Source organism: Coffea arabica, chromosome 6c (assembly GCF_036785885.1).
Source record: "Coffea arabica cultivar ET-39 chromosome 6c, Coffea Arabica ET-39 HiFi, whole genome shotgun sequence".
NCBI classification, from domain to species: Eukaryota; Viridiplantae; Streptophyta; class Magnoliopsida; order Gentianales; family Rubiaceae; genus Coffea; species Coffea arabica.
In genome coordinates this window covers 27635535-27693907 of record NC_092320.1, presented here as the reverse complement: position 1 = coordinate 27693907, position 58373 = coordinate 27635535, and the positions used below count along the sequence as shown (strand labels likewise).

General features: G+C 34.3%; 4 protein-coding genes across 8 annotated transcripts; 2 read left to right on the top strand and 2 right to left on the bottom strand.

The window, feature by feature from the left end:
• The first annotated feature begins 16415 nt into the window (after positions 1 to 16415).
• On the top strand, positions 16416 to 26494 carry LOC113691437 (disease resistance protein RGA2). 3 transcript variants are annotated; one of them, XM_027209570.2, is made up of 9 exons: positions 16416 to 19656; positions 21821 to 21897; positions 21989 to 22117; positions 22977 to 23161; positions 23483 to 23629; positions 24702 to 24781; positions 25358 to 25431; positions 25561 to 25784; positions 26043 to 26494. In XM_027209570.2, the coding sequence occupies exon 1, from the start codon at positions 16536 to 16538 to the stop codon at positions 19407 to 19409; it is 2874 nt and encodes a 957-aa protein (XP_027065371.1). In that variant the 5' UTR covers positions 16416 to 16535; the 3' UTR covers positions 19410 to 19656; positions 21821 to 21897; positions 21989 to 22117; positions 22977 to 23161; positions 23483 to 23629; positions 24702 to 24781; positions 25358 to 25431; positions 25561 to 25784; positions 26043 to 26494. The 3 variants fall into 3 exon arrangements, with proteins under 3 accessions (XP_027065371.1, XP_027065367.1, XP_027065369.1); XM_027209566.2 differs by having other exon boundaries at positions 23483 to 24781; XM_027209568.2 differs by having other exon boundaries at positions 21818 to 21897; positions 23483 to 24781.
• A 1015-nt stretch (positions 26495 to 27509) lies between these two features.
• LOC113692487 (putative disease resistance protein RGA4) lies at positions 27510 to 35011 on the bottom strand. The gene is made up of 2 exons (XM_027210901.2): positions 34165 to 35011; positions 27510 to 29725 (listed from the first exon to the last, which is right to left on the bottom strand). Exons 1-2 carry the CDS (start codon positions 34933 to 34935, stop codon positions 27563 to 27565), a joined length of 2934 nt encoding a protein of 977 aa, XP_027066702.1. The 5' UTR covers positions 34936 to 35011; the 3' UTR covers positions 27510 to 27562.
• Positions 35012 to 36628: 1617 nt separating this feature from the next.
• LOC113691555 (putative disease resistance protein RGA3) lies at positions 36629 to 40937 on the top strand. Of its 2 annotated transcripts, XR_003448735.2 has the most exons (3): positions 36629 to 39723; positions 39873 to 40002; positions 40414 to 40937. XR_003448735.2 is itself a non-coding variant. In XM_027209732.2 (2 exons), exon 1 carries the CDS (start codon positions 36840 to 36842, stop codon positions 39717 to 39719), a length of 2880 nt encoding a protein of 959 aa, XP_027065533.1. In that variant the 5' UTR covers positions 36629 to 36839; the 3' UTR covers positions 39720 to 39723; positions 40414 to 40937. The 2 variants fall into 2 exon arrangements, 1 of the variants encoding a protein (XP_027065533.1); XM_027209732.2 differs by lacking the exon at positions 39873 to 40002.
• Positions 40462 to 45525, bottom strand: LOC113693545 (probable serine/threonine-protein kinase PBL21). Of its 2 annotated transcripts, XM_072053376.1 has the most exons (10): positions 45119 to 45524; positions 44356 to 44495; positions 43959 to 44053; positions 42985 to 43130; positions 42513 to 42887; positions 42292 to 42434; positions 41975 to 42193; positions 41672 to 41821; positions 40687 to 40775; positions 40462 to 40598 (listed from the first exon to the last, which is right to left on the bottom strand). In XM_072053376.1, the coding sequence occupies exons 1-10, from the start codon at positions 45303 to 45305 to the stop codon at positions 40571 to 40573; spliced, it is 1572 nt and encodes a 523-aa protein (XP_071909477.1). In that variant the 5' UTR covers positions 45306 to 45524; the 3' UTR covers positions 40462 to 40570. The 2 variants fall into 2 exon arrangements, with proteins under 2 accessions (XP_071909477.1, XP_071909478.1); XM_072053377.1 differs by lacking the exon at positions 41975 to 42193 and having other exon boundaries at positions 45119 to 45525.
• Between the last annotated feature and the right edge of the window lie 12848 nt (positions 45526 to 58373).

Here is a 58373-nt window from a genome sequence, read left to right as displayed (position 1 = left end):
GACATTGAAAATGATGGAACAGTTTTTACGCATTAGAATATGAGCCTTTAATAATCACTTTTTGGCTATTTTATCAGAATTGGTAAAAATCCCTTGCGTAAAGGACATTAGTTGAAGAAATTGACAAATTCGTCATTGTTGAGATGATAAGTATGTCAAGGCCAAATCTTGATTTTAGAAAACTCATAAACTAATGCATCACAATGAATTTTTTGAAACTACCAATGGGTTGACAATCTAGTCAACTTTCAAATAAACCTTCAATTCCATTCACCTCATTTTTACATCTAAGATGATTAAGTCAATTTTTTGGATAGACCATCCACTCCATACAATTTTGCTCATTTTTTATTTCATTTTTTGATAAGTCATCAATTTTATTCAATTCATTTGACATGTTTATTCATTTTTAGGGTGATTTAACCAATTTTGAATAAATCATGAAATTCACCCAATTTATTTTATCAATTCATTCATTTTTAAGACAATCTAGTCATTTTTGAATAAATCATTCATTTGACCAATTTACCTTTTTTTTAGGGTGATCCAATCAAATTTTTAGATAAATCATCAATTTCATCCTATTCGTTTGATCCGCTTATTCTTTTTTAGGGTTTCGATCTATGGTTGACTAAAGAAACTAGTTGTGGCATTTCAAAAATAAGTTTTTCACACTAAATTGATTTATTAACATCACTTTATCTGTCAATCAAAACAATCAATCCATTCGGATTTTGTCCTCATTTTGTTAGTTATCTATCATTGTCGAAAAAAATCCAATTAGACCAATTTTTTTCAAATGCACTTCAATTGAATCTCAATAAGTCGATCGGATCCATCAAGTATGGTATGGTGTCTACCCCAGAGGATTGCATTTTTCATACTAGACCAACCCTTGGCATAAAAGGGCTCCCCCATAGGACATGCATACCGATTTTACAGTTTTGCTTACTAACTCTGGGTATTTTTCTTTTATTTTTTCCCCTTCCCCTACATTTATAAAAGTTGTTTCAACAAGGTAAAAATATTTTTCCTATATCTGATAATATTTTTGGTCTGATAAATTTTGAAAATTACAAGTGTTACTTGATTCTTGGGCAGATCCTACAATGTAAAAAAAATTGATGATGAAAAAAATGAATGAAAAATCCATTTGAAAACGCTAGTGTAAAGTATCTCAAAAATCTTTTGATTCATTATTTCTAATATATTTTGTCTCAAAAGATAGAAAGAGAAAGTGTGTATATATTTGAAAGTGTATTCTTTAGAGATTTTTATTTGCTCACATGTATTATATTTGAGAAAAAAAATTTCAAACATTTGAATAATAAAGTTTTTATTTAGACAATTATTGTTTTGTATATATTCATTCTTTATTTGCTCATTGGGAGATTTCATGATAGATTTTAAGAAATAAGGCTAAATTGAAATTTTTTGACCTTTTGTTCGAAATTCATGAGTGTATGTCCAATTCCCAAAATTCTTTGCATACACTAGATTTGTGGCCTAAACTATTCAATGAGGATAGTCGGAAATAAAATGGGTCATTCAAATTTGATAGCTTGTCATAAAAGATCAACCCCAACACTTTTCATTTTCATTTTTTGTCCACTTCTATTGAACCTCCATTCGCATTGGTTGACTAGCTTTAAAGTGAGACAATTTTTTCTGTGAAAATGTCCGGTGTGTCTAACCAGATTCAATCCATATCTGAGTGAAAGCAAAAATGTACATTATTTCTTATTTGTTTTAAAATTTTGGAATGATACTTCAGGCTTTCATTTCTCTATCTATACAGATTTTATCAGTTGTTCTCCCATTTGAACCTTTTAAAAGTACAATTTCATTTCAAATAAGAGCCTTAGTGATCATAATTTTACATGTCAAAAGGAAATGGATTTTCCGAACGGGCTATTATTTACTTTGGTTGTCATGAGAAGTAAGAATGATGCTTTGGCCATTGCTTCTACTATCTAAACACTATCTATCCTTTGCATTTTCGTTTGAGCCTAAATTGGTGATTCGTTTCAAAAGCACTTATGATCGCACCCCCACACTAGGGAAGGAGATTTGAGAATTGAAAAAAAAAATGGCAAAGATGCTCAAAACTTTTGCAAGAGAAAAATTACAAGTTGGGGGAATTTGACTCTACCATTGATATTTTGGCCTTCAATATCGAAAAGAAAGAGGGGCCATATATACTTCAAATTAGGGAGTTTTCAATTCTATCATTGGCATTTGAGATCTCAGTATTGGTAATAAAAAAAAGAAACAAAAATATGTGAAAAATGATGATGAAATGAAAAGAAAAGAAAAATGCAAAGACATCCAATGCTGAATTTCCTCTAGTGATTGATTAAAAAAAAGAGAAAGAAAAGAGAGAGAGTCAAAATGGGGTCCCGGATTTTAAATCCAAAGCTGGGGCAATTTTTGGGAAAGAAGGCGATCTTAAGTGCGTTGTTCTTGAAAATTCTATTTCTTTTAACTATCATTGTCAAGCCACATTACAAGCTCATAAAGTCCATTGCTGACTTATCTTTCATAACAAATTGATGTGAAGATTTTGCTTTTAAGAAACCTATCAATCACGTGTGATCATCAGGCCATAACTTATTTCCATATGTTTAACTATGGTTTCTACTCATACATTACAAGCCTATAGAGCTTATATGTTGACTAAGTTTTCTTAAGAAATAAGAGTGATAAACTATTTGCTTTCACCAAAATGTGATATTGAATGTGTTAGATACAATTTGAAAAAAAAAAAAAAAAAAGACAGATCCTGGCATACCATCTCCCTGAGACGCCTCAAAATCATGAGTAATACCCATTTGATTGGTCCTAAAAGATGAGCTAACAAGAAAGGGACCTTTTTTCCGTCAACACCGATCCCAAAATGAGGAAGAGATCTTTTGCAATTTGGTCTTGTTTTGAGAGATTTATCATGGAAATTTCTATATGACATTTAAAGTTTTTTTGTGAAAAGATTCATTTTTCATTTGTACATCAATTCACATTGCATGTTAGTTTTCTAAATTTTGAAAAGAAAAAAAAAATAGAAAACAGTTTTCTGGCTTTGTCCAAATAAATGGAGAATCACTTGAATAAAATTTTAGAATAAGCCCAAATTGGGACAATTTTTTTGTAATATATTTGGAAATTTTGTCAAATAGGTTCAAATTGAGGCAAAATTTTACAATGCATTTGTAGGATATATCCAAAGTCAAGTATATTTTTCAAATTTTGATAAGTCAACACTTTGCATGAATCTTAATTGTTACATCATTGCTCAAAAAAAAAGGGAAAAGAAAAAAAATGAATTCTGAAAAATTCAAGCGTTTTGAAAAACCCCCCCTGTGCAGGTATTTATGGTTAAGATCGAAAAAAAGACGCAAGTCAAGATCTTGCAAATTTGGAGGGTAATCATGAATAAAAAAGGGGGCAATAATACTCCATTGCAAAGTGGAGGATCGGCTATTTATTCAGAAGGAGTGCATACTTCAGCAATCAACTTGAAAAAAAAAAAAAAGAGAAAAGAAAAAAGGGAGTGAAAAAAAAAAGAGAATTTTTCCTTCAATTTTGCAAATTTTTGCTGTTGAACTTTGGGAGCATTTCACTTGGAGATTACATTGCTAAGTTGGGACAACACCTTATCCTCTTATGCTTCGAATGGAAGTGGTAATACCTGCCAAAATTGGGATCTCGTCTTTGCGCATTTTGACGAAGGCTCAGGTAGGAAAAAATCAAATAGATTAAGGAGCACAATGAGTTGTTATCTCCAATGAATGAAAAAGAGGTTGAATGTTACCTGCTATGGACAATATTATCAACAAATGATGGTTCGTTGGTTAGAAAGGCAAATCTCGCTTATTTGAAGTAAGGGATAAAGTTTTGAAGCGAACTTTTCCGATTCAAGAGGAGGTTAAAGGAAGTTTGCTCAAACTTGGCAAGGACCATTTATTGTTTAAAGAGTGCTATCCGGAGGAATGCTCATTCTCACAGAACTGGATGGACAGATTTTTCCTCTGCCGATCAACGCAGATATGTGTAAGAAATTCTTTATCTGATTATGTGATTTTTCTTTTGAGGTACCATCTAGGGTGGATTAAAGGCGGGCCTTCTTCTTTTCTCTTTAAACATCTTACCCTTAGTTTTTCCTTTTGAACCTCCAGAATAATTTAATCTTTCATTTGATAGCCCCCTAAAGATCGCAAACCTCACACTGGAGCAAATTTTATCTCCTATTTGTTATAAAAAAAAGAAAGAAAAAAAGAGAAGAAAAGGGAAAGAAAAAAAAAGGAAGAAAAGTCAAAAGCCAAAGTGAAGCAATTTTTTCAGTTTTAATACCCTCATACTGGGGCAAGTATTGATAGAACGCGGTCTTAGAGTTTTTGAAACCTCTTTGAAGATTTACTTTTAAACCTTAACATTTCTTTTACACCCCACCTGACCCCGTCACAAAAATCATAAAGTCCCGACCTCTGCCTTAATAATATTTCTAATAAAAATCATTTAATCAAATGGCAAATGATGTCAATACACCTTCACCAATTTTGTATGGGAAGGATTGTCGCACTGATGTCATTATTTCTTAAAACATATTTTTGAGTTGATAAAGGTTATTGACAAAATTTGTTCATTGAGTGAAAACCTGAATGGGTGTCTTTTCAAAAAGAAAAAACAGAGAGAGAGAGAGAAAAGAAAAAATGAAAAAAAAAAGAGAAAAAAGAAGAAAAAAAAATAAAACAAAAAACAAAAAGGGTGGGGGCAACCTTGGTGAAAACCCAAAAGCGGGCCAAGGTAGGGTTCTGCAGTAAGCGAGCACGAGGAGAAACAGCTGGTGACTTTGGTTCATTTAAATTTCTCTTCGTTTTATTATACTTCTGCCAATGTTGAATTCCGGAACAAAGATGTCCAGAGATTTGAATATGACATCCGTTGGTCAAAAGCTGTGTCACGTTGTAAAAATGATCTTTTGCAAATACATTCTTATGAAACTCATCTTTTCTCAATTGCTTGTATTCATGGCATTTTGTAGGCTTTAAAGCCCAATTAGTTGCATTTGCATTCTTTTGCATATCCATTTCTGCATGACATGTGAAATTACCTTGCATACTTCATTTTTTTATTATTATTATTATTTTTTATTTTTTTTATGTTATCATTAAATTTTGGTGAATGACAATTCCTATGATTTATTCAAAGCATACTTGGATTCAGTCATCTTTTGGAAATGGTTGAGATTCAGCAAAGCTGGCTACGCAGGTTTCACAATATGGCAAAATGCATACCTGGTCAGTCTGGAAAAATACCGCAGCAAAAGTGGACGAAAGCATCAAAAGACTCATGTTTACACGATTCTCAAAGGGAAACGGATCAAATAATGGTGGCAATTTCTTTGTTCTTTCTCTTTTGAAGAAAAATTTCATGCATAGATGAAAACAATCACAACTTGCACTGGAGTCGGTATCGGAAAGAGTTCTCCAATGAACAAAGGCGGATCGAAAAATGTTGCAAGCAAGTTTGACCAAAAGGTGCTACAACATGGTAATGCAGAATCAACTATTGGCTTAGATGCATAAACTTAACCTCTACTGGGGCAAAATTTTGGGTTATTTTCGGGTAAGTATACTGGAATTTTCCATTTTAAATTCTCGTTCGGGTCAGTCCCATGTTTAAATTCTCGTTCGGGTCAGTCCCATGTTTAAAATTTCTCGTTCGGGCCAGTCCCATGTTTAAATTCTAGTTCGGGTCAGTCCCATGTTTAAAATTTTCGTTCGGGTCAGTCCCATGTTTAAATTTCTTGTTCGCGTCAATCCCATGTTTAAATTCTCGTTCAGGTCAGTCCCGTTTAAAATTTTTCGTTCGGGTCAGTCCCATGTTTAAATTCTCGTTCGGGTCAGTCCCATGTTTAATTTCCTGCTCGGGTCAGTCCCATGTTTAAATTCTCGTTCGGGGTCAGTCCCATGTTTAATTTCCTGTTCGGATCAGTTCCATGTTTAAATTCTCGTTCGGGTCAGTCCCATGTTTAAATTTCTTATTCGGGTCAGTCCCATATTTAATTTCTCGTTCGCGTCAGTCCCATGTTTAAATTCTTGTCGGATCAGTCTCATGATAAATTCTCGTTCGGGTCAGTCCCGTGTTTAAATTTCTTGTTCAGATCAGTCCCATGTTTAAATTCTTGTTCGGGTCAGTCTCATGATAAATTCTCGTTCGGGTCAGTCCCGTGTTTAAATTTCTTGTTCGGATCAGTCCCATGCTTAAATTCTCGTTCGGGTCAGTCCCGTGTTTAAATTTCTTGTTCGGATCAGTCCCATGCTTAAATTCTCGTTCGGGTCAGTCCCGTGTTTAAATTTCTCGTTTGGGCCAGTCCCATGCTTAAATTCCTGTTCGGATCAGTCCTATGTTTAAATTCTTGTTCGGGTTAGTCCCATGATAAATTCTCGTTCGGGTTAGTCCCGTGTTTAAATTTCTTGTTCGAGTCAGTCTCATGTTTAAATTCTCATTCGGGTCAGTCCCATATTTAAAATTTCTTGTTCGAGCTAGTCCCATGTTTAAATTTTTGTTCGGGTCAGTCACATTTTAAATTTCTTGTTTGGGTCAGTCTCATTTTAAATTTGTGGTTCGGGTCAGTCCCGTTTTAAATTTTTTGTTTGGGTCAGTCCATTTTAAAATTTTTTGTTTGGGTCAGTCCATTTTAAAATTTTGGAGTCAGTCCTCATTTCAAAAGCGTCAGTCGTTCGAATAGCTTGCACTCGAACTACGTTTGACCTGATTCCTTTGGCAGGATACGTAGGCAACTCTACATGAGTTCGGTCACGTGTTTTATAATTTCAGTACATCTTTTGTTCAATAATTATAGCCAAGTGTTGGCTTGTTGTTTTAACTTAGGTGCAGCTAGAAGAGACAGGTAAGCAATTTGGTGTCTACGTCTTTGTCTTGAGTTTCTTTGAAACTCAAGACAAAGAGAGGCAAGCTGTAGACACCAAATTTTTGTCAATTTTTAATATTTTCTTGAATTTTTTCTATTTAATGAATTATTTATTTTCTTACATTTTAATGTGCATTTTTCTTATTTTTTGCAAGTTTGTTTAGAAAAAAAAACAACAGCACAAAACAAAAAAAAAACATAAACAAAACAAAACAAAAATAAAATTAAAAAAAATCATCATAATCATTTTCCTTACCAAATGCACTTAACCCGTTTCTACACTCCATCCTCATGAACATTTCTTCCCATTTTGGTAAAAAATTCATCATTGGTAGCCCATGCATATTTCTTGTCATTTGGAAGAAAAACCATCATTTTGACCAACCCAACACTCTTTCTCCCAGATACATCTCTCGGCTCTCTCTTTTTGGCTCTGGAAAAAAAAAACAGACAAGAAAAAGAGGGGAAGCTATCGGCTCTCTCTCTTGGCTCTCAACCGAAAAAAAGAAAGAAAGGCACTCTTCCTCCTCCCAGCTCCCTCTCGGCTTTTTCTTTGCTCACTTCACACAACACACTCACACACAACTTCAAACATCAAAAGAGAGGCAGCAACCGGTTGGATAATTGGAGCTTTGCATCAGAAACTTCAACCAAGGGATTGCCACCTACATTGAGGTAATTTTTTTAGTTTTGTTTAGCACATTAAATCCATGCTTCATTGTTTAATTTTCTTTTGCTTTTGCTGGTTTCCTTGGTTGTTGGGTTGCTGAATTTTTGGGACAAATCATGCACAGAATTAAGGAAAAAAAAACGGGTCCATGAATGCATGTCAAGTGTTTGTGAAAATGCCAAAATGGAAAAAACGAATTTTAGGGGGCTGTTTTGCTTTATTCTAGCCTTTTTATGTTGTTTACTGGTCAAACTAAGATTATGGTTATAATGTAGAAGTCATAAGGAGGGTTTTGGCATAATTTTTATGATTTTTTGTGAAGGTTTAAGGGTTTTAAAGGAATAAAAACTGGACTGATTTCTTGGCAATTTGGCCACTTTCGGGTTTTTTTTTTTTTTTTTGTAAAAATTAAGTCCAAAAATGGAACCTACGCGAAAAATCGAGTAAGGGGGTGTATTTTGGTGAAAATTTGTGATCGGAAAAAATGGCTGGCGATCGGCGCCGGCGGCCGCCATGTCAGCCATGGCTGGCGGTAGCGAGGAGTTCAGCTGCTCGGGTGGAAGAAGAAAGAAAAAGGAGAGGAGAAGAAAAAAAAAGAAAGGAAAGAAAGGGAAGAAAAGAAGAAAAAAAAATAGTTGGGCTAATGTTTTTTTTATTCTGTTGGGCTAGTGGTTGTTTTGGTTGGGTTTTGGGAATGGATCTTTGTTTATTTCTTTTGGGTTTCGGTTGGGTTAGAAGGTCAGAACCCATACATTTTTTTGTTGGGCTTGAGTGATAAAAAGGGGGCTGGCCTGCGTGTTTTGGCCTGGACTTTCGGCTGGGGCTTAGGTAGTGCTCGGCCCAAAGAAATAAAATGATAGCCTGGTTGCCCATTTCTAAAGAATATCAGAAACCGAAATTTGCACTTTATTCCCTGATCTTTGGAGTAGTTTCACTGCGGCCCAAAATATTTTAAATTTCTTTCATATAGGACCTTAAATTAATTGCACTTTGGTCCTTGAATTTTATCTTTCATTTAGTTCTGACCCCTAAACTTTGAAAAATATAATTTTTGTCCCCAAATGTTTTTCAATCTTTGCAATTTAATTCTTGTCAAATTTTGGCTCTCTTTATTATGATTGTTTCTTTTCTTTAATAACTAATTATGTTACTTTTGAACATATTCAACTTGTAATTTTTAGATGTTTTAAATTTCTTTATGTTTGACATATTAGTGTGAATTTAGTACTTTTATTATTATTGTTTTTCAATTAAATTGGTGCCATGATTCTTTTGTTCATTGTGAGTATAAATAGGGCAATTTGACTCTATTTAGTCACCACTTCAAACGGGAGGTACCCCTATTTTTATTATTTCAATGTCAATTACGTGCTCTTGTGTGCTCCTATGTGTTCCTATGTGTTTATATATTTTTATATGCTTTATTTATTTGATTTAAATGTTCATTTAAATTTTCTTATATTATATTTGTTTAGTTAATTTTTATAATTATTCGAGAGGCATTTAAATACCTCAAAAATGTAATAAATAGGATAACTAATTTTAGTTTATCATATCTTTCCCATTTTAGATTGTAGTTAGATTCCCCAATGTAATAGATAGGTTTGCGTGTTTATGTGGCTTATGTGTTATATGTTTTATCCGCTTTTCTTAGGATTTTGGCATTTAGATATTATATTTACGTGTTATGTGCTACGTGCTCTTATGTGTTTATTTGTTTTAATTTATGCTTTATTTGTTTTACTATGAATTGTTAATGCATGACGTCACCACACTAGTCCAACGCTAGTTGTGGCTTCTCCTTCCGCTTATTTGCTAGTCCAACGCTAGTAAGAAGTTTTAAAAATGGGCTAGTCCAACGCTAGACCCTTTAGGTCGTCTTGCGCTAGATTCATCTTTGTGTGCTATTCACTACATTTTCATGCATATTTTCATTTTTAGGATCTTTTCTCATTTGCATGATATTCCCTATTATATTATTCCCTACCCTCTATAGGTGCTATTCATGTCATTTAGAATTGCATCTCATTTAAGTTAGTTTATTTGCTTGTTCATGTTAGGATAATCATTTTTCAAACATGGGAAATGGGTGATTATAACTTTTTAGTTTAAATGCCCTATTAATCCATGTATAAGAAATTTTTGTCACGAGTTTTTGCCTCCCGTATCCTTTATGTTGCATTCCCTTTTTCTTTGATCACTTATATATATGTATATAATTTAATTTAATTTCTTTTATTTTAATTTCATCATTCGCATACTCGTGGCACTTTTAAGGAATCATTTTGGCCTTCGTAACTAATGCGATTGGTTCAATTAAACCCTTGAATGAACATTTTGTCCCTTTCGATATTTTATAAATTTAGATTTGCATTCATGTAGGAAACATCCAAACATGATAAAATTAAGGGTTAGATTAGGAAAATTTTGACTAAATCCCGCAACTAGCTTAGACTAGGTTAAAAGGGTGCCTTAGGTTTGAGTTAATCGAACCTTTGCCTTCCCTTTCTTCAACCGTGACTCCCGAATCCATTTTCTCTTGTTTTCAAAAACTTGGAGTTGTCGAAAAGGATTTTATTTTATTTTATTTAAAAACACTTTTTAGATGACTTGGTACACCCAAACTCGATACCAAGTGGCGACTCCTAATTTTTCTTCAAAACCCTTTTAGACTATATTTTGAACCCAAATTGTCGCATTTTTTTAAAGTCCCATTCTAAGTCCTTTTTCATTTATTATTAATAAATCACATCTTTTTATAAACACTTTCTTTTCCATCGCGAAAAATGGACATGAATCTTAACATCCCTACAGTGCCAAATCTCATGGTCTTACCTGGACCAGATGCTAGCAATTATAGGTTCCATGCTCCTCGGACAGATCCAAAGTCATGAAATCAATACTATCAAAATTATAATAAACTTGAATACATTAGATAGTAATCACGAAATTAACCAGTCTCATTTGACAGATCTAAACTTGTAGATCTACACTAGTAACATCATAATAAGTAAAGAAAGATAGTCATCACCCCACTTCCCCCTCTGGCTAAACAAAATATTAATATTTATATATAAATATATATATTTATTTCAATTGATATAATATATATAATATACATATTAATATACATAATTGAAATATACATATACATATTAATATAATTTATATATATAATATAAAATACATAATTGAAATATACATATTATAAAACAAAATTGAAATAAAAATATTATATATATAAATAAATAAATATTAATATATATATAATATAAAACGAAATTGAAATCGAAAAATCTGATTTCTATTTCCAATTTCAAAAACTCCATTATCGAATTCGAACCAAATTCGCATAATTTGAAATTGAAAATTCCGAATTTTTTTGTATATTTGGAGCTATTTTTGATATATTGTTTGGATATGGTGTTTTTGGAGTTATTTTTGTTTGTATATTACTGTAGCATTGTAGATGAAAAAATTATTTTTCAAAAAATGCTGAATCCAAACAGAGCCAATTATACTACAAATGACAAGCATACTCTACTTTTGATATTTTATTTTTCCATCTTGATATAATGGTTAGTTGCTTAGATTATCGTTGAAAAAATAAAAAATCTATCGATTGTTGGTCCGACAGAGAGGTTCCAGAACCATGCACGACAGGGAGAAGTATTTTTTTTAAGTTAAACATTGCATAAAAAAAAATCTAACAATCTTTTTTTTTTTTTCAAATGTTGTCCCCAACCAGGCTACATTAGTCTAGCAGGGGTGATTCTTTTATAAAGTAAAATGAAGCTTTTTCTTTTTTAAGAAATTTGTCTCCTGCGGGGCTTACTCTACTCGATGGGGGCTATTCTTGAAAAAAAAAAAAAAAAAAGTGTGCCTATGGCACCAAAAAATTTTTTTTTGTGCAAAATGTTATCCTTTTCTATTCAACAACTTGAGTTTGTCCCTTTTTACCTCCTCTTAATATCCAAAGATAGCGTTTCGAAGTTATATATATATATATAATAAAGTCGAATCCTCATACTTATCCGTTCGCATTTTCTCTTTTCTATGTGGCTTAATGAGACGGCAAGTAGTTTCCTACGTGGCTTGCTACTTTTTTGTTTGGATGTATATCAATTCTTATTTCCTATAAGAATTCTTAATATTATATGATTCATATTTCCTACCCAAAAAAGGAACTAAAAAGTAATTCAATATAAATAAAAGAGACATAAATCTCCTCTATTAGATATATAGGAATAAATCATAATATATATTTTTTATAGTGTCCTTTTTTTATTTTTTTTTACAGCTTCATCATATATTCTTTTTATTTTAAGATAATCTATCCGTATATAGAACAACGTACAAACAATCTAGACATGAAAGTTAAAGAAAATTAGCCCAAGGAAGATTTTATAAGACTCACAGTCCCCATGCATAATTGATGTACAAAGAAAAATGGCACTTCATCTGATTGAAAATTTCTGAAAAAGTTCATAAAGAAAATGTTAACTTTTTTATCATTTTAATTGTTACAATATCTAGATAAACATAACTTTTAAAATATGTGTATTTATATAGGTATATGTTAAAAGTCTTGGCAAGTGATGCAACCGGTAGTGCTTGGTTTGTTATATTTGATCAAGAGGCTGAAAGAGTAATAAAACACAAACTTTCTTTTGTTCTTGACGAATTTAACAAGGTAAACTTATATCTAATTTTTAAAAATATTTTTAATAAGGATTAATTTTTCCTACACTGACAGTGTATACACTATCAGCATTGGATGAATGACAACTATGCAAAATTTGAATTTGAAATTCAATTTTTGCACACATGTCATGAATCCAACGTTGATAGTGTATATACTGTCAGTGTAGGAAAGATTTACTCTTTTAATAATAGTAGACAATCCGACACTTATCTTAACCGTTGAATATTCTAACAAAAAAAAAATCTATTATGCATTTCATTTTCAGGAAAGATTTAGCAGTAAAATCGTATCATCAATTATAAATAAGATTACGTGGAAATCTTTTGTATTCCAAATCAAGTTGAACAATTACAATCTAGAACAAGGTAGTAATAGATTTACAGTAACTAGATGGTTCCACTGTGATTTCGGGAGGGAAACGCATTTCATGCTTTCACAAGTAATGTGCAATAAATTTCTCTTATATTTCACATATTATATCTCACATAATATTTTTGTCTTTAATTTTGATAAATCATTATCAGATTGGTGGAACCGACAACCAATACCAACCTGAAGTATTTTCTTCCCATATCCCAATTAGTATAACAGATGATTCTAATCAACAACATTTCAATACACTTCATATGAATCATTCATCAGAGGGTTCAATAAAAACCATAGAGGAAGGGAATCCTCATAAAAAGATTTGCATGAGAAAGTAGATTTAATATACTATTTTACTTTCTTAAATTATAATCTTTACGTATTGTTATACATAACTTTGAATGCAATAAATCATTTTTTTCCAGTACTTAGTTATCTTGCTTTGCTATCATGCAGTGATAATAGAAAATCAATAAATGCTGATTTGCACGGACGGATCGAGGAGAGTGTTCAAACAGAAGAAAAACAAAAACAAGTTTATGAAGAATAGAATATTATTTGACACTATTTACTGCACTTTTTATTTATTTTCAAGTTTTTTAATATTATGGTATTGTTAAATGATATTTTTTTCTATTTTTGAATTATTATTCACTGAATTAGATGTTCAAATTTATATTATAAGAATACTTTATATTACAATGCGTACATAATAATATACTTAAGATAAGTTATAATAGATTATACATTAAATTTTTATTTTATATCGACATTTTTATAAAATTAATTAAATAATTTATTATTTTTCGATGATTCCCGTTCAACGAACGGATACAAAATTAGTTCTCGATATATTGTTAAGAAATTGTGATCTCCAAAACGTAGACACATAGGATTATTTTCCTTTATCATATTCAGAACTTTTATCTAAATTTCCGTGGAATCCATCCAATTTGGCAGCCATAAAGAATCTCAATCCATCTACATTTCTAGAAAACAAAAAAGAAAAAGCTGTAAGACTTTTTTATTTTGCAGCATCTAACTTTACAAATGTGTATGTATATATACACTTCAGCATGACAGGCATAATTTTGGAAACTCCCTATCAGATCAACAATTGATCAATTTTTTTTTTGATCGATAATATAAGGAATTAGCCCTTTCAATAAGCATTTCATTTCCCACATTTTTATATACTCTTAATGTACCAGTATTTCATTTTATAGTTTTTTATATACTCTTAACGCACTAGTATTTCACTCCATAGTTTGCGGCTAATAAGCATTTCATGTCTCACATTTTTATATACTCTTAATGTAACAATATTTCACTTTATAGTTTTTTTATATACTCTTAACACACTAGTATTTCACTCTATAGTTTGTGGCTAATTTCTTAGATTATCGATGAAAAAAAAATCAATCAATTATTGATATGATAGGGAGGTTTCCAAAACTATACCTGTCATGTTGGCCAGAAGAACTACACACACATATATATATGTTAAAGTTACGCACTGCAAAGAAAAAAGTTTCATATTATAAAAAAAAAAAAAGAAAAAAGTTTCATAGTTAAAAAAAAAAAAAAAAAACTGTTGTTCTCTGTTGGGCTGACGTAGTCCGATAGAGTGATTCTTTTAAAATGCAACTTGAAGTTTTTTTTTTTTATTTCAGAAATCTGTGTCCTAGTGGGATGATTCTTTGATTTTTTTTATTTTTTTTTTTAATGTTTGGCACGCCTTTCATGTAGTCACTTCAGAGGTATGGCACGCCGTGTAGGAAATGGTTGTTCATGACCTTTACATATTTTATTTTGAGTCTCGACCTTTACCTTTAATAATGCAATTCCAAGGTTGATTTATTGTTGGCCTTCAATTCGCATTCTACGAATGTTGGATGGTTGTCATGAAAATATGGAAATCGATGCTTAAAGTTAAACATACTTTTTTCTTTTCGAGCTTTTCAAGAAATACAAGAATATGTGTAATGTCAATTGTCATGATTATGAATTTAATTTTTAGCATATTCACTTGATGCCATTCATTTGTGAGAAAGTTTTGTTGCACATCATTTCTTTTTGTTTTGTTTTCTAGAAATATAGATGGATTGAGATTCTTTATGGCTGCCAAACTGGGTGGTTTGCACGGAAATTTAATTGTAAGTTCTGAAAACGATTAAGGGAGAAAAATCCTACGCGCTTACGTTTTGGAGATCACAATTTCTTAACAATGTATTGAGAATACCTTATAAACGTTGTTTTTTTTTTTTTTTGATAATTATAAACGTTGTTTTTGGATGTTAAGAGGAGGTAGGAAAGGACAAACTCAAGATTTTGGGTAGAAAAGGACAACATTCTGCACACAAAAAAAATGTTGCTGCTGGCGCACTTTTTTTTTTTTTTTTTTTTTAAAGAATCGCCCCTGCTAGGTAAAGTACGCTTGGCAGGAGACAAATTTCTAAAAAAAGAAAAAGCTTCAGATTATTTTATAAAGAATCATCCTTATTGAACTGACGTAGCCTAGCAGGGAACTCTATTTGAAAAAAAAAGAATTGTCAGACCTTTTTTTTCGTAGCGTTAACTTAAAAACAAATCTTTCTCATGTTCAGTTAGCACGACAGGTATAATTCTGAAAACCCTCTCTCTTTCGGACCAACAATCGGTCGATTGTTTATTTTTTCAACGATAATCTAAGGAATTAGCCTTATTTAATCCTTACGTGACTTAACATAAAACTGTTCAGATAATTAATCCTCTAGATGTCAGTAAAGAGCTTTGACATTTTTTTTTAAAATTTTTTTATTTCTTTTTATTCAAGGAGATTTCTGGGATTTCACGTGGTGACAGCAGGGAAAATGCTAGGCCAGGAATTTAGAGTCTGAACTAGGAAGCATAGTTATTAAACCCGGCCCGGAAAGGAGACCGGCGAAGGAGGTGGGTCAACAGGTTATTGGTTCAACCGGTGGGTGAGTGGTTGAACCAGTGGGTCACTAAATATATTTATATATTATATCTTATAATTTTTTATATAGGATATATGATATAAATTTTAATAAATAATGTCATAACAAATGCTCATTTGATTTAATTTGCTATAGAATAATTAATTTATATAAGAATCATCAAAACATAAATTTAATTAGTGATCCACCAAATTTTAAGTGTAAAATTTTATCTATGTTTAGTGTAATTATCTAGGTTACTTACAAATTTTAAGTGCAAAAAATTATTAAAAACAATATTTGTCTTTAAAATAAATTATGTAATATGTTATTTTTGAAATCTATTTTATAATTTATAGAATTTGGTGGTCATAAGTTTGTATTAAATGATTCCAAATAAATTTGTTTTGGAGAAATAAAAAAGAATAAACATAAAATTGATAAAACATTCATATAGCATAAGAATGATAACTAATTAACATGCAACGAAGTAGTCTGGTGGGGAGCTTGTCATAAACCTTGCCCAAGGTCATAGGTTCGAATCCAGCTAACAACTTTGTAAAACTTTTTCCTCAAAACCGGTTTCTTCACAAAACCGGCCGGGTTTCCGGTTTAATCCGGTTGAACCACTGGATCGTTGACTAGTCAACGATTCTAGTGCTTAACCGATCTAATTAGGAACCCGGCCCGGTCTACTGGCGGGTACACCGGGTTGATCGGTTCGACCGTCGGGCCGGACCGAATTTTATAACTATGCTAGGAAGCATCATCACAAAGACTTCTGACTTCTGAGTCCTCCTTGACTTGGAACCAGAATGTTGACCTTTTGGCTAAACAGGGATCAGACTTGAAGGAATTATTCCTATACTTGAGACAAGCCATTGTTTTCCCTTTGTTGAGCACATTGTTTGTAATATTTTGTCCATGGAATCTGCATTTCAATCTGGTATTGCATCAGCTTCCTTGCAAGTTGTTCTTGAGAAGATTGCTAATTTTGCTGTGAGGGAAACCAGCTTGATTCTGGGAGTTGATGATGAACTGAGAAGGCTGCAGAGAACACTCCAAAGAATTAGAGCTATTCTGGACAATGTAGAGAACAATCATCTGAGTCTGATCAACGACAGCAGCAACGAAGCCTGGAAGATGTGGCTTGTTGATCTGGAGAAGCTCTCATATTGTGCTGATGACCTACTTGATGAGATCTCGCTGGATATTTCGAGGGTACATGCTGACAATTCAGATGATGCTAATAATAGCAACCTGGTACGCAGCAACCTCTTGTCATCTTTTAAATTGTCAGTGCCCCATGAGATATGTAAGATAAGGAAAGAACTGGAACATATTTCAACTGAAATGGATAGTCTTTTCCTAAGTAAGTTATCTGCAGTGGGATCTTATAAGATGCATACCCCACTTAATAATAACTTTTGTGCTACAAGTTCATTGGTTGATGAAGAATTTGTAGTTGGAAGAGAAAAGGACAAAGAGGATATCATCCAGATGCTATTGATGACTGAATCCAATAGGGGCAATGTATCTGTGATTCCTCTAGTGGGTATGGGAGGGATTGGCAAGACGACCCTTGCTCAAGTTGTTTACAATGATGACCGTATATTGAAGAACTTCGAATACAGAATATGGATTTCTGTGTCTATCAATTTTGACCTGATCCGGATAAGTAAGTCAGTTGTTGAATCCCTCACTGGAAAAAAATGCAAGTTGTCTGACCTAGATCCCATTCAGTCTAAACTTCAAAATCTACTATTTGGGAGAAAGTTTCTTCTAGTTTTAGATGATTACTGGACTGAGAAATATGGGGATTGGGATGCTTTATGTTCACCTTTAAGAGTTGGACGCCAAGGAAGCAAAGTTATTGTAACAACTCGAAGCACTATAGTGTCATCAATTCTTGGTACAATTCCAGCATATAGTGTGCAAAGTTTGAATGATGAGGTCTGTTGGGAATTGGTGAAACAAAGAGCATTCTCAAGTAAGGATGAAAGGGAGAAAATGAATTTGGAAGAAATAGGGAGAAAAATAGCTACGAAATGCAAAGGACTGCCTTTAGCAGCGAAATCTCTTGGAGGCATACTTCGTTTCAGATCTGATGAAGAGGGGTGGAATGCCGTCTTAAACAGTAAGATGTGGGAGCTTCCGCAGGATCAAAGTGAAATTTTTTCTGCTTTAATACTAAGCTATCATTTCCTTCCTACACGTTTGAGAAAATGTTTTGCATATTGCTCCATTTTCCCCCCAAATCATGAGTTTGAAATGGAAGAGTTGGTCCTGCTGTGGGTGGGAGAAGGGTTCATCCAACCTAGAGGAGAAATGAGACTGGAGGACATTGGTAATGATTTTTTCAGTGAATTAATCTGGAGGTCCTTCTTTCAATTTTCACATGTTAACCTACACAACCAGTCAATATACAAAATGCACGAGCTTATTCACTGTATGGCACAATTAATTTCTGCAAATACATGCTTTCGCCTGGAGGAGGATATACAACATTGGCCTCCAGCATTTAACAATGCTCGTCATTTGTCCCTCTCTCATGAAAGTGTCCAATCAGTTGGGCCAAAGGCCTTCACTTGGTTTAGGCAGTTACGAACTTTAATAATGTCTACGAATGATACCAGTGTCTCACAAGTTCCTTACGAACTATTTTTGAAACTTCAATTCTTGAGAGTGTTGAACTTGAGCCATATGGGCATTGATGAACTTCCTAGTTCCATTGATCGCTTGAAACATCTTCGCTACCTTAACCTTTCTGAAAACCACATCCAAAAGCTGCCTGAACCAACTTCAAACCTTTTAGCTTTACAAACCCTCAAGCTCAAAAGTTGCTTTGAGTTTTTTGAACTTCCAACAAACATGAAGAATCTGACTAACCTTCGACATCTTGACTTGGATGTAAAGCATCAGTTAAACTACATGCCATCAGGTTTTGGAAATTTAGTCAACCTCCAAACACTTAGTGCATTTATTGTGGGGAGAGCAAGAGGCTGTGGTATCATAGAGTTGAAGAATATGAGATTCCTAAGAGGATCATTGTGCATTACCAATCTTGAAAATGTGCTGAGGCCAATGGAAGCAAAAGAGGCAAATTTATTCAAGAAACCATACCTTAAAAAACTTCAGTTGGAATGGAACTGCCTCGGGGATAAAATAGATGAGCAAGAAGTACTTGCAGGCCTTCAACCTCACGAGAACCTTAAGGAGTTATCTATATCAGGGTACAATGGTGTCATGTTTCCTAGTTGGATAAGTAATCCAGTGTACAAGCTCACAAATATTCACCTTCATAGCTGTCTGTCTTGCTCAATTCTCCCTTCTCTTGGGCAACTTCCACTCCTCAAATTTCTTTGTATTGAAGATATGGCTGGTTTGGTGCATGTTGACCATCATTTTTGTGGCTTCGGTAGTATTAAAGGGTTTCCATCACTGGAGTCACTAATATTCCAGGACATGCCAAATATGACCACATGGAGAGGATTGAATGGAGATGATTTGCCTTGCCTACGTGAGCTCACTATGAGTAATTGCTCAAGGCTAACCAGTTTGCCATCACTTCACAACCTCAATTTCCTCCATAATTTAAACATTGGCAGCTGCCCAAGACTTCAAGCATTACCAGAAGAAGGATTACCAGAGTCTCTTCAACTCCTGATCATTGTTGACAGTGCCATCATCAAAGAAAGGTGCAGAGCTGATGTGGGTGAAGATTGGCACAAGATAAACAGAATACCTAAGATAGAGATTGATTATGTTGAGATTCCCATAGTGGTGCATGGAGTTTAAGGTTGGCTGATTGGTCTCTGTATTCATAGTGCTTCGGTGATGGTAACATGGAGTGTCTGGGAGCCGGGTCAAGTGAAGGAATCATGTTTTAAATGTCAGAAGCAAAGTGCAAATTTTTGTTAGTTAAATCCAGAATTTTTCTCTATACAACAGTGAAATGCATGTTCCTGATACGAATGGTGCAAGCAAAAGAGAAAGCCAGTTCATGGAGGTTATGGCTACCTTTGAACAATACGAAACATCCCATGTAAGTCCTCAATTTACTTTTTCATTTCAGAATTGCTACTACTTCATAGTTGGCAGAATTAGTTTAGAGGGATAATTGCTTTATACTGCCCTTCCTAGTTAGCTTTTGCACCCAGTATTGTTTCCTAATGATATGCGCAATATAAATGTTATCTGTTCCAGTTTTTTTCCCCGTTATACACTGCAGAAGGTACTCTTTCTATTCCATGTGAAAAATCAACCAATACAACTAGGGCAAAATGTCCCAATGGCTCCCAAACTATTACGAAATGCAACTTTTGACCCTCCAACTATTAACTAAACCTTTTGTCAACTTAAGTCATTATATCTAATAGAAATAGCACATCGTGCCCCCCAATGACCCTCAAACTATTATAAAGTTCAACTTTTGGCCATCCAACCATTAATTGATAAGTTTTAACCCTTCAACTAATTAAAACATATAATCCTAGTCTTTCCATCAACTTGAATTGTTATGTCGATCAGAAACATTACTACATGCGTGTTAGGGGGGTATACTACAATGTCCCCATTTTTGTGTCTAAACCTCAAAAATATGCAGCACATTAGTGTCACAATCAAGACACAAGCAATGGCTATGAAGCAATATATCACCATTTTAATCTCCCCAGACATGCCTGAATTTGATGAATATAACCTGAATCTAATGAACATGTCCTATGAAGATGAAAATGCCCCTCGATTATGCCCCTCGATTATGCCCCCTGCTACACATGTAATATGTTCGACATAATGATTCAAGTTGACAAAAGAATTAGGATTATACGTTTTAATTAGTTGGAAGGCTAAAATTTATCAGTTAATAGTTGGAGGGCCAAAAGTTGAACTTTGTAATAGTTTGAGGGCCACTGGGGAATCGTGAATCCCATAGCTAAAGTTGACGTAACGACTCAAGCTGATGGAAGAACTAGAATTATACGTTTTAATTAGTTGTAGGGCTAAAACTTATCAGTTTTTAATTGAAGGGTCAAATGTTAAATTTTGTAATAGTTTGAAAGCCACATGAGAATTTTGCCCTTACAATTATTCCCTAGCCATTGATCCTTAAACTTTTCCCTACACACATCTGTAGGTTTAGCTTATGATCTGTTCAGCTATTTCTTACCAAGTATTGAATAATGCATGGTGTATTAAAGGTCACCAAATAGGAAACGCATGACTAAATTCATTTTCATATTAATTTTCCTTTAAATTGTTGAGCATTACACACACACATATATGTCCATATAGTACAGTAGTGGATGTCAGAGTTCATAGTTTTAATAGTGTATAATTGGAGGGAGTGACATTCCAATTAGAAAACAGGTAAACTGACTGGTGAGCCTATCCTCAATGTCTGCCAAGTGATCATCAATGACATCAGCACTTCAGTTGTAACTTGTAACTTGTAACAAGTTACCTTTCAATTCTGAATACAGTGGCAACTGCAATGACTATGCAAGGAGTGGCTCACACTCACTGTCATCTTATAGCAGCAGTGAGTGAGAAACTTCTAAGAAACAGTGAGAAAGTGCTATTGCTTTATGCTTTTGCTCCCTATGAATCAAAGGTGAAAATATCTAATGGCTTGTGCCTGTTGTCTACACCTGTATTAAAATTATCAAAGAAATTACAACGGTTCTAGTGGTTGGTAGGCACATCTCCACAGTGATAAAAAAAATTCTTTATAGAAGCTTCAATTTTCATTTCTTAAGCACCCTTTAGAATATGTTATGTCAAATTTGTGGTAGTTAAGAGTTAGTGTGGATAGAATTGTTCTTAATATTTTGTTCACTATGACTGCCTTCGAAATTAATTACAAAATCTCTATTGAAAGTAGAGATTTTGGAAGTCAAATCCAGGTTACATCATAAATTAAGTTATCCATATTAACATAATCTTAAAGAAACATGAGCAATTGATCAGTACTGTTTAGTTTTCAGTTTTGAGGTTCCTTTCAAGAATAACTGCTCAAATTATGAGACGAAGTATTTTGCTTGCGAATATTTCCAGAAATTGGTCGTTTCATGACAATTCATTTCCATGGGTGACAGCTATTGAAGATAAAGATTGTAGTGGAATAAAAAGTCTTGCTTGGTTTGAACTAGAAAGAGCACAAAAGTCAACAGATCTTTGCTTATGCATAACTAAATGAATTTTAGCAGGAAAAAGAGGCAAAACAGGCAGCAGCACAGTTCTACAAGGAGGGGCAGCAAAATTTGACACTCTGCAGACTGTTCTGGTAACTCTACATTCCACAGCAATATCTTTGTTTAACTTACATTATCATATTATTTTAACCTTTTGACATGGAAGTCTATTGCTCTTTGCAGAGTGGAAATGTACACTCCTTTCAGTGGTTTGATTGATGAGTTACAGTGCAAAGAGATTGACTGAGTTCATCTAGAAAATATCAAAGATTATGGCACTTCAGAAGAAGTGGTTCTGCTTTGAAAGGAATTGTGAGCTGAACCTATTCGATGGCATACATTTGAATGTGCACATTGTTGCTAAATAGTAGATGACAAATACATTATATTTATATTTGACAAATATATTGTAAACTCTTTCCTTGTTCTATGTCAATTATAAATTTAATAACTCAAGTTTTGAGTTTGTTTGCTGCATTACAGTGTGTCAAAGAGGCAACACTGTCTGTGGATCTTTCTTAATCTCAACATATTGCAATGTGTGAAATCTGTTTAATAAGCATTTTCAATGCTCCCATGTTTGCAAATTTTAGCCAGCATGCTTTCTTCTTGTCAAGGTAAAACCATCGGTTTTAACAAGTTAAAATTCCATTAATTATGAATATGGAAAGCCACATGTTTAGATTCATTGGCATAATGATTGCAGGCTACTTACTTGATTGACTTTCTTGGTTTCAGTCAGTTCACCAGGTGTAGATCATGCTAAGATAGTTTAGTAGTTAAAGATATTAGAAGTTGAAGCCTAAATTCTTAGGTCTAAAACTGGGTATCTTCCACTAGTTAGATCGGAGTTTGTTGAATTCCTGACAGCAACATAGTTAAGTATTCACAAATTATGCAAATCAACTAGAAATGGTCCTTTCCTAGCACTACACATGGATATTGCCAAACAATTTTAAAAAAATGTTTCGAAAATGATAATCTCAAAGGGTTCTTTTCTAGTATACTACATACTTCATTACAAGTCTAATGCCATTAACTAGACTGCTGGTGTTGTTTGAATATTATGAGTAGGTGTGGTTCCGCTTAACTAATCAGACTTACTGTGGCTTTCTCCAGCATCGCTTTTCTGGTTTTACTTGATGAAATATTGGTTACTAATATCCTTTAGGGGCAGATATAGATGATATATCGAGATAATCTTCAGAATCACAACTTAGTGGTCTGGTAAATAGGCCATCCAAGGGAATTAATGGTGTCACGAGAACCAGTAAACAATTTGTGTTAACCATGTCTGTCTCAAGAGTGGTCTTGCCTGCCGGAAACTAGATGTCAGTGCTACCATTGGCATATGAGGTAACAAGTCTACCAGATTCCTTTAATAGTTTTCTCATAATTTTAAATCGCATAATATGCATGAGATTGTGGAAGATTTGAAAACATTCTCCTTTTGGAAAAACAACATAAAACAGCTGCAACGCATATCAAACTCAAGAAGCATTCTGCAATCTTAAATGGTCGTAGGCTGCACAGAGAACCATTGACAATTTGCTTGTAGAGCAGCATTCTGTTAGATCATCTCATCCTAATAGCACGATCACATTTTCATGTCTGATGTCACTCAGCTTCTAACTCCTGAACAAATAAATAACTAAATGCTTTTATTAATTCGCACAGAGAACAAACCAGAAGTCTTTGCTCATTGCTGTAATGTGTTCCCACTCTGCAACCTTCTGTCCACCTCTAGTAGAAACTTTGTAGATCTTCCTGCTCTGTTAAGGTTTTAACATTTGAAGGAAAAAGGTTCTTCTTGCGAAATTTCAGGTGAGATCAATTGAACATCCTCTTATATCTGATCTGTGGTATTATGTTGTCGCCTAATCAGCAGAAGCAGTTTAATTTTTTTCCTTCAAGTTATTCACCTGCAAAACTCATAGTCAAACTTCGTTATAACATAGTTGAATATACAACAACCCCTTGCTGGAATCAGGAATGGTAGTTTGTTTTTTCTCCCACACTTGGTTGTGTAAGTTCCCCAAATGACATAACATGCATTTCGTGGACTCCATGAGAAGGGATACAGTTTGCTGATCCTAATTGATGCTCATAATTAATCTCATGCTTTGAAGAACTATTGAAATTCATTTTTTTATCTTAGTTGAATGAAGGCACTGTTATATCTGATTTACTGGTTATGCAAACTGAGCCTAATACCTTGGTTGGCATCATAGCTTCATCTTCTTTCCAAGGAAAACTAAAAATGTAAACTCAGGGTTAGTGCCACATAATACATGTATTCCTGCGCTTATATCCTAAATGCTTTCTCTATTTCTTTCTTTTCTAGCATCTTCAACTCTATCCTCTTATCTCAGTTTCTCCCTGCGTCTTCCACACTGTTCTCCCCTCCATATCCAAACTTCTAGTGCATGTTTTTTTCTTCTTTGTGTTTTGTTTTATTATTAATGTGTATTCTTCATTGTTGGAGGGAATAATGATCAAAGAATGGTAAACTGTATGCAGACAAGGCGGTCTACACTAACATGTATACCTATCAGATGTAAGCTCAAACAAAGATACTCGCGCTTCTGTTTAGCTTTTATTGGTGAAAGCTTGAAAAGACTATGTGAATAATGATATTCTGGTTACTCTTCAATCCCTTGCACTGACATACACTGGAAATAATTTGAAAGCAATTAATACTACTTAAGGTATACATCACTTTTCATGATCCACAAATTCAAAAAGCAGTATAGAGGAGCACCACTGGACAGCTAACTAAATATCTCATTGCAATTGCAGAAGATTCATGCAGGTATAATTAATAATGCATAAGCTTTCCTATCTAACCCAATGTATTCTCTCTGTTTCCATACCTCTCTATGCTCTCTTTCCAAAGGCAAATGACAGGTGAGGAAAAGAGCAACTCATCGAAGGAACTGGTGCTGAAAAAACTGATGCAATAAATACAAGCACAAGGTATGTGGCATATCTGGAGCATCCAAGAAGCTCAAGGATCGAGACTGGTAGTCAGTTTTAGTTTTGTCCTTTTTCCCTGTGTTGCTTATATCATGGGACATGAGTTCTCATTTCAGCTTTAGGTGTATCTTACTTTCTTGCTTCAAATAGATTTGTTCACTGTAAAACTTGGAAATTTTACCCTATCATGTTACTAGTTCTGTTTGGGGTTATTAGTAACTGGAGCCATAGATGGATACGTTGTGTGTGAATACGTAATGCACAACTCTCAGTACAATTACTGGATTTAAAATCAGCCATGCTTCCTTCTGTCCAATTTAATATTTTCTACAGCTTCTTATAAAGGCTTTAACTGTTCCATTGCTGATGACTTTTTTCCATTAACAAACCTAGTTGATGCTCCTCTCTTGATTCAGGTCCAGTTAAAATGTCTCCAATTTGTTTTCTCTTTTTTTCTTTTAGGGGGTGGGGGAGGAGGGGGTTGGTGGGATGTTATCAAACATCAAACTGGATTCTTGTCAGCACATGGCTTTCTTTTTAAATTGAGCTGTTTATTAGTTTTTGCTTTCCCTGCAGTTTTGAAGTCGAATAACTCAAATTAATGAGGATAATCAAGAACAGGACGAAAGCACACTGTGTTAATCACTAAGGTGATGTACCTGACAGGTCCTAGATGTCCACATCTTGTATATTGTATTAGTCTAGAAAATTCAGTCATCATCAGTTTACATGTTCATGATACTTTCACTGCGTAAGATCTATTGTTTGTGCACGAACAGGGGGTTCGGAAAGGGTTCCAAAGTTGTATGTGGTTTTATCAAGACAATGACAGACAAAACAATGCTCCAAAAATGGAGCCATCAGATCAGCGCAAGATTGGTCCAAATGGTAGTTTGTGAAAGCCAAGGGACTTAAATTCTGGTGTATCTACTTAGTGTATCTACTTTCACTTTGGGGAGCTGCTGTTCAGCTGTAGCAATTTCAGTAAATTTTAGGCAGCAAGGTATGCAATACTCCAATTGCAGTTTACCTGTTAATGCATGGAGAATCTGAGGTAGCTGAAATTGCTTTTAACTGACTTTCGTGCTCATTGCATGGTGTGTTCCATTAATTATTGGCGCATAATTGAATCAACTTTCAGTAACATTCATCTGAAATGATTTCAAATAAGCATCAGTAGGCATCAAGCGCACACTGATCTATGTTCTGTTCTTCTATCAGTTCTCCATACATACTTATCAGTTCATCCCAATTTTCATAGGCAATTGCAAAAGGCAAGGATAAGTTTGCAGTTGAAGGAATTCATTGGTGATAATTCATGTCATCAAGTTGAAACTGCACATAGTGTTCACCAGGAACAATGTTATATCTTTTTTAAAGGACAACACAGAAGACTTCCTTCAAAAAGAAAGGACTGGGAAGATTGAGATAACGTGATTGAGCTTCAGTGAGTTATTTTCAAGGCTGTTATCTAGAGGTGGCAATATGGATATATGGTTCATTATTGGTTTTGACTTAATGGATGGTGGATGAAATTTATCCAATCCATTTAGATCCATTTATTTAAATGGATCTAAATGGAAATGGATCTAAATGGATGGATCTAAATGGATTAAATAAAAATCAATTATCCATTTATAATCCATTTAAATATTTTTGTTACTTTTTTTTTGTATTACCATTTCTTGTAATATGAAGATACTTTTTTATGTACTTGTAAATTTTAGGTGTATTTGGATGAGAAAGAGGACAAATGAAGGCAAGACCTGATTGATGAAACCAAGACCTAATTATCACTGGTTTAAAAAATGAGAACATTGAGCAGCATAAGACACCAGTAAATGAATAAGTCCAATTTGTTAGATAGCGAATTGATATCGGTGGGAAAAAGTAATGGGTTTGCTTTATATCGTTTCTTAAAGATAATAGAAGGAAGCCACGGAGCAGGTTCTTTCAAAGCTACAAATATATTTGTTCGCTCAGATTCGGTCGCCTCCATTTTAGGATAGCTCCTTTTTTTAGTCATTTTCTTTCATTTCTTTCATTTGGTTTTTAAGTAAATGGATATATGTGGTTTTTGTGGATAATCCATATAAATCCATTTAATTTAATGATTTTACTTTGGTCAACCATTTAAAACCAATACTATAAATGGATAATCCAAATCCATTTAATTATGGATTATATGGATGGATAAATGGATCTCGATCTAAATTGCCACCTCTACTGTTATCTTTATCTGGACATTTATTACTCCTATAATCTACTACTGGAGATATATGTACCGTGTTGGTTCAAATGTTCATTATCAGATGCAAACTTGCCGTTACAACAATCTTCACATGTTCTTATTTGTCTGCAATGAATTTAAATTTCTTAATTTCAGTGATTTCTGATTGATGCTTTACAAAAATGGCAAAGTTGATTGAATCTGTTGGAAATGAACAGCAAGAATCAGATATCTTATCCAGAGTGCACTGACTTATCAAGTGCAAACATTTCTTCAACATAGTATCTGTGTGGAATTGGATTCTGTGGATAGTTGTCGTACTAAAGTTCCCCTCAGAATGGACCAAGATTAGTTTTGAGATGCTGTGAATCTATTTGCAATCCTAAAATCTAGAGGCTCAGGTTTTAAAAGGATGAAAGACTTAAACAGGGAAACTATTGGTAACTTAGTTTGGCAGGTTTATATATAGATCGAATAACTCAAGCTAGTTTAACTAAATGCATGAATATAAAGATTATATTACTTGCAGGTTCAGCTTTATTGAATGGAAATCATTCATTGACAAAATGACTTTCATTTTCGTGTTTTACACTGTGAACAACAGAAACTATATTTCGAGATATTTGTTCATAATCAATCCATGTGCTAGGAATGTGGGCTATCTTGTACCAGTCTTCTCCTCCATTCTTATTGCACCGTTCTTTTATACCAGGGCAACCTGTAATTACCAGTGATTCAATTGAAGCTGGCAAACCTCCTTCAGGCACAGACTGCAGCTTAATGCAGTAGCTTATCTCGAGATATTGGAGGACTTTGAGATGGAAAACGGATGAGATCTCAAAAAGGTTTGGGCAGTATCTTATATAAACCTGAACTAGGCTTGGGAAGTCACCGTTTTCTGCTCCAGTGAACTGTTGAAGGTTAGGCATGTTGTCAAGTGTCAGTTTCTCTAACTTTGGAAATAATATTTGGCTTCCAGTTGTAACATTCCGACAAAACAGGCCATTTGTATCTCGCACACTATCCAATCCAACAATATTCAGATATTTGAGTGAGGGCAATTTCCCGACAGAGGGCAAAACTTGACATTCTATGCACCTGTAGAGGGTAATGCTGACAACATTAGTAAACAATGGGTTGCCAATCCAGCTTGGAAAGAATTTACCCTTGTAAAATTGTATCTGTAACTCTTCGATGCTATTATGTGGCTGCAGACATTCCAAGACTTCCTCTTCTGGTGAAGCCTCATCAAACCTGTGATCTCCCCATCTCAATTCGAGCTTTTTTAAGTACTGCTTCATACTTAAACCAGCTTTGCTAGCTTCATCGATGTTTGCAACATTTTCAAGCCCTGCAATGCAGAATGATCCAGCAATATTGTTCAGATTCCTGAGCTCTCCAATGTTGCATCCATCATCTCTTCCAACCATAAATGCCTTTAAAGTTTGAAGACTTCTCAGATTCCCCATGTTTCTGGGCATGCAGTTTAATTGGCGGATTATATCCAATTCAAAATGCCTCAGATTGATCAACTCACTTATTCCCTCAGGTACTGCATGAAGAGCAAAACAACCTCGAAGATTTAGTGTCTGCAAACTGTAAAGAGAACCAACGGATTCAGGCAAATTTTTGATAGGTGTATACGAGAGGTCAAGATAATGTAGTGACTCCAAACACCCAACAGAACTTGGTAATTCCGATATCTGGGTTCTGCTCAAATCTAAAGTATATAAACTCTTTAGGCAAAGGAAAAGATCACGAGGTATTTCCTTGATTGAGGAGCCATAATCACCAAGTAATAATAGTGTGTGTAGGTCTTTGAAAATTTTGAGAGTCTCAAATGTCAGTGAATCAAACTCCTCCATGTCCAAAGACAAGTGAAGTGGCATTTCAGAGGGGACACTTAGTTGATCCTCAATTCTCAGATAGTGACCCCTGGATAGCACTGCTTTTTGACACCAGTACAAAATTTTAGATTCATTCACTTTATACTTCTGCTTGCGATGAAGATTGTCATAGCTTGAAGGAACTATGAACCCCTTACTTGCTAAAATGTCAAAGCATACCTTTCCAGCATCCTCCATCCTGTCTGTAAGTTCTACATCAATCAACTCTTCTGCAATCCATAATTGGACTAACTGATCTTTCTCCAACTCATAGCTTGTTGGAAACAAGGAGCAATACTGCATACACCTTCTAACATGTTCAGGTAAACTCTCAAAATCAAAATCTGCACCTTGCATTATTCTCCTTGAATCTTCTGCCCCTTCCAAGAAGTGCATTCTGTTCTCCAGTCTGAATTCTAGTTCTTCAGATTCAGTACTCGAATAATCGCCTATTCTCTCTTCTTTCTTGTCTGATGCATTGTTCTTATATGTGACACCTAGTTCCTTGGGCATCGCATACAAATCAGCCTTTGCTTTAAGCCGCTTCCTTTTAGCACACCTTTGGACCAGAAGTGACTGGTCTGATATGCTCCTCTTGAATTCCCCTGGTCTCCTTTTGTTACTTCCAATATTTTTTTGGGCTGACTTCCCCTCATCAACTGCTGCTGTCACTTCTATCTTACCATTTTGGTGATTCTCAGGCTCCAGGGACAACTGCAATGCACTTTCAGACAGCTTGATTCCTTTGGAAGTCATGGAAGAAGAAAATGAGGATGATGAAGACAAAAAGGGCTGTTGGAGTTTTGTCTTTTCTTCCATTAAGTCTCCCTGTTGCAATTTCAGTACTGAATTTTTCAATCACTAGCACAATTTCAGAATTGCACAAAGGCAATGTAATAATGTACCAGAAGAATATTAGTCCATTGTTATCCTTTGAAAAGTCTCTAAACGAACTGCACTATCTTTAACTTGTAATATTCAACCAGGAAGATATGCAGATGTGCTTTAGATTTTGAAGCTTACATGTTCCTATGCATGCATCTGTTCTAAGACTCCACATGAATCAATTGTATCTTTCAGTTCAAACCAACACTAAAGCAAGAAGAACAAATGTTATTAGCAAAGATTCTCATGCATAACATACGAATAATTAGCCAAAAACTCAAAGTTGCTGCAGCCTCCCTGTTCGTTAAAGCACAACAAACCAAAATTTTGTACTTCTACTATCTACAAGAAGTATGATTTGGGTAAAAGTTATACACTAGGCTTCCAGAATTTTATCATAATTAACTAGGGCGAGGCTGAATTTTTCGATGGACAAGGTCCTTTAAAACAATTTACAGATAGGGAGTGACTAATGCAAAATTGGGCATAATTTTGAGACTATTTTGAAGAAAATAATTGAAAATCACAATGATCTCAATAAATATGCAGGAAATTTGTGTAACATCAAACATAAGGATCTTGGCGGCTTAATGCCCCTTTCATTATACCTACTAGTAAATACGGTTCACATGGCTATTTCCTACTATTCTAAATTAATCAACCAAAATTCTTAGGTTCCTCCTCCCCTATCAAATTTTTGCTTCAATCTTATAAACATATGAAATGAAAAAAATTTCAATATTTATTTCCTTTAATTTTCCAAAGTATGGTAAAAGTGTTTTTGTCTATTAGTTATTACAGTTTCTAATGGTGTACAACACACATACTTAGAGAAAAAAATATAGTAGAGTAACTTTTTCTATTATCAATTTAATTATATAAAAATTTGCTTTATGATTGTTGCAACTAGAAGCAGCAAAATGGATTAATATCCTCCAATCCATCCATATAAATCAACCTTAAATGGATTTGGATGATCCATATAAATTCAATGGTTTTAAATGGATAACCATCTAAACCCAATTATGTTGGTGGATTTAAATGAATTATCCATGTCATCCATATATATCCCCTTAATTTAAAAAAGAGAAAACACACATTGTGATTGCAGATATTTATAAAAAAAAAAAAGTGGGATGGAATTTTGTGGGATCACTTATTTTTTCCTTCATAACTTCCTTATATGCCAAGTTGCCAATAGTATTAATTGCATTTTATTTGCTTCTAGTTCCTACACTTTTTCCATCCTTTTCAAAATTATATTTAGTCTCTACTCTTTCTTTTTTAATTAAACTCTCATACACTAATGATCACAAACTTGCACATTCTAAAGTAGAGAAAAACTTAGAGTGCATCGTATAGTGTCAAAGTAATTTTTATTTGTTATTTTTTATTTATAAAAAGGATTTTTCTAGCAAGTGTCCCCGCAACATTGGTTAAGATATATAAATGACACCTTCTTCTTTTTTTATTTTTATTTTTAATAAGTTAAAAGTCTTGAATCCAGAACATCCTTCTAGAATTCCCTCTCCACTTATAATCCAACCCAACCCTCCAAAAAAAAAAACCAAATTTACTAAGTAAATATAAGGTAGCTTGCATATCAATGGTATAATAAGGATTTTCATACATTTCTAGGTAGTATGTGCTCATGTGATGAAAATGTTTTACTTGTTAAATAACATAAGACCGCTTATTGGAACTCTATTTCTATTCAAGGCATCCCTCTTGAATAGGAGTGCAAAAAATTGGAAAAGTAAACTTCTTTCCACTATAAAGCCATATTCAATTCACCTAAAAGTTATAATAATGTAGCCAAGTCCCTAATTGTTCATTACTTTACAAAATGATATTTGAAGTAATGATGAAAGGTTAAATTGACCACAGTAGTTAGATTTTCTTGGAACTAAAATAATTTGAAACTACTTTTATGAAGAATTGAAATAGAGTAATAGCACAGGCATTTGTTATTATCAAAAGGTTTTAGGTGATTTAAGGATAGAACCTTGGGTATCTATATTTTTTTGAAAAAAAAAATTTGGATCTTAAATTTAAGACTTGGGAAAGTAAATGGATAAATGGATGGATCATGGTTTTTCACTATCCATTTAAATGGCATCCATTTCAATCCATTTATTAAATGGTTTTAACTGGATTGGATCAATTTGATCCACTATCCATTTAATTAAAACTATTTATCAACCATATATTTATTTTGCCACTTTTTTTTTTTTTTCCGGAGACGACAACTATTGTATAACCTATCTATCCTAAACTAGAGGAGAGCCATTTTGCCACTTTTTTTTTTTTTCTCCGGAGATAACAACTATTGTATAACCTATCTATCTTAGACTAGAGGGGAGCCATTGGAGCCTAAAGAGGCTGTGTTTGGGGCTAGCAGGTACACAGACCTTACTAGACCAAGGGAGTGTTTTTGACACAACTCTTGGATTTTTTTTGCTGCAGGTGGGATTTGAACCCTTACCTACAGCCCAAGAAGGGATTTAAGACCCTCCCTGGTGGCCACTGAGGCAAGCTTAGTGGTTCCATTTTGGCACTTCTAGTTGTAACTTTTTCCTTGGAAAGGAGATTTTGTTAATTAAACTATATGATTTGAAATTCTTTGTCACAAAGTTTCCCTGTTTGATCTATGGTAAGCTGTTCAGAAAATCATTGATGATTTCTTCTTTTCCAACTATGGAGTCTTAGAAGCTTTTCAATTGACCAATAAATCTTAAATAGTGGAATCTGGTTCTTCAAATTTAAGGGGGAAAAAAAAACTAGTGGAATTTAATGGTCAAAAAGTGAAATGATAGTGAATGTAACTTCTCAGAATCAAAAAACCAATTTTGACGAATTTTGTGTTCAGTCTAACTATGTTATTCAAATGTTTTGATATATTTAATTGGTCTTACAATAACTAACTAAAAAATAATAATTGCAAACTGAAGAAGTAAAATATTTATGCTACTACATCGTCATTGACAAAACTAAGAGTTCAGCAAAACAAGAGTGACAAGAATTATTTATTTGACTTTTTATACTGCTATCTTCTTAGTCGTCATTTCATTAATGGTCTAAAGGGCCACAATTTTGTCTTTTCTTAAAGGGAAGAATTAGAGACAAGTGATTATCAAAACAAGCCAGAAATTAAGAAATGGAAAACAGCCTATAAAGAAAGTGACAACAGCAAAAGTGGCAGTCAGAATAGATGAAAATAGTTTCCTCTTATTTTATTACCCAACCACCACGCTTATTGGTACCCTTTTTCTTCAAGCAAAGTCAATACTGCAACACATATTATTGGTCTCGTGAATGCACATTGATAATGTCTTGTGTGTTTTTTTTCTTTTTTGGATGAGAACTCCAAATTTTTATTATCTAGAACTACTTACACTCACTAGCTAGCATGATTAGGTACTTGTACGGAATTAGAGACTCAAGTTCCATACCGATAATCCGAAATCCTAAGGCCTAATTAAGGTAACTCGAAACTTTTTTGTTTGTGATATTTTCAATTCATTACTTTATTTTTCAATTTCGACACATTTGATCTTTTACGTTGATGAGATTGTGTCAATCAAATACAATTGAGGAATGGTAAAGTATGCAAGTCCTGTGAACTTTCGTGGATACAAAATGTTAAGGATTATCAATATTGGAAGTAACACTTAAGCGTAGAGGAATAGGGAGAGTATTGGGTTGGGTAGTAAGATGCGAGGGATTATAATTAAGAGGTCATTGATTCAAAACCTCCTACTTATAAAATAAGAGTGAAAAATACAAAAAAGAATAAAATTATAATTTTCGTTGAATAAGTATAACGAGTTTCCTAAAAAATGCATAACGGAATAAAATTACAATTCTCTTTGAATAATTATAAAGAGTTTCTTATATCTAGAGTGCAAAATCAATTCATAATATATGCAATAAACCAGCCCAATATAACTTCTTAAATCCCGTTACTCCTCTACTAGAAATTTTTTTTTTTAAATAGATGGAAAAATTTTTTGGAAGGGAGATCTTCTTTTGATAGTTGTGTGTTTCCATTCCCTTTTCTTATATTACTGTCAATAAAATAAGAATTATTTTCCTTAAACAAGTGTGATGGAAATTAATGTTACCTATTATACTTATTTGTTTCGCGTGAAAGATAAAAAGAGAAGCTCAGCAAAATTTTTAAAAAAAAATCTCCAAATTCTCCTGAATTTTATCTTTTAAAATTTGTGCAAGAATTCCCCTTACATTTTCCCTTTTTAAAAATAAAAAAAAAATCCTTAAAAAATTCTTCAGAAAATCAAACAAGAATTAAATTCAGTTTAAAAAACGTAAGCAATATGTTTATGATGGCACAGTTTACAAACTGATTAGTAGAAACAAACCCTGAGATTGCTGCCAGTTGAATTCTGTAAAATGAAAGGATGATGAAGAAGCTGCTCAGCGGTCCATCTTTTTGCCATATCTTTCTGCAAACAACAAGAGATGAAGTCCCTGAACTCAGCTGATGCTGTTGAGAGATCACAAATATGACTTAGCTTTAAAGCAGAAATTTCTGTGTCAAGAGGAAATGAGCCCAAATACAGCTCAAGAATGCATAACCCAAGGCTCCATAAATCCCCTGCAAAGCCATCGAGCGAGTTTGCCCTCTCAGGATGAAGGTGCCTTTCATCTGATGGCCTAAGAAGCTGCAAAATTCGCCCGAAATACACAATTTTGACGCATCCCAGTTTAGTACTGGCGAAGAATATTCTTGAAGGCCTGATGTCTCCATGCACAATCTTTCTCTGATGGAGATGGTACAACGCCTCCAAAACTTGACGTGTGAGATCACTGAGAGAGGATTCATCAGCGATATGTGAGCCTCGGAGGGATTTGCTGGCAATGGATTCGCTTAAAACATGAATACCATCATTTTGAGCAGAAATTTCATAGCACTTGAGTACATTGGGATGATCCAGGCCCTGGATGATCCCAAACTCCTGTCGAATATCTCTCCAGATGGATTCGTTGTGGCTGCCATGTAAAACTGTTAAAGTGTGGAGCTGTCCACTGGCACGGTGGCGAATTTTGTAGAGCGTAACTTCCTCATCTTTCTCAATCAGGCCTGTTTTTTCCAGTTCTGTTGATTTCAGCAACAGAGTTGTGGATAACATCTTCAGGTGGAGCTCCGTTGGATTGATTCTTGAGTATGGGAAGATTAATACTTGAAGAGGGCAATTATAGTTATTTAGTGTTGCTGTTAGTAGAGGAATTCGGATTTCTAGAAAATCTTATTTAAAGTTGAAGACAAAACTCAGGTCGATTTTTTCCTAGTCTTCATTCAACAACTTCTGTTTAAAGCATGATAATCATTTAGTTTGAAAAATGAAAAAGATTGTCCAAGACTAAGAATAGAGGAATTGACCACGACTTTGCCCTTCCTTTGGTTTAGTGCCCCTGACGTAGGGGCAAAGTTTGAGTTTTGCAAATTTTACTTTATTTTTAATGCCTTTGTGGAAACTAAATCATTTCCCATATATTTGGTGCACTAATTCACTCGTAAGATAAACTGAAAATTGCTGGTGAAAATTCTAATCCCTCTTAGTAAAATGAAAAAAAATTATTGCAAAAAAAAAGTATATGTGCCATAACATTTTTGTTGGTCATATATTTTCCTAGGCAAGCATGCCTCTGATGGATGGAAAATAATCTCGACATAAACTCATTATTGAGATGACCTATGGAGGACTTATTCATGATTTAAAGATTCTTGGTATTTCGTCCTATCTGGCTGATCCACAAAGATCTTGATTTCCACAGGGTGTGAATGATATCCGTTGCTTCATGTTTTGTTGTTTAGGGGGTCTCTAAGGGTCCACAGATGGATCTCGCAAATATTTGGGTCCTATAGGGGTTCACATATTTGTCAGATGTTCCACCAAAGATCTGTATCAGAATTTGCACTCTCTGGTAGATCGTGAGACTGACATCCAGCACGGAAATTTCAGGTGAAAGGGGCAATGAGCAAACCAGCATGACTGTGTGAAATCGTTAATCAAACAATATAAGAAAACTGAATAGGTTGGCTTGAATTGAATAATTTGGTAATTCAGGAAGGATTCTAACTGCTAATAGGGGGAATATGACTGTAATTCTTGCATCTAGAACACACAAGAGTATAAGTCTTACCCAGATCTTGAAATTTTGCTTGATCGTGGCCAAGGAGTCCTTTGTTACTTAAATTGACTGTTGAAGAACAATAAATCTACAGCAGCCTAAACAAATGTGAAAGATTTGACATTGTGGATTTCGAATTATCTGGACAAACTGAAAAAGGTAGAGCCTATTGATGGTATTATCATGATCAGATGTACCTTTCCTGACTTCGACACTAACAGTTTTAACATACATCTGTTCTACTAATATTGGTAACATCCGTGACATTCAATCCATACGCATCCCAGTTGAGATGTTTAATATCAGGTACAAGAATTTTTTTTTTCAGTGTGGACTGAGACCGATGTGGAACGGTCCAGGTCGAGACCGCAACTTTGAACTGTGGATAGAAATCTTGATGGTTCATGTACCTAGTTTAGTTACAATGAAGATATTTTATCAGAAGAAATTGGAATCTAACTTATCAGTCAAACAACAATTATTGCATGGCGGCTTTCAATGCCAACATGGCATTTTCTGCCATAATCTGAGGTAATAATACAGTAGCTTGCCGGTAGACTGCTCATTTACTTTCCTTTTAGCTTAGTTTTTAATTTTGCAACTAAAGATTATTATATTAAATGCCAGTGGAATTTCAGTATCTGGTGAACGTGGAGGAAACGTCTGAATAACTGTCTTGACTTCCCTAGAAGCATGGTTCAAAGAATTCCATTCCAAGTCTACATTGACTACGGAAAATGGACAACTTGGAACAGGAAATTTGAATTCCAGGCTAATAGAGCGTGCATAAATATGAAGGAAATGGTGCAATGATCAAGAGAGTTAAGATAAACCCTTTTAAAGTGAAAAGGGAAACCAATAAAAAGTAGTTGGATATTTCAATATACTACCAAATTAACCAATGGAAGCTGCATTTCAAGCTGGAATTGCACAAGCTTCCTTGCAAGTTCTCCTTGAGAGGATTACCGACTTTGCTGTGAAAGAAACAAGCCTGATTCTGGGAGTTGATGATGAGATCAGAAGGCTGCAGAGAACACTCCAGAGGATTAGAGCTATTCTGGATATTGTCGGGAACAATCAGCAAAGCCTGCTGAAGCACAGCAGCACTGAAGCATGGAAGATGTGGGCTGCTGATTTGGAGAAGCATTCATACAGTGCTGAGGACCTACTTGATGAAATTTTGCTGGATCTTTTGCAGGTCGGTGCTGATCATTTGAATGAAGCTAATGAAAGCTATCAGGTGCGTAACATGCTTTTGTCATCTTTTAAATTGTCAATGCCCCATGAGATTGGAAAGATAAGGAAAGAACTGGAAGATATTGCTACTGAAATGGATAGTCTTGTCTTGACTAAAATGTCTGAACTAGGGTCATATAAATTACCAGCTAAATCATGCCTTACGAGCAATTTTTTTGCCAAAAGCACTAGTTCACTGGTGGATGAAGGGTTTGTAGTTGGCAGAGAAAAGGACAAAGATGAGATCGTCAAGATGCTGTTGACAGCAAATGCCAATAGGAGCAATGTCTCTGTGATTCCTTTAGTTGGTATGGGGGGTATTGGCAAGACAACCCTTGCACAAATTGTCTACAATGACAATCGAGTAGTAAAGAACTTTGACTTGAGAGTGTGGATTTCAGTGTCTGTAAATTTTGATGTTATCGGGATCACCAAGTCAATTATTGAATCCCTGACAGGTAAAAAATGTAAGTTGTCAGACCTAGATCCCATTCAGTGTAAGCTTCAGAGTTTACTCTCCGGAAGGAAGTTTCTTCTAGTGCTAGATGACTACTGGACTGAGAAGTATGGGGATTGGGATTCTTTGACTTGCCCTTTTAGAGTTGGACTTAGAGGGAGCAAAGTTGTAGTAACCACTAGGAGTTCAGTAGTGGCATCAATTCTTGGTACATTTCCAGCATATCATCTGAAAGTTTTGAATGATAAGGACTGCTGGGAATTGATGAAACAAAGGGCGTTTTCAAATAAGGATCCTGAGGAGAATATGAATATGGAAGAAATGGGGAGAAAAATAGCAAAGAAATGCAGAGGCTTGCCTTTAGCAGCCCAAAGTCTTGGGGGCATGCTTCATTTTCAATTCGATGAGGAGGAGTGGGAATGCATCTTAAATAGTGAGCTATGGGACTTGCCACAAGAGAAAAATGATATCTTTTCATCATTACTGATTAGCTATCATTTTCTTCCTTCTCATTTGAAAAAATGTTTTGCATATTGCTCCATATTTCCAAGGAATCATGAGTTTGAAAGGGACAAGTTAGTCCTGCTATGGATGGCAGAAGGGTTCATCCAACCTAGAGGAGGAAAGCGACTGGAAGATGTTGGTAGTGATTATTTCAATGAACTGATTTGGAGGTCATTTTTACAATTTTCACATGTCAATCTGTACAACCAATCAATGTACAAAATGCATGACCTTGTTCACGGTATGGCGAGGTTAATTTCTGCTAATACGTGCTTTTGCTTGGCGGAGGACATATCGTATTGGCATCCAGCATTGGCCAATGCTCGTCATATGTCTCTGGGTCATGCAAATCTGCAACAGATAGTGTCGAAGCCCTCCACTTGGTGTAAGAACTTGCGTACATTGTTGCTAATACCCAGAAACAGCAAAAGCACTGTGCAGCTTTCTTATGAGCTATTTTTGAAACTACGCTTCCTAAGAGCGTTGGACTTGTGTTGCATGGACATCTATGAGATTCCTGATTCAATTGAATACTTGAAACATCTTCGCTTTCTTAACCTCTCTGAGAATCACATCCAAAACTTACCTGAATCCATCACAAACATCCTTGGTTTACAAACCCTCGTGCTAAAAAATTGTTTTGAGTTCCTTGAACTTCCAGCAAACTTGAAGAAGCTTACTAACCTACGACATCTTGACCTGGATATAAAGCATCAGTTGAACTACATGCCATCAGATCTTGGAAATTTAGTCAATCTTCAAACCATGAATGCATTCATCGTTGGAAAAGGTAAAGGATGTGGTATAGGACAGTTGGGTAATATGAGATTCCTCAGGGGATCAATTTGCATTACGAATCTGGAAAATGTGCTCAGTGTGATGGAGGCAAACGAGGCAAATTTATGCATGAAGCCATTCCTAGAAAGTCTTCAGTTGGAATGGAATTATTCTGGTGATCGAATAGATCAACAAGAAGTACTTGCTGGCCTTCAACCACATCCAAATCTCAAGGAGCTAGCAATAACAAATTATGGTGGCTTTATGTTTCCTAGTTGGCTAGGTGATCCGCTGCTCAAGCTCAGAACTATTCACATCCGAAGCTGCCAATACTGCTCTGTCCTCCCATCTCTTGGGCAACTTCCACTCCTCAAGCATCTTTGTATTGAAAATTTGTCAAGTTTAGCAAGTATTGACGATCATTTTTGTGGCTTTGGTCCTACTAAAGGTTTTCCTTCTTTAGAGTTGCTAATCTTTCAAAACATGCCAAATTTGATGGAATGGAAAGGATTAGATGGACAAGATATGCCTCTCCTCCGAGAACTCACCTTTATAAACTGCCCAAGACTAACTAGTCTACCATCACTCCACAACCTGAGTTTCCTCCATAACTTGAACATCAGCCACTGCCCAAAACTTCAAGCATTACCAGAGCAAGGATTGCCAGTTTCTCTCCAAATCCTAATCATTTTGGAAAGTGCCATTATCAAAGAAAGATGCAGAGTTGAAGAAGGTGAAGATTGGTACAAGATAAAGAGGATCCCCAAGATAGAGATCGATTATGTACAGATTCCCATGGTAGCATGACAAGGTTAGTGGCTGCATTACCTCTAGATCCACTGTACTTTGAGGTTGTATTCTGATTACTACTGACAACAAAATAAAGTAGACGAAGCACATTTATTTTGTGGCTACAAAATGCATAATAACTTTCTCTGTCCTTTCATTGTGCTTGTCTAGAACTGTTCTTACTATGAGTCTCGATGTGCTTGCCATCACCACCGAGATCCAGCAAGTAAGAGAGTCAGCCAATTCATGAAAGATATGCATAATATTGTGCTCATTTTTGCTCACTAATGAAGCATCCTCAGTAAGTGGATTTTCATTTCATTGATTTCTTTTAGGGTTAAAACAACTTCAGAATTGTACGGATAAAAATTTACGCATATGGTATTTGATCACTTGTTAATTATTTAGTAAACTTCACGAGGAATGGACAATGTATCCAGATCATATGCATTAATAGTTTTTCCTGATTTTACAGCATAGAATTTCCACTACTCATTGTCATTAAAAATCTACTAGTATTATCATTAGAAATCTATCTCATTTACAGATCTCGGATTTTCATGCTTATTTCCTTCCAAGTCACATGATTAGCAAGTGTTCTCCTTGAGGTCATACAATACAAGAGGAACAATTAATACTCAATTTAACAGTTCTCCGCATTGGAGGCCCTTATAAATGCCCTGAATCTAGTAATGAACTTGATTTAATGCAGGTCAGTCGGAACTGAATTGCATAAAGGAAAACATGACAGTAGCTTAACCATCATGACTGAAAACAGGGAAACGTCTGGTACATTAGCTTTCAGAGGCAGCCGCTCTGACATCATGAAATGCTACCTTCAAGCTTTAAAGCCATTGTCAACCTTGAAGCTATGTGTAAGGAGCAGCTCGTGTTTCACTGTTAACAGCAGTATCCAGCTATGTTAGCACAGACAAATCAGAGTTCCAAAGATGCTGCTACTTTTTGTGGGCATAGTGTGAATTACCTCCGGATCTGTTCCACTAACTCAGATTCAGTGGGGGACAAGTCTTCCATTATACATCCCTGAATTATGCATGTCAAAGCCACAACTACCTGTGATCAAATCATCAAATACACCATTAGGTTAGAGCAGTTTCTTGCTGCATGTAGCTTTTGCAATGCAAAGTTTGTAGCAGATATTTTGGTTTTGATGTTTCTGAAACTATCCAGTTTCAAAATGTTGTCTAAGCTTGAAATGAAGGAGTCATTTTTCAAGTTTTCAAGTTCTCAGATATTTCAGTTAAACTTGATCAGAGAAGTACTGTCTCAAATGCAAGTTATTCCACGGATATTACCCATGGCGAACTTGCTTACAGAAGGTAATACTCAATGCACTCTTTCCAATCTAAAACCCCCTAGCTCCCGTAGTGTGCCCCCTCTAATACTTCACAAAGTGTGATCAACTTTAATTTCAAATCTTGAAGAAGTTTGAACAACTCTAGAGGACCTGCTTCTTATATCATTTTCCATATCGTGGTTGAACATTTGCCATTTTACTGTATATCTTCATTCAAGGATAATTATTCAGAATCTATGCCACAACGTCCATAGAATTACTTGATTATTTGAATTCTTCCATGCCTCCTTGCACTTCTCAAAATACAAAATTCTGCTTGAGACCTGATTTATATGGACTCCAATGTCATTCAGAATTTACAACTTATTCGTACGAAGAAGAGCAGCCACATTCATGCACATCCATTACACTTTAAAAAAAAAAAAGCCTAAACAGCTAAGAGGGTACACACGGCTTTCAAAAAAAGGAGCATATATGAAATAGGACTGACTGAAGTTCACCATGAGCAGCAACATTTATGGTATTTAGGCATTAACCTTCTTTATTCAGGTATTTGGACTTAACAGGAATTTTCTAGGCTGCTAATATGTTACTTTCCATGTTGACATGAAACTGGCTAATATCTTATCACCTTCAAGGTTAGAAATTATACCTTATTTATAGAGCATCTCCTATGTGGATCCCAGCACAAACATTTTTCTGTCAACTGTACCATCCAATAGAGCTGGTGAAGGTCATGAGAATCTTGCAATGCAGGGTCTATTAACTCATGAAACCTTTTTTCTCTCAATAGTGGTCTTGCCTGTTAGAAAAGAAAACAAGTTCACTGATAAGGTTGCTGGTCTACAGAGCTATTACAACATTTTTCTAATATAGTGCACCGCTGGCTGTCAGGTAATTCAAGATTTGAACAAAATCTCTGTGACATAGCAAGAGAAATAAAATGGCTGGCTACCCATCTCAAGAAGCTCTGACCATTAGTTTCATCTATGCTCTTTCGACCTGTGACCAACTCTAGAAGAACCACTCCCAAGGAATAAACATCTGCTTTACTTTTGCAAATTCCACTTTCTTCACATTCTGGTGCCATGTATTCGAAAGTCTTCAGTACCCTAGCTTCATATGATTGGTTTGAGGACTCGTACTGATTTTTTGCGAGTCCAAAGTTAACCAGCTGTCCAAAGTAAAAGAACAGTGCATAAAAGATTGCCATGTTCTTGTCAGCCAATCAAGCATAGTTCAAATCATTGGCTTTTAACAAACTAATCTTACCAAGGGCTGGTGGTCATGGGTTAAGAGGATGTTGCTTGGCCTCATGATTCCATAAATCTTTAGACTATGCAAATATTCTAATGCTTTTGCAGCTCCAAGTGCTATCTTTACTCTTCTTTCCCATGTCAATTCACAGCTTTTGTCTGCAGGAACATCTATCTTGATTAGTTGAACTGAAACTAAAAATAGCAAATAACTATTTCAAGTTATTGTAACTTTACTTGATAGATGTCGGTTGAGGGAACCATTACAAATATATTCATAGACCAGTAGCCTGTGTGATCCTACCGAACATGATCCTAATAGCATGGCGACATTTTCATGTCTAGCCTTCCCCAGCTTCTGAACCAGTTCGATAAACTCATTTTCTTCTATGGTTGGTGAAGTGTGTTCCCTTATAACAATCCTCTGTCCATCACTCAGCGTACCTTCATAGAACTTCCAACGGCGATCAGCTAATAAATTTTTTGCAGAAAAGTTGCTCGTAGTAAATTGCAGCTCACAGTAACTGAATTTCCTTGTATGTCCAATTTCTGCTCTTCTAGTCTTGCATAATGAACAGAGATAACACTCAGTTATGTCTTCTTGCTGTCCCCCTGCATTTGCCTCAGGTGAATTGCTTCTTTTTATCATTGTATTTTAGGTTCAATTAAACCTTCTTAGACTAAAAAAATGTGGTTGCTGGAGACTTACTTATACAAGCTTTCTGGTTCCTATTGCTTTGCCCAACTTCAGTTGCCTTGGGTTCTCTCATATACTTAATGCTGTTATCACGTTTGATTCTCAATATTCCACAAGACAAATTGTCCAGAAAGTACTTTTGAAACTTTTTGAGGTGCCTGTTGATTTTGAAGAAACATGGAAATTATGAGATTATTCCAGACATGGATGACACTATAAATTTCTTCTCCAAATTCATGGTTAATGACAATCATGATGGCCTGCAAATCAAACATATCGAGCTCATCTCAACTAATGTTTAGGAGTATAATACTTGAGAAAATCTATTTAAGGTCACACCAATGGCTTTATCTGATTGGGAATATCCAGCTGCAATTGAAAGACCATTAACATGTGCAGAAGATCTGAACTTATTAATCACAAAATGGCTAACCAGCAAGGTTTCTGGTGGATCCTTTACTTTATTTATCATTAGTCTCAGACGTTGTGGACCAATTGATCATTGGGTATTAAAGACAGACCAAAAAAATACTCAGTTCTGTAGTTCAACATCCACATTCATAGTTAAGATTATTGTGTCAGATGCTCAGGATTCATGAAGGGAATTTTACATCACTTTCTTCCAAGAGGATGGAACAGGAAATTCAATGAGGCATAAATGTTTGTGAGATGCAATTTCCTAGCATATGGCATTAAGAGACAGGGCTGAGTGGATATCTGCTATTATGACTTGATACCATAAACTGATTTTGATCTGAAGATCTGAAAGGTACCTATACCTTGTGTATCCAATTCTTATTTCAGTCCTGAAACCAACATTTATTTATCAAAGTTGGCATACTGGCCTCCTTGCAATGAAGGAAAGAGGGAGGAAATTCAGGTTACTAGTTGTCAAGGATTTTTATCCGAATATCATCTTTTATGATCTTGGCCATCTTCATTTTTGCTTCCTTTAGCAGAAGTGATAGAGGGATAGAAGGTACTACCTGTCAAGTATCACCATGGTGGCCTCAAATTTCTTGGCTGTATCCACTGCTATCTCCTTCAGTGAGCCTACATCCACCGCTAGTTCAAGTTCTACCTACACACGTTGAATTGCATCATTTACAGGACAAGTTATACTGCAAACCTTATTCATGGTATGTTATCTATATGGTAACACAACCTATTGCAGCTCAGAGAGATTAAGGTTCTTGTCAATTTTCATTTCTTCTCTTATAGGCAGAAAGACAGGAAAAGACATGGATATTGATTTGACTAAATAGGTGAAGTCAGAGAAAACGGAAAGAAAATTAGTTATATGTTCTGCAGTCAAAATGTTTATGCATGGACACTAAATGTGGTGGTGATGCAACAGATGAAAGTTACACGAGGAAGAGGTACCTGTTTCTGTTCAGCCAGCATACGTACTTCTGTAATTTTTGCACTGTTTAAAGATTCTTTCTGCGATTGAATTTCTTTCATCATGTCATTCTGTTTCTTCCTATGTGTGGCACTTGAGTGCAGTTTGCTTTTGTTCCTTGCTGCATACCACAGAAAACACAAAAGGGAACCATAAGAACTAAGATTTTTAAAGGAACATGAAGAATACATGACACCAAATGCATAATATTCTGAGAATGATTAATTGTATCAGAATACACAACATGAACCTGTAAAATTTTTGCTGTACGAGTCTATGTTGTGACCCTGCTGAAAAAGCTTAAAGCAGTTTCATGATATCAGATTTTCAGGAAACATATCTGAAAGATTTTCTACTTCACTAAAAATTGCAGATAAATTGCAGATACGTGCTTCCTCCAAAGTTGTTTGTTTTCCACTTTTACTTCAGAACAACAAAGATGGCCTTCTCTATTTTAGAAAAGAAATTAAGCTTTGACGTGTCAAAATGGAGGGGAGAACTAAACTGGCTCAAAACTAATGTAAGAAAATCAAATTTTCATCTTAACCAATTATCCTGGGTATTGCATTTGCTAGAAATTTCCGAATTCCCATATTGATTCTTCCATAACCAGTGATTCTACTCAGTATACAATAACAGAACTAAAAGCATTCCCCTTGGAAGAAAAACTAATGCTAGTAGCAAAACTGCATCACATGCTCATTTTCTACAATGAAATTTTCAAACACCTGCAGGAACTCTCACCTAATAACATGCATCCAGTACTAGAGCATGTAGCTTCAGTCCTGAATGGCTGAATAATTCGAAGAAGCCTGATCTTGTCACCAATTTTCAGTGGAAAATTTCTGAGAGCAAATGTGACAGTTTCAATACCACAAGGCTCCACTGATGCATCTTGAATCACCAAAATCTTTTGAGCTGCACTGGACATGTTTCTGTTACAAAAGCCCCGCAAACCAAAACATCAGTTATAAACATGTTTTACTCCTTTGAGTACAACACTTAATTCATGTTTAACACTTCTACTTCAGAACATGAGATTAACATGCTATGTTGAGAGGTAGACTTTCTAGCATTTTAAAGTGACAGGTCATGCCTTACTGATGCGTATACCCAGTAGTAATTCCTAAACCAGTAATGCATTACTATCTCCTCTAAAATGTTATTTCAAGGAAAAATAAAAAAGATACATCACATGTTTATGCATTTAATCTACCCTAGTTTTTGCCATATTCAACCTCGTCACACCATAAAAAATATGATGATCATAGAAAGTGCAGATATACTAAGAATTGTATACGGGTCATACTTACACATAACAGATGTCACGGTTTAATAAAATAACTTACCTAAACAAGAAAGCTGTGGAAATGCAACAACTTATATATACTGGTGCCAGAGTTTGGTTCGGGATAAGGAATGGGAACAATCATTTCTGCATTTTATGTATAGCAAAGCCCACGACTTGCTACAATACAATTCTTTTTCTTGTTAGCTCTATGCTATCCGATTTTTAATCCAAATTCTTTTGGAATTTTATTGCAAGACAAGTCCAAGAACTTGGCCGCGTTAATAACAAGTCAAAAGTCCTTTCAGCATTTTTGTTCATCACAATGTCAACTAATATTCTTCCAGAATATTACTTCGTCCATGTGCTTAGTTTGCTAGTTCCAATGTTCCTTTATCTTTTTGGATTTACTTTGCCCTTTTCTTTGCTTCTATGGCTGTTCATACAATTATTTTATAGACAAAAACGTTTCATTCTTGAATTTTGTATTTCTTTGTTGTTATTTGCTGAAGGGGATTCAGCTTTGTAGTTTTTTGTCCTTTGGGATATTTGCCCAACATGCTTCTTGATTCTCTTTTTAAAAACTCTCCAATCTACATTGCTTTCAGCTAAAAATTACACCATGGATTTTACAAAAGACAGCGACCCAAGAGGATTTATTGGCTGATTAAAATGTAGCATGAGACCAAACAAAATTGTGCTGGACATGAAAATGAGGGGAACAGAAAAATTTAACCAAGAATGCTGAGAGAAAGGGTGTATAAATATTTTAAGAGACTTTAAACATACCCAAACCTAGGTGATTGGCAAGCAAGATTTGACTTTTTAACTTGCCTAAAGAAATTTTCTTCTAGACTTAGAATGCGTTTACAAAGCCTAAAAAAGTCAAGAAAGATTAAAAATCTGTGTACCCCTAGCTATTTTCGTATAGACAGCAAAATTGGATATGAGAAAAGAACTGTCATAACCTAGTTATAAAGTGAGCAATAAAAAATTAGGATAATAATTCAATATTTTGTCTTTTATTCTGGTCAAGTTGTTTCCAACAAAAGCTTTATAACCCCCGTCTTATGTCGTATGCTTGATAGGTCGGCATTCTTCACATGTTGCAATCAAATTCTTTGTTGACATTACCAAAGTGAAATAAAATAAAATAAAATAAAACAAACTAAAATAAAGATAGAATAAAGGAAAAATTGCCATGGTTTAATCAGGAAAGAATAAAGAAAAACACAATGATAATGAGTAAAAACAAATTTTGACGTGAGAAATAATCTGTTGAAGACAGAGGGCAATTTAGTTTTAAACAAGCCAAATAAAATTAGGATGACGATTAAATAAATACCTTTTACTTCAGTCTTTAGTCATGTTGTTAGGCAACAGAAGCTGCAAGTATTCTCTAGCTTTTGTATTGTCTTCTTGGTAGGCTACTCTTATCATTTATTGTTCGAATTCATTACTGTTTAACAGAAAAAATGAAAAAATAAGAATCATGTTTAATCAACAGAGGACATATTGAAAATGGTGAATCACCTTTGAGGTGCCATTAAAAAGTCACTGTTTATTCGCTTGGTGATTCACTAGTATGAATATATTTCTATAAAGTTTTTGCATAAGAATTAATGTTACATATACTGCGTACAAATTTCTTTAGAATAATGTGAATGAGGCAATAAATAGGGTTAGAGGCAATAAACCCACCAACAATTGGTGTCATTTGAACTTTCTCTCTTAATATTATTTTTGTTGCACTTTACCCCTTCTGTTAAACCACGCTTATTTTTACTGTTTTAAAAATACCAAAGTTTCAATATTGCCTTTATCTCTATTTTCCTCCCTTCTTCTTTTTCATACCCAAGCTTCTTATATCAACCATTTTTAGCGACACAATTTTTTTTTTTTTTTGAGAAACCAAGAACTAAGTTCTTAAAATATTTCGCCTCTATTAAAAAAATCTCACCATGTTAAGTAAATTTGGAACTTTGAATTGTTAAAAATATTCCTCTTCAAATTATGTACATCAATAAGTGGGGGCAAGACGCAATTTTGCTAAAATATCTTTCATATACATGTCATGGACGTTTGAAAATTTTGTTGTTGTTAAAATTATAGGGTATACTTTTCTAGTAATTATTTTATGATTTTATTTATTCTACAATAGATTTCAAGGGAATGTGATTTTTTTAAGCGGTTGGATCCCTTTTTTTAAATAATTCTCCCCCCAAAAAATTGAAACTTCTTTTCAAGTACTGCTTCTATTATTTATTATGTCGAGGTCATTAATGTCTTATGCTAAGCCATTAGTCTTGACCGTTACTTAAGGAGGAAAAATGGAATAAATATAACATTAAGGATAAGTACAAATGGCACCAAACATCATGGACACTTTAGTACTTTTAACTCCATTAAATATTAGTTTGTGGATGTAAATGACAGTATATTGAGCACTATTGGCACATTTTACTTAAAACTCATTAAGCTAAAGACTTAGCACCAGCTACTTTGTGTACTATTGGTAGGGCTGTTCAAGAATCGAACTGCTCGTGAGTCGATCGCGAGCAGCTCGACTCGAGCTCCGTCAATATCGAGCTCGAATCGAGTTCAAGCTAATCAAGTCGAACTTAAAAACATTAAGTTCGTGCTCGCGAGCTCGATTATATATGATATATATATATTTTTTTTTTATTTTTTACTTTAATAGTAAAATTACATATATATCTCTAATACTTTATTATTTGTTAAAAAATAATTATTTTATTTATTTTTAAAAATAAAATAATTATTTTTTATTTTTTAAAAATAAAATAATTATTTTTTATTTTTTAAAAATAAAATAATTATTTTTTATTTTTTAACCTCGAGTTCGAAGTTAAGTTTTATAAAATTAACTGAAGGCTCGACTCGATTAGGCCAAAACTTGACTCGGCTCGTTTGTACCCCTAACTATTGGCACATGTTACTTAAAACTCATTAGGCTAAAGACTTAGCACCAACTACTTTGTGTACTATTGGCACATGAATGGGACATTTATGGATTGCATACTAGTTTGTGTTAAGCTCAAAATCATCAAAATGTTTTAACCCATGTTTACCACTTATTTCCATGTTCTTTCACGTGGTAATGTAAACAGCACATACCAATATGCAAAATTAGTAAAAAAAAAAAAAAAGGTCATCTGAAAATCTTGTTTATAAACGAGTTCTAGACACGAAAATGTACATGGATCCCTATTGCATAAAATGATATAGCTGAAGAAGACTACCATATTAATGTCCTTGCTTTTCGTCATTGTGTTTGAGTTTGTTTACATAATTCTGAAAATGTACATAGATCCTACTCTGGTTCAACTCTTGGTATGCAGGTGCAAAACATGGCTGCCGTTGCTTGGCAAAAATTATCAAAGAGCAAGAGAGATCGTTGTAGCACAACATATAAAAACAAGCCAGCACTCATAAAGAAAAGAATCCCAAATTTGGTTGCAAGAGAACAACGCAAAAGAGGAGTAAGAGGATAAGACATGCATTGGCATAAATTTCTCTTTTAGATGTGTATCATGTATTCAATGTACAATGAGATGTTATTTAGCTATACTTACAAGTAGCTTGTAGTTCATTTAAGTTATTGATGAAAGCAATTAGGCCTGATAGGATACACCTGCTCAGTGTTCTCTTTCAAGGGTAGATTAGCTAGTCAAAGGGCTGAGTAAAGCAAAAAAGCAAACTGTATAGAAAATTGGATTTAGTGGGTTGCCGGATGTTGATTGCATTAAATGCCTGGTACCATCGTGAAGTGGACAATGGCCAACTTCAACCCATTACATGCAGTACTTGGATTGCCATGTAGCAGTCAAATCCCTACAGATTGCTACAGAAGAAAGGTTCCTGCAAGCACCAAATTAATTTTTAAACCCAAAGAATTACAAAGCGAACTGCAAAACCTACCACTTGGGGCTGAATTCAAGATTAAGTTTTTGCTTTTTGTCTACAGTTGCTTTTTGTTACCTACATCAAAATTAGGCATCTCCATTGCATTGTGGCAACACTTGTTCAACTTGGATTCCATTAGAAAAATGAATTGGTGCTAATACGTGTTAGATTTTTTATGCATCCAATTGCAAAACTGGAAATTTGACAATGGAACTGGTGATAGAAAATGGATTTGCGGATATGTATTTTTCTTTGCTACAAAAACCTAAGTGTTATTCATTTTATGTGGTTAATTTTGCAATGGCTAAATATTAACTATAAACATTGATTCTTTATATATATAAGAAAAGGACTTATACTTCGATCGGGTTGACATTAAACATCACAGTATAAGTAAGATAAGTCAGCTATGAGGGCCTAGACTAATAAAACATTTAGGAAAAGATGATTAGAAAAGTTGAAGAAACACGAGAAGTTTGGTGGTAAAAAGGTATGTAATAAGTTATTAATTGAAAGTTTGTGTAACCATTGCTATCTATTGTTTTATTAATTATTCAAGTGACCTTTTTAATTGATGGCAATTATAGCCTGGTTAGCCTTATAGCACTAGCAACCATAGCCTCAAGGAATCCAGTTGCAAGACAGAGGAAAATGCAGCAACAACTGACCCCAATCTGGATGCCATGTCAAGAATGGAGGATTCAGGAGTAGGGAAAATTGCGGTAGGACATGATCCAGCCCTCCATATGAACAATAATTGCTTGTGTGTGATTCTAAGTGCTAACTCTTTCACTTGTTTTTGTAGTAGTCTATGAGGGCTATGTTTAGCGTGGCATTTGATCATATAAAATTACTAATTGCAAAGGGAAAACTCAACAGATAGGCAGTGGATGGTCATAGCATGCTCTTAAAGAATCAGCAAAATTGGTAGCTAAGAATGGCTACAATGCTTCTAATGGTGGTAAAATTAAAGATGAGGAGGAGAATGAAGACGAGGAGGAGGTCGGGAACAACAGGAGCCAACATCAAGGGAGCCAATATTGCGGACTTCTATTTGGTTGTGAAATGAGATTTCGTGCATCTCACCTCAATTTCATCACCATCATCAACGTTATAGCCATCCTCACCTACTGACTCTGTTGATTCTTTCAGCCTGCGACGATTATCTACTAGCAGCTTTATATCTTTCTCACAAATTACTTCTAATATAAGATCCTTCATCACTTGTCTGTTGAGCTCTCCCTTTGCAATTAGTATTTTATGAGATTAAATGCCACATAAACATAGCCCTCATAGACTGCAATAGAAACAAGTGAAAGAGTTAGGGTCCGTTTGTTTCGGGTGAAAATGTTTTCCAGGAAACTATTTTCCTAATTTCCCGTGTTTGGTTGCACAAAAGTTACTGAAAACATTTTCCTATGTAAAATATTTTCACTCATCTTATGGAAAACAACTTCCCTTCCAAACTTACTGAAGTTGTTTTCCGAAATGCATGTATCCCGCCTGTAGTATGTTTCAAACTTACTGAAAACATCTTGTAGTATGTTCTTTTTTTTTTTAAGTGTAAACAGGAGGATTCGAACCCAAGACCTCTTCCTTACACTCCCTCCCTCGTACCACCCAACCCAACCCAACCCAACCCAACCCTCCCCCTAGTATATTCAAAATAAAAAAAAAATCTCATCCTGCTCATCCTATACTAGTAATTAATTATGTATAATAGGGACATTCTTTTCTAGAGAAATTTTCAGCAGTGAGAGTGCAAGATATATATCACAATAAGCATTGCATGTGATTGATATTTGACACTAAATGGCCAGCAATTTGTTTATTGCTTAAGGAGATATTTTTTATTCATATATACATTTCTCCAAGATTTTTTAAAATTAAACAATGAGATAAATTTTCTTATTTTGCATAGGAAGAAGTATGTAGTTATAATGTGTAGAAAGTAAAGTTAGAGATAAAAGTGAAAATATTTCAAAAGTTAAACAAACACCAGAAAAATGAAATCAGAAAATATTTTCAATAAACTAACCAAACACCTGAAAATGATGAAAGGGAAATGATTTTCATGGAAAATTACTTCCACGGAAAATATTTTCCCAAGGAAAACATTTTACTTCCAACCAAACAGACCCTAGTGTTTAAAATCACACGCAAGCATTACTATCATAATATTCAATTATTGTCCATATGCAGGGCTACATCATGTCTTACTGCAAGTTCCACTACTCTTAAATGCTTCAGTCTTGATATGGCATTAAGATTGAGGCCAGTCGTTACTACATTTTCCTCTACCCTGTAGCTTGTCTATGCCTATCATCAGTAATGCTATACGATTGACCAGGCTACAATTGCCAACATTTAAAAAGGTGAATTAAATAATTAATAGAACAATAGCTAGCAATGGTTACACAAACTTTCGATTAATAACTTATCATCCATCTTTTCATGACCAAATTTCTGGTGCTACCTCAGCTTCATCATGAAATATCTTTTCCTAAATGCTTTATTAGTCCACGCCCTAACGGATGGACTTGTCTTACTTATAGTGTGGTGTTTAATGTCAACCTAATCGAAGTATAAGGCCTTTCCTAATATATAATGAATCAATATTTATAATTAATATTTAGCTACTACAAAATTAACCATATGAAACGAATAACAAATTAGGTACTAACCACAAGGAAAAACACACACCCGTGAATCCATTTTCTATCACCAGCTCGATTGCTGGCTTTCCAGTTTTGTAGTTGGATGCATAAAAAATCTAGCACGTATTGTCATCAATTCATTTTTTTTATGGAATCCAAGTTGATCAAATATGGCCACAATGTAGAAGGGATGTCCTACTTCGATGTAGGTAACAAAAAGAAGTTGCAAACAAAAAACACAAACTTAATCTTGAATTCAACCCCAAGTGGCATGCTTTGCAATTTGCTTTCGTAATTCTTTGAGTTTTAAGAATCATTTGGTGCCTATAGGAATTTTTCTTTCGCAGCTATCTATAAAGAAATGACAGCTACACGACAGTCCAAGTACTGCATGTACATCCCTCTCCTTCATTTCAACTAGGGATGGCAATGGGGGCGGGTGCCCGCGGGGGACTCTCGGGGCGGGAGTTGGGGCGGGGGCGGGGGCGGGGGGAATTTTTTCCCCCCGTTTAGAAACGGGGCGGGGGAGTATACCCCCGCCCCGCCACCCGCAAAAAAAAAAGTATATATATAAATATATATATATAATATGTAATTTAATTAGTTATAAACTTATGATAACGATATTATTAGTTAGATGTATTATATAATGTATATTAATGTATATAATATAATTGATATTATCAATTATATGAATAATTAGACATGTCTACTAATAGAATTTATTAATTAGTTATACTAAATTTACTAATACATTTATACTAAATTTCTAATTACACTTAATAGAATAACACTTTTTTCTCAAAAAAAAGCACAAACACAATAATGAATTAGTGATTGTATTTGTACCAAAAGTGAAAACTTGACTATTTTAGTTGTATTTATTTCATCATGTTGGATTGTATTCAAATAACTTTTGTTTAATTATTTTTATGAGTTTCAATTGTAAAATTACAATGAATAATAACTTGAAGATGTGTTGATATTTTAGTATTTGATAATTTATTAAAATTTAGCTATAATAAAATTTTATTAACCCCGCGACGACAATTTTATTAACCCCGCGGGTGCCAGGGCGGGATAGGGGGAATGGGAGGCGGGGGACGGGGCGGGGGTTGGGAGGAATTAATAGGCAACAGGGCGGGGGGTGGGGGAGGGGTCCCCCCGCCCCGTTGCCATCCCTAATTTCCAATGTTTTCAGAACCGGACCGGACCGGCCGGTTCGACCGGTTGGACAGCGAACCGGCCATGTCACCGGTCCGGTCTAATGCTAAAGCCGGAAGTTCATGGAGAACCGTTGAAACCCGGACGAACCGGACGAACCGTGCGAACCGTTAAGAACCGTGAACCGGCGGTTTTTTAAATTCTTCAACAAAATATCAAGAATGGTGTAGCTAAGATTCAAACCTGGGTCTCCAAGTTTGGATATGACAATCTCACCGCTAGACTGTAGTTAAGTTTGTTGAGAATTCTACTTGACTAAAAAATATATTAAAACATCAAGTTCTTCTCTTATTTTTTTTTCAGTTTTTTCTTCTTAACCATTTTTAACCCAAATATCCACAACAAGATTTTCTCAAGTCTTCACCATTATTATCAGGTTATTATCTTTAGCAAATTGTAAACAAGTTGAAAATTTCAACTTTTCTTGTTTTCCAACATCTTAGTAAGTTTAATTTTTTTCTTTTCAAGGTTTTTTTTTCTATATTATTATCTTTAGTTGATTTTTTGCATTTTCTTCTTTTTCCCCTCAATTTTCATATGTTTCCCTCATTTTTGTTTTATTTTTATTCGATTAATTAAGGATGAAATTTTGCAAAAGTAGTGCACATCCGTGTAGGAATTGGGTAGGAATTACAAATAATAACATTGGGCTGGTCAAAAATATGGTAGTTGGCACATAATCGAAGCTATTGATAATTGAATTTAAAATAATTAATGGTATAGGATCATTGAATTTAATATAACATGTTAATTAGTAATGTTTAGTAGCAATTAATTTTTTATGTGTTTAACTGTATATTTGTTTTTAAAAAATTTTTAGTTTTTTTTAGTTTGAGCAATTAGATTTATATTTTTATAATAAAATTTTAACTTTTTCAGCTTAAGTTGATGAAATTGTGAAGGTGGTGTGGTTGCTTATCATGCCACTGATAAAAGTTTGCTATTCAAATAGTTTGTCTTAACTTGAACTCTTTTATGGATTTTTTTAAGGGTTGTAAAAGAATTTCAATATTTAATTTATTTATTTTTTGTGTTTTTATTTGTGATAATTGGTGAACATTTGGATTGTATCTATTTATGTTTATAATGAATTTATGAAAACTTATGGTGAATTATGATATTTTAATTATATTTATCATTCCATGTTTTATGTATAACTTTTAGAAAATTTATTATTATCATAACTTAAATTAAGTTATGTTGGTAAAGTTCAAGTGTAGAATGAAACCTGCTTAGTACTTAACACTAAAAAAAAAAAAAAAAAAAAAAAAAAAAAAAAAAAAACAGTGAACCTTTGAACCGGCCGGTTGGACCGGTCGGACCGGTCGAACCGCGAACCGGCCACCTCTCCGGTTCACTGACCGGTCCGAGTTTAAAATCGTTGCTAATTTCAACTCAGATGTCTACGGATTGAGGTTGTCCACTACCCATTTCACAATGGTACCAATTTTAATGCAGTCGGCGTCCAGCAACGTATAGAATCTAATTTTCCCTACAATTTGCTTTTTGCTTCACATAGCTCCTTGAAAAGCTCACCTACCCTTGAAGAAGAACATGCATGGAACAAGTACATCCTACAAGGTCAAATTACCTTCATTAATAGCTTAAATGAACTACATGTTACTTCCAAGCATAGTTAACGCAATATCTCATTATACATTGAATAAATAATACACATCTAAAATCGAAAATTTTGCGAATCCATGTCTTACCCTCTTACTCTTCTTTTGCAGCACTCTCTTGCGGATTCTTTTTCTTCAAGAGTGCTAGCTCATTTTTTTGTATGTTGCGCTGTAACAATCTCTCTCATTTTATAGCAATTTTTGCCAAGCAACAATTATCATTTTTTACACGTGTATACCTACAATTAAACCAGAGTAGGTTCCATGTACACTTTCAAAACTATATAAACAAACAGAAACACACTGATAAAAAAACAAAGATATTAATGTGGTACTCTCCTTCAGCTACATCATTTTGTGCAGTAGGGATCCATATATATATTTTTGTAGTCCAAAACTCACTTATAAACTAAATTTTTCGATGACTTTTTTTTCCCTACTAATTTTGCATATTGGTATATACTATCTACATTACATATTCAAAGAGTATGCAAATAAGTGGTGATCATGGATAAAAACATGTTGATGATTTTGATCTTAACACAAAGTAGTATGCAAATTAACCACTAATGTTTTTCTAGGCGGAGGTAAAAATCTAAAATTAATGATCAATGCCAGCCAAGAAAATGCGACATTAAATTGTACACTATCAACTAACCACAAAATATCACTGATCTTAGATCCTTTTTTTATTTTTTATTTTTTACTATCATTACCTCCTCTACGTGAACTTAAAAGGTGCCATAAGATTTAAAGGTTCAGCCATGAAGAGAAGAAAGTAGTATTGGTACTTGATAATTACTACATACAAGAACAACAATATAAAAAAAAACTAAAACTAAATGGGAAAAGTTCAAAAACAGTCACGATTTAATCTTAAACTAACTAAATGGTGAAATAACCTTTTTTCAAATTAAACTAATTGATAAGCCTTATTGTCAACTAATAATTTACAATAAAAAAACTCAGATTTGATTCATATATCTATACATTTATCGCTACTCTGTACACAGCCATTGGATGTTTCATAAACTAAAATAAGCAAATAAAGGATGATAGTACATGAATAAGGGGAAGGCTATGAGGGCAATTAGATGTAGGTCCAATTTCAAATTACTATACTGTCCTAATATTCATATAACTTATATTGCAAAATAATAAATAAACAGTACTATGTCATTAATAAAAAAAAATATAAGCTCTATTTTAGTGTAATATACACTTTTCTCCTGCATAAAAATTAATGTTTGTGAAGTAATTTTAAAGCTACAAATATACAAGCATAAATCATTATTGTCTCTCCATCAATATCACTTTTGGATGCCTTCGTCTTTGTCCCATTCTCTTCTTGCTTCTTGTTTAGTTCACAATAAATATCAAATGCGTGTTTAATGTTAATATTTGCTTACTTTGGCGACGCTAAGTATAACCACTCAAAGCTGCATTAATATTTTTACAAGAAAACATTAAATAGGGATGGTGGTGGCCAAGAATGTTCTCCTTCATTTGGATCATGTCTACGTTTTTTTACCAGATCCCAGATCTTCCCTCATTTTTAGCAACTCTTTTACATGTCCAAGCCATAATCAATAGTCAGCAACTCAACTTCACTAATATGCACCTAGAAATGTCACTGGGATGATTGATCACGAACCTTGCTCAACTTAGTAATACACAATTATTTCAATTTCCAAATAAATAAACAACAACTTCGACCATCATCGTCCAATCCAATGACAAAGACAACAAGTTTCAGCAAGTATACAAGCATTCAATAACCTTATACCATAGTCAAGCTCGACTAATTAAGCATTCATAGTTGCCTACATATTGTCAATTGCCAAATAAATATAAGACATCTTACTACAAATAATTCCCTTTATAATGTCCTTACACGGTATTCTACATCAGAAAAGGGAAAATAGAGATGAAGTTAATATTTTGTCAATTCCTAACTCAACGAAATAGTGCTTTCCAAAAAATAATTGAACTAGAAATGAATGAAGCACCTTTGGACACAATGAAGTATATTTTATATGAATGAGAAATAATGTCAAAATGTTTTATTGATTAAACCATATGAATTGAGGCCATTATCTACTTAGCCAACTTACACTACTTTGTGTAAAAGTGCAACTTTCTAGTCTAAATATATAGAATAGTAGTGTAATTTACCAGACATCACCTAGAAGTAGCAGTTCACAATCTTAACTAATCACCAAAGAAAACTTAGGCAATTGCAAGTGCCCTACTAAGTCCTCCACTAATACAAATATACCAAAGAACGCTTAGACAAGTGCTTAACCAATAACTCTGCTCTACCAATAACAAGTGAAATACCTTTGGACAAGATAAAGCACATTTCCACAGGAATGAGGAATGATGTCAACATGTCTTATTTATTTAACCATATGAAATTTGAAGCCATTATGCTCTTATCCAACTTACACTAAAATAAAACTTTTTCATGTAAATGTCTAGAATACTAGTATAATTTATTAGAAATCACACAGGATCAGTAGTTCACTATTCCCTTCGTCCCAAAAAGATTGTCACTTTTCAGGAGGAGTGCTTTTTATCAACAGTGAAGACAATTTAATCAATTTTGCATTACTTTCCTATTATGTCTTCACAATGCATGTTCACTAGCAAAGAAATGTCTTAGGAGTCAACATGTGTGCAATCCGTTTGCTTGGTTTGTATCAAGAACGCACATGTCACTTAAGTCACTCAACCGTAGATAATCTATCCGCAAGATTGAGTGACACTAACCATTGAGTGCTTTTAATCTTTCACTGACTAGTGAGCTAAAGGGTTTGGGCCCACATTTTTTAACTAATAAGATAAATTTTGTCAAATAGAGACGGTAAAGATTGAAATTTGGTGAGAAATACTTATTCATTTTGGGTAAGTGACAATAGATTTGGGACAAATCAAAAAATGAGGCACGACACTTTAATAGGATGAAGAGAGTATTTCATAAGAAATATAAAAAAGAGCACCTCGACAATAACAAGTGTTCTACCAATAATAGGTGTTGTACTAGTTGAAAAATACCAAAGAATACTTAGACAAGTGCTCTGCCAATAATACATTAAGTACATTAGACAAAGTACTCTGCCAATAATACATTAAGTACATTTTTACTGAATGAGAAATAATATAAAGGTCTCCTATTGATTGAATTGTATGAATTTGAAATCAACATCCATTTAGCGAACTTATATTACCTGTGTGAAAGAATAACTTTCTCATATAAATACATAGAATAATAGTGTAAT

Excerpts from the sequence above, each read along its gene's own strand:
- LOC113691437 (XM_027209570.2), top strand. The coding sequence starts at position 16,536 with ATGGAATCTGCATTTCAATCTGGTATTGCATCAGCTTCCTTGCAAGTT.
- LOC113692487 (XM_027210901.2), bottom strand. The coding sequence starts at position 34,935 with ATGTTATCCACAACTCTGTTGCTGAAATCAACAGAACTGGAAAAAACA. Across the intron at positions 29,726-34,164 it reads CAACTGGCAGCAATCTCAGG|GGAGACTTAATGGAAGAAAA; the intron begins GTTTGTTTCTAC and ends AAATTGCAACAG.
- LOC113691555 (XM_027209732.2), top strand. The coding sequence starts at position 36,840 with ATGGAAGCTGCATTTCAAGCTGGAATTGCACAAGCTTCCTTGCAAGTT.
- LOC113693545 (XM_072053376.1), bottom strand. The coding sequence starts at position 45,305 with ATGTCCAGTGCAGCTCAAAAGATTTTGGTGATTCAAGATGCATCAGTG. Across the intron at positions 42,194-42,291 it reads CCCATGACCACCAGCCCTTG|CTGGTTAACTTTGGACTCGC; the intron begins GTAAGATTAGTT and ends TACTTTGGACAG. Across the intron at positions 41,822-41,974 it reads GTCAGAGCTTCTTGAGATGG|GCAAGACCACTATTGAGAGA; the intron begins GTAGCCAGCCAT and ends CTTTTCTAACAG.